Below are 72,089 nucleotides of genomic sequence, written 5' to 3' on the forward strand. Positions count from 1 at the left end.
CCAGTCCACCCAAAATCATCTGTCTTGCCTGTCACTCTAACCATGCCCCTGCCCGCCCCCTCTCACCTCCGCCCCACCACCCAGTGAATCCCTGAATGGGTCCTCATCATGTTGCACAACCTATTCCCAGGTATTGTCCTTGCCTTCAAAGAAAGCTCAGCACCATGCAATCACCCTCTATCTTGCTGATCTGATCTCTGTCCATTGTCTGTCACCCTCCTTACTCCGGCAATGACACCAGCTTCTGTGCCCCTCTCTGGGCCTCATTACATGCTGCCCCTTATTCTCCTGCTTCCCAAGCCACCCCTAAAAACTCATCTCTGCTGTGTGGCCTGTGAGAGGTAGGTGGGGAGAAAAGGGAACAACACCACAAGATTTAATAGAGCCATCTAGATATTTTCATGCCTTCCCAAGGACCTGCATGATCTCATTATTGTCACCTTTGTCACCCCTCTCTCCTTTCTTGTTGATCCTAACCTGTGTCATAGCTACTTTATGTGGCAAGCTCTCTAGAGAATGTGGCTTTGACTGTCTTGTTTTTTGAGGCTTCTAATACATTTGGGATCATTCAATAAATAAATAATAATAGTAAGAGTTGCATCCCAACTTTCAAAGACGTATTACATCATGCAGAGGAGCGCTGGCTTCTAAAAGGTACCCACTCGGAAGATGAAGTAGAAGTAGCTACCACCTGGCACACCATAAAGACTATGTATGGGGTCATCAAATCCTACGACATAGATGAAGAACAGTAGCTGTGCAGACTTTGCAACCAGGCCATGTGACCAGCATCAACTCAGGGCTCCTCATCTATTCTTGCATCTGCACTGATGTTCACCAATATAACACTCAAAAATCACACAGCTCATGCATACAGCCCCGCTGACACATGTTCTGAAATAGAACCTCTTTCAATATAGAAAGTCCACAGCCACCTTTCAAACTTAATAAATGTCACAATTATCTTAGTATTGAAATGCAGACACCTCTAGGATGAAATGCAGCAGCTTAACAATCAGAGCAACATTATTTAACAGTCTTGGGCTTCAAATGAGTTAAGAATTTCTGTGTGAAGAAGATTCTGATTTCAGGGAGCATGTAGGTAGGCAGAATAATTAATTTGATCAGGATATCACACTTAATATTTCTAGCTTGGAGATCTACTGGTAAGAACTCATGATTACTCTTATGGAAAGTGGCACGGGATCTTTAATACTTACAAGTGGCCAGTTTCTCCTCCAGCAGCACAGATCCCTAAAACCATACTTGGGTATTGTTCCAAACAGCAATGATTGCCACTCAAGCTGTATTTACAGTACACCCTAAACATGAAATAAGTTACGCAATTTTGTGCTACGCAAATTGTGTATCCTATTTCAAGTTAATTTCAAAATAGGCTATTTCAGTATTTGGTGCTGACTGCACAGTGCCAAATGTCGAAATACTGTGCTGTTTCGTGGCATCACTTACTCCTCCTACAACAAGGTATAGAGGGAGGCCGAAATAGCACACAGAGTATTTTGAAAAACATTTTGAAATATTAGGCACATTTCATAGATGCAGTGTAGCTATTTCAGGATACCTCTGTATCTCAAAATAGCTCTGTAGACATAGCCTCACTGAACATGACAAGCATCACCTAAGTCAGACTCCTCAGTTGCAAAATTCAGACCTGGCTCTGGCTGTTGAAACTGACTCCCTCCAAAGTTTGCAGAACTTTGGGACCAGGGTTTTCTGTCAGTCCATTATCGTCATTGGGACCAGAAGGAAAACTAGATGCCATGGAGAGCGGATCCAAAAAACTGGTAAAGAATCACTGTTGTTCTTGTGCATAAGGTGAAGGACTTGCTTGCATGACCTTCAGTGATTCTCAGACTACTCACATTATTCCTGGAAATTAAATGCTAGCAAACCCTTCTTTACTAACTCTTATGAGGAGTGATTTGTTACTACTGAGTACTGGTGGCTTAACATTATCTTGCAATGTTATTGTGGCTTGCAGAGGTTTGGGTGGCAGCTTACAACCCAGCCTAAGTAAGGGGCAGGAGTAGGACAAAAACAGCCTGGCACTGAAAGGCACAAGCTGATCCTTCTGGTTCCAGGGAGGAAGTAATCTGCAGCAGTTCTTTTCCTGAGACTGATCGTTTCTCCTCCAAACCAGCTCCAGTGCACTGGCCAGCATGGGGAAGGGGACAGAGCTAAGTCTCCCTCCACTCTTCACCCATCTGCACAGATGGGAAACAAAAGAAGTTACAGACTGTGGCTCCAGCCATGTGCAAACCCTACACCAGTATGAAAGGTGACACCACATTGTCCTTTATTCCCCTAAACAGGCACACAACAGAACTCAGGGTTGAGCTCATAATGCCCAAAAGTTTTCCAGGCATTTTACAAACATACAAGGAGACAATTCCTTGCCCCCTACTGCTTCACTGCATGTCTCAAAGTTTTTCTACTTAATTCCTCCTCCCCATATTATCTGCCACCTCCCAAGACCTCACAGAGACATCATACAGACCAGAAGGGGGTAGAATGCAGCATGAGATCCCCTACTCCCATCGTGTACACCTTTCCCTCATAACAGTGCCATACTTTCCTTGCCTTGCTTTTGACTCTTTTGTCCATTCACATGATAAGCCTTTGCCTTGTAGAAGCTCACATTTATTCCCATCACAGAGAAGTGAAGCCTGCTTAGCAAAACAAAAAGGTTCCCCTTCCTCCCCAGCCTGCACAGATTGAGCCCAACAAGTCTCTGGTTTAAATTAAACATTTGATTATACTCCAGTTTATTTGCCCCACTGCTTTTTCCTTTCAGCACCAGCTGCGGCACCTGCTAGTAACCCTGCCCGTTATGTAGCAGGACCTCACGCTTCTCAACACAGCCCCTACCACTCCCTCAGTGTCAAGCAGTTCTCAGTGATAGATGTGACAGACGAATGGCACAAAGTCACTTAGCCAGCCTCCTTGTTTTCTACTCCACCCCCCAACATACACACACGCACCCCACTCTCCCAAGGGCTAGTTGTACTCTTGTGGCTCCCTTGCCTGGTATATCAAAAGCACAGAGACCCACAGCTCCTGGCCAGAAGGCAGTGTCAGGAATCGAAGCACAGTTCTTTGAGAGTCATAGGCTTTAAAGGGTAGCCCCTGGAGTGCTGAGCCACTGAGCTGACTCGCATCAAAACCCCTCTTAAACCTGGAAATATGATCCAGTTGGGGAATGGCTCTGATTTAATGTCATCCAAGTACCACAGGGCACACTTCTTAAAGAAACTGTTGTAAATTACTTGCAGCTAATTCTGCCACGGAGGGAGGCTATTGATATGCTCCCAAGTACAAGAGCCCTGCTTGTATCTAATAATTGTTATATCTTCTCTGAAATTTACTGCCAACATCTCAATTTTAACAATTTAAATAACAAGCTTAACCAAGCAGAACTAGGCAAAGGCAGGCTGGCTCCCTTGATGAAAGCAGGACAACTCTCATGTCTGCGCACATTTATACTTTGACATGAGCACTGATACACAAAGATGAAATCTGGTTCAAGCTGCAGCTCTCTTAAAAATTGTGACAGCTTCTTAGTCTATGCAAAACTGTTTCCAAAGTGGGCATGTCTGTTGCCTTTAGTTGGGAAGAGTGATAGGAAAAAATTACTGGATCCTAGATTAGGAAAGGTGCTAAATATTCTGTAGTGTATGCAGGGATGTTGTAGCCATGTCGGTCCTAGGATATTAGACAGACAAGGTGAGTGAGGACAAACCTTTTACAGGAGTTAGTTCTGTTGGTGAAAGAGACACAGCTTTGCTATATGGCAATTCTACTTTTTAATTAGAACATCATAAATTGCGTTCACCACCATGGACCTCCCTGCTCTGTCTATCAGCTGGGAGCCCTCTTCTTGTGGTGTCTCTCTCTCCACCACAGCTTCTCCACCATCTCTGCTGTCTGTAGGGGCCTATGTCATTCCTAGATCGCAGCATCATCCCAAAACCCACTGTATCCCCACTACTAGGGGAACAGATAGTCCTTTGCCAAGCCTCTCGCTGCAGTGGCAAACATCAGTCCACAGTCCAACCCTCACTTACCCACAACTATTTCAGATTTGGGGACAAATTATATCTTCAAATCAGTGGCACTGCCATGGGCACCCGCATGGCCCCACAGTATGCCAACATTTTTATGTCTGACCTGGAACAACGCTTCCTTAGCTCTCACCTCCTAGTGCCCCTCCTTTACCTGCGCTACATTGATGACATCTTCATCTGGACCCACGGGAAGGAGGCTCTTGAAGAGTTCCACTGTGATTTCAACAGTTTCCACCCCACCATCAACCTTAGCCTGGACCAGTCCACACAAGAAATTCACTTCCTGGACATTACTGTACAGATAAGCGACGGTCACATAAATACCCCCCTATAAGGAAAACCCACAGACAGCTATGCTGATCTACACGCCGCCAGCTTCCATCCAGGGCACACTACACAATCCATTAGTAACAGAGAGGAAGCCGTGCTAGTCTATACACTATCAAAACAAAAAGCAGTCAAGTAGCACTTTAAAGACTAGCAAAATAGTTTATTAGGTGAGCTTTCGTGGGACAGACCCACTTCTTCAGACCATAGCCAGACCAGAACAGACTCAATATTTAAGGCACAGAGAACCAAAAACAGTAAGCAAGGAGGACAAATCAGAAAAAGATAATCAAGGTGAGCAAATCAGAGAGTGGAGGGGTGGGGGGGAAGGTCAAGAATTAGATTGAGCCAAATATGTAGACGAGCCCCTATAGTGACTCAGAAAGTTCCCATCACGATTTAAACCATGTGTTAATGTGCCATATTTAAATATAAAAGCCAGCTCGGCTGCTTCTCTTTCCAGAACGGTGCGATAATTCTTCTTCAGTAACACACATACCTTTAGGTCATTGACAGAATGCCCCATTCCATTAAAATGTTGACTAACTGGTTTGTGGATCTGAGCCGTGTCTACACGTGCACGCTACTTCGAAGTAGCGGCACTAACTTCGAAATAGCGCCCGTCACGGCTACACGTGTTGGGCGCTATTTCGATGTTAACATCGATGTTAGGCGGCGAGACGTCGAAGCCGCTAACCCCATGAGGGGATGGGAATAGCGCCCTACTTCGACGTTCAACGTCGAAGTAGGGACCGTGTAGCCAATCCGCATCCCGCCACATTGAAATAGCGGGGTCCGCCATGGAAGCCATCAGCTGAGGGGTTGAGAGATGCTCTCTCTCCAGCCCCTGCGGGGCTCTATGGTCACCGTGGGCAGCAGCCCTTAGCCCAGGGCTTCTGGCTGCTGCTGCGGCAGCTGGGGATCCATGCTGCATGCACAGGGTCTGCAACCAGTTGTCGGCTCTGTGGATCTTGTGTTGTTTAGTGCAACTGTGTCTGGGAGGGGCCCTTTAAGGGAGCGGCTTGCTGTTGAGTCCGCCCTGTGACCCTGTCTGCAGCTGTGCCTGGCACCCTTATTTCGATGTGTGCTACTTTGGCGTGTAGACGTACCCTCGCAGCGCCTATTTCGATGTGGTGCCGCCCAACGTCGAAGTTGAACGTCGACGTTGCCAGCCCTGGAGGATGTGTAGACACTATTCATCGAAATAGCCTATTTCGATGTCACTACATCAAAATAAGCTATTTCGATGTAGCATGCACGTGTAGACGTAGCCCTGGAGTGTTTTGATGTCTGTTTTGTGCCCATTGACCCTTTGTCTAGGGGAGTTAGAAGTCTGTCCAATATACAAAGCATCTGGGCATTGTTGGCACATGATGGCATATATGATGTTAGTAGAGGAGCATGAGAAAGTGCCCGTGATTCTGTGAGTAACCTGGTTAGGTCCAGTGATGGTATTTCCAGAGAAGATATGTGGACAAACCTGGCAGCAGGCTTTGTTGCAGGGAAAGGTTCCAGGACTGGTGTTCCTGGGGTATAGACTGTGGCTGTTAGTGAGGATCCTCATAAGGTTGGGAGGTTGTCTGTAGGAGAGAACAGGCATGTCACCCAGGGCCTTCTGGGGTGTAGCATCCTGATTAAGGATAGGTTGTAGGTCTTTAATAATTTGTTGCAGTGGTCTGAGTTGGGGGCTGTAGGTGATGACCAGTGGTGTTCTGTTCTTGGCTTTTTTGGGCCGATCTTGGAGTAGCTGGTCTCTGGGTATTCGTCTGGCCCTGTCGATTTGTTTTTTTACTTCTCCTGGTGGGTAATTCAGGTTTATGAATATTTGGTAAAGTTCTTGTAGTTTTTGGTCTCTGTCAGTTGGATCAGAGCAAATGCGATTGTACCTAAGAGCTTGACTGTAAACAATGGATCCAGTCATGTGTGCAGGATGGAAACTAGAAGGGTGTAAATAAATATAGCGATCAGTAGGTTTTCGGTGCAGTGTGGTACTGATCAGGCCATCCTTGATTAGTACTGTAGTGTCCAGGAAATGTATCTCTTGCATGTTGTAATCAAGGCATAAATTGATGGTGGGGTATAGATTGTTAAAGTCTCTGTGGAATTCTTCTAGAGCCTCTGTACCATGGGTCCAAATCATAAAGATGTCATCATCCAGCCAGGCACTAAGGTACAACTGTATTTGCTCTGATCAGTCAGACAGAGACAAACATCTACAAGACCTTTACCAAGCTTTCCTCAAACTACAATATCCACCTAAGGAAGGGAAGAAAGATTGATAGAGCCAGGCAAGTACCCAGAAGCCACCTGCTACAAGACAGGCCTCGCAAGGAAAACAAGAGAACACCACTGACCATCACATACAGCGCCCACCTAAGGCCTCTCCAGCGCATCATCAGTGATCTGCAACCCATCCTGAACAATGATCTTTCACTCTCACAGACCTTGGGAGGCAGGCCTGTCCTCGCCTATAGACAGCCTGCCAACCTTAAACAAATCCTCACCAGCCACTACAAATCACACAGCAGTGACTCTAGGCCTGGAACCAGCCCCTGCAACAGTCCTCGCTGCCAACTCTGCTCACATATCTATGGCAATGACATCATCATAGGACCTAACACCAACTATACCATCAGGGGCTCCTTTACCTGCACATTGACTAATATAATATATGCCATCATGTGCCGGCAATGCCCGCTGCAATTTACATTGGCCAAACTGGACCGTCTCTCCATAAAAGAATAAATGGACATAAATCAGACTTCAGGAACAGTAATGTACAGAAGCCTGTGGGAGAACACTTCAATCTCCCTGGACACACAGTGGCAGATTTAAGGGTGACAGTTCTGAAACAAAAAAATTTTAAAAATCAAATGGAGAGAGAAATCTCTGAGCTGCAATTTATTTGCGAATTTGACTCCATTAACCATGGATTAAACTGAGACCAGGAGTGGCTCGCAGCTTACAAAGGCAGTTTCTCTGCTCTGGGTGCTAATAGCTCCCTATTAGACTCTGACAAAGGCTCACATCCCCCTGCCCGATCTGACTTGTTTTCTCCTCTTTTGATAAGTAGTGTTGATACTGGGCCATTTCCACCTTGCTGAATAGACATTGTCAGCTCTGGTCCTCCCTCTTACTGGGACCCCACTCTTTAAACACCCCTCTGAAACCACCCCCTCACTCATGCATCTGATGAAGCAGGTCTTTGCCCGTGAAAGCTTATGCTCCAAAATATATGTTAGTCTATAAGATGCCACAGGACTTCTTGCTGTTCTCAAAGCTACAGACTAACACGGCTACCTCTCTGATGTTAGTCTATAAGGTGCCACAGGACTTGTTGTTTTTGAAGATAGACAAACACAGCTACCTCTCTAATACTTTCAACCCGTCACCCTTCTTATAGGGCTCAGCCTGGCCTTCACTCGCAGTTCCTAAGCCTTCCTCTGATCGGCTGGGTTCTGAACAGCCCATGCTAGCAGTGAAAGATTGCTGACATAATCACACGAGGATATCACATGCCAAAGTGAGGACAGGTTAGGCGGATGATTTAAAACCAATTATATTTCATTTATGGGCAGGGCGTGTGCAAGGAGAACAGCTGTCATGTACCAAGTCTCAACAACTCTCCCCTACCTGAGTTGCTATTTAAGCTTCAGGTGGACGGAAACCTGACTTCCTGCTACAGATTATTAGCTACCTTCTACAATTCTGAGGTAATCTAGAGCTGAGCTAGATTCAATGCCACAAAAGCTGTTTAACAGCTGACCTTGTGTCAGCCCGAAGGTGATGTAGAACTATCACAGGTTGAACCTCTCTAATCTGGAAACTCTCTCATCCGGCAACATCCGTAATCCAGCATGATTTTAGTTAACCAGACAACCATTTATCCTGGAAGTGGCCAAGTTTCCTGTGGGCCCATAAAATTTGTTTACGGCCACCAGTCCTGGCTCTCACTGTTCTGTGCTGTTATTTAGCTGTAATTTACCCCTAAACATCTTCTAAGAACCCAGTAAGCAGTGGAAGTGTTCGTAATGTGCTAGACAATATTGACCTTCGAAAGTCCGGCAAATTCTCATGTCTGGCACCAGTCAAGTCCCAAGAGTGCTGGACTAGAGTGGTTCAATTTGTATTTCACTCAGCTATACCTTTAGCTTCCCCACTCCCTTGTGTGGCTCTGTTTGACAGAGGAGACTATATGCCCCATTCTTTTCAGATTTAATTGAAATTGGGTGCATAACACTTGGAAGATTATGAGAGCTTATCAGCTTCTATTTATTTCATTCTTGGCTGGAAGTTCTCCCTGTTGTGCTGTAGCTGGAGTAAGCCATCATTATGATCAAACTGTCCTTGCTTCTACGAATTCACAAGTGATAACAGAGCTCCATCATCTTGCTCTTTTCTTTCCTCACTTCTTGACTCCCTCTTTCAGCTCCCTCTAGTGTTTTCAAATACGTACTGTATTACTGTACTCCTGCTCTTGCCATTTAGAGAGAGCACTTGCCCTTCCTTGTAAGATGGCTGTGTCTTCTTGACTGTATGGATGGAATTCCTTGAGGTCACAGGAGCTGACTATGTTCCAGATATGGCTACAGATGTTAGTGAGCACTTATATGCTGACAAAAAAAGTCCACATCACAAATGCTTGGTGGCCAATATTGTGCAAGTTTTAACAGGCCAGTTCACACCTGATGGCTATGGAGACCAAATAGGGGAGCTGATAAGGTCATTTAAGGTTTGCTTATCTGCCGCAGAAGCAATGGAAACCCTGGAGAACAATGAACTCATTTTTCCCTAACTGGAATAACCCAGACAGGGAAGACAAAATACCATGGCTGTGGCCACGCTTGGCCAAAATTTCGAAAGGCTCATGCTAATAGCCAAATCAGAGGATACTAATGAGGCACTGAAATGAATATTCAGTGCCTTATTAGCATGCTGCCAGACGCGGCACTTCAAAAGTGCCACATTTCGATCGCGTGCAGCTCGTCTGCACAGGGCCCTTTTCGAAAGGATCCCACAAACGTCGAAATCCCCTTATTCCTATCAACTGAACTCCACAGCACAAACCCAACCCAATGGTTAGGAATAAGGGGATTTTGACGTCTGCAGGGTCCTTTAGAAAAGGGCCCTGTGTAGATGAGCCACACGCGATCAAAACACGGCACTTTCAAAGCGCCGCAGCTGGCAGCATGCGAATGCTAATAAGGTGCTGATTCAGCACCTTATTAGTATTCTCCAATTTGGCCATTAACATGGCCCTTTCGAAATTTTGGCCAAGTGTGACCACAGCCCATGAGTGTGAACTTTCAGACATTCTTAGTCATTCTGATGCTGAAAGCAGGCGGGACGGGGAGGGACGATTTGCCCCCTACAGAAGCTGATGAACAATCCTAAGGGAATCATCAGTAGCATTTCTCGGGTATGTCCACTACCTCTATTGCCAGTTCCACGGGCATCTGCTACCCTGGTTGCCCTGAAACTCCCACACGGGAGGGTTCTCAATGTGGAGGGGAAACTTGACACCAATAAATCCATTTAGAACCTCTATGACTTGGGCCAGCTTTCCCTCAGATTTAGGAGGGGAAACAGTCTGTTCCAACTCACTCTCCAGAACAGGTGAGCCAGAATTTCATGGCAAGGGTTCGTGAGCATAAAAGGGAGCAGAAGTATCATGGGCCCAGATCTCCAAATGTATTTAGGTGCCTAATTTCCATTGATCTTAACGGGAGTTAGATATGTAAATACCTTTGAGGATGTGCAGTATGTCAGAGTCTCACTGCATTAACTACACACTGAGGAAAATATAATTAGAGTAAACTGTTTGATTAAATAAACAACCTCTTTATGCAGAAGCTCAATGCCACAGGAAAATCACATAGTGCAGGTACCAGTAGAACCCAGTAAATGAGCACAGCAGTGGAAATGCCCCTGTTGGCTACAGTCCAGAGAATATGCAGATGAGCAACACTATCACTGAGTGGTAAAGGACAGTCACTGCTTGCACAGTTCTGTAAGAAAGATTTTTCTTGTATCTTCTGCTTGGCTCCCACATGGTGAGATCATATGAGATACTGCTGCTGAAAAAATACCATTTCTGAAACGGTGCTAAAACCCCAAGCAATGGCAGACTTTCTGAAAGAACTTAAAAGGAGAAGGAAGAAAATAGTCAAAACTTTGAAAATCCTGTGCTCATTCATTTGCAATCCAGGCTTATGCATATGTGAGTTTATATAAGAGCAGGTTCAAGACAAAAGATTACTACAGGTTGAACCTCCCTTGTCCAGCACCCTTGGGACCTGACCAATATCAAATGAGAGAATTTGCCAGACCATCGGATGTCAATATTTTCTAGCAGCATTACCAACACTTCCACTGCTCACTGGGCTCTGAGAAGACACTTAGGGGTAAATTAAAGCTAAGTAACTACACGAAACACTGAGAACCGGGACTGGTGGCTGTCAATAAAATTGATAGGATTGTGGGACACTTGGCCACACCCATGATAAGCGGTCATCTGGCTAATTAAAATCATGTCAGACCATGGATGCTGCTGGATGAAAGAGTGCTAGACTAGAGAGGTTTAGGAGGTTGGACTTGAAGACCTCCTGAGGTCTCTTCCAACCCTATGAACCTATACCCAGATTTCCAGCATACTTAAGTGCACAGGTGTTCAAATGCCAGCATTTAGGACAAGCCTTTCTTTAGTTTAAACATCTTTGGCCTAGATTGTGGCTTTGTCACAAGCTTTGTATATAGGTTAGCACATAATTATACTGTTCCAGTGCATGGAAGGAGTTACTCTGCTTTGGGCAGCATTTCCTGCTTCTCCATTCCATTTGAAGTTGAGGAGGACAGTGATTTGCTGCAGGCTTATACTACTAGCTCATTACATCACCACTCCTGTGCGGGCTGGTGTGTTGGGGAGGGAAGACCCAAGATTTTCCCATTTCCTGCCCATATGCTCCAGGGAGGAGAGTAACAGGCACAAAGTGACTATTTACTCACACACACCTGGAACCTGTGCTGTACTGAAAAGTATAAGCTCTCTTCCCTTCCCTGCTAGAGACGCTTGCCTCTCGGGGGCCCGATAGGAAAGCGTGAGCGCTGGACCTAGCAGAGTCTGTCTGCAGCAGAGTCTGTTTGCAGCCACCAACCGTAAGGCAAGGTTAGCTGTGCTTCTCTGTTTTTAGGGAGCAGTCTGCTTTGACTTTGTATGCTTTGCATTCCTGTGTGCTGTCATTTTGAATTATAAGACTAAAAATAGTGTTACATTATAACCTTTCAGCAAGAGTCTTTAATATTTTTATCTAACTTTTCTGCATGTATGCTGTGGCTGTAAGGTATAGGTAGCCCAAGCAGTGGTCCAAGGGATTCTTACTCCCTCTTATGTACGCCTATGAACAATTGTCATCAGTATCTAGTCCTTTATAGACACACGATCATTGCACTCCACACAGTCATATACTTTGCAAAGCCTATGAAAAGCTTTCATGTCAAGGTCTCTTTGAACCACAATATTGTATTGCATTACACTTTGTAAACCTGTTTTATTTATAATATGACAGATGCGTATAGAGAACTTGCCTCCGAGCGTAATTTGCAGATTGCTTTTTAAAATACGTAATGGCATATGCCATTCTGTTCGCAATAACGGAGAAGATCGTCTATAATTACTGAAGTAACGTTGACTATTTTGGTGGTCAAGAAACCTCTTGCAAGAAGCCCTGGTGATGGGTTTGTGCAGAAAAGCCACAGCTCCAAATTAAATAAGATCAAACTTTGAAATAAACAAGGATACCCCAAGCTGGCAGTCATTGCTGAGGTAATTATTTAGTATGTTTATTACTGTAGTGCCTAAGGGCCAGCCACAAGAACGGGCTTCCATTGTGCTAGGCATTGCACAGAGAAGTAAACAGCCCCATCTCAAGGAGCTTAGACTCTTAGTGACCCATGGATACCCTTAGGTTTCTTAGCTGTGGGTTGGAAGCTCCACTGACAGAAGCAAAGCACACTTGGCTTCATCTCCTTCCTTTCATCCCACCTCCTTCTCCACTACTGTTTCTGCTCCTGAATGAGATACCTCTAGCCTTTCCCTCACAAATTATGGCATTATTAGAGTGGGAAGAACCTGTCTCTTCAGATGCCAGCTACCTCCTGGCATGGAGACCTTCTGAGCTCCATGACAATCCCTCTGTACATATAACTGTATGGCTTCCCAGCCAGAAGGTTCAAAATACCGGTAGGGCAGGTCAGGTAAGAATATGCTTTCCAAAGGAAGTGGAAACAGGGCCATATGAGACTCACAGGGGGCAACAATCCCAACCTGACATACTAGAAACTTGGCAAAATGGAATGAAATTACAAGCTCGATAGCTACTGCAGAATGGTCATGGAGTGAGCATTTGGTAGACTGCAATTTTTTTGGAGCTGCCTATGCACCTATGCAAATGCCAATATGGCAAATGCAGTTTTTAATTGTCACCCGCTGCACCACCATAATGTCTGGGCAGATGTAGGGGGTCTTTCTGCCCCAAGGGGGCTCAGAACAAGTCTGATTTACAAACGCTCTTCAGGCGGCTGGATACTACCTGAGTGCAAACTGGTGCCCGTTCCCACAGAGTATGGGAGATCAGGGATGCCAGAGGTGCACACATCTAGCACAGCAGGGGAGCAGAAGACGACATGCCCTTGAGCTGAGGGACACAGTCACACTTTAAGCAGTTGCTAGAAATGCACATGATGTAACATGGGCACAAACTTTTGGAGCTACGTACCAGGTTTCATTCCCCTTTAGCTGAAGTTGTATTCCTGTGACTGCACACACTGAAGACAGGGTATCTCCACCAGGTTATCACCTTCGGGTTGGGTTTGTGCTGTGGAGTTCTAATATGGCCATTCTGCAATATTTCTGTCTTCATTATTCACACTTGCATACAATCCTCATATAAGGAGCATTCAGTGTCTCTTAATGTTCTTATGAAGGTTTGCTTGGGGGCATTGTATGCAGATTTTTTAACTGTTCATTTTCAGGAGCATTAACTGCATTTAGGGACCGTTATAGAGCACTACTGTGTTTGAAACTGGCTAAGATGTCGGCTGTGTGGGAGAAGGGGCTGTTGAAGCATGAGACAGTGGCAGATGCTGGCATTGCCTGTATTGTCCCTGAAATTATGTTGTGATTTTCTGCAGGTGAACTAAGCCATAAGCACATTTTCTGTGTTGTAGAGAGTTCTGCTAAGCTGAAAACAAGTAGAGCTTACTGCGAGCATGTAACATTAACTGCACTCCCCTCACCCCTCCTGGATCTCCTTGGGACATCAGATATTTCTGAAACTGGGGAGGGGGATGATGGACAGACAAAACAGTGTTTGCAGCATCACAGCACCAGAGTATGCTACATGTGCAGTGAGTCACATACCCCAGTCCCAAATCTGAAAATGTCTTCAGTTCATCGTACTTAGGAAGGAGGGTCCATGCAGAGGTCAAGGAAAGGACAACATGTGTTGAAACTACTAGATGGAATGTGCTGTTAAAACATTTTTAAAAAGAAAGATCAATCAAAAATCTAGAAATGTCAAGGAATGGGACTGGGAGCACCTACCAAATGTTACTGTCTCTGAAGTCATCTCCTTGCCTGTCTCTGACCAGGAAGGCAAAAGTGGGAGGAAATCACTCTTGGGGAAAATGAGGACATCAGCTCAGCATTTGGAGGACTGCATATTGGGTGGGAATCTGGGACTCCACAGGCTCATTTTTGCCCTCCTGGATGTTTGGGGGATCCCTTATGGAGGGATTTTGGGTATCTGTGGAGGGTGAAGACCCAGGAGTTCTACAGGCTGCATGTTCTCCTGCTGGTCACTCAGGCTACGTCTACACGTGCACCCAACTTCGAAATAGCTTATTTCGATGTTGCGACATCGAAATAGACTATTTCGATGAATAACGTCACGTCCTCCAGGGCTGGCAACGTCGATGTTCAACTTCGACGTTGCTCAGCCCAACATCGAAATAGGCACAGCGAGGGAACGTCTACACGCCAAAGTAGCACACATCGAAATAAGGGAGCCAGACACAGCTGCAGACAGGGTCACGGGGCGGACTCAACAGCAAGTCGCTCCCTTAAAGGGCCCCTCCCAGACACACTTTCATTAAACAGTGCAAGATACACAGAGCCAACAACTAGTTGCAGACCCTGTATATGCAGCACGGACCCCCAGCTGCAGCAGCAGCAGCCAGAAGCCCTGGGCTAAGGGCTGCTGCCCACGGTGACCACAGAGCCCCGCAAGGGCTGGAGAGAGAGTATCTCTCAACCCCCCAGCTGATGGCCGCCATGGAGGACCCCGCTATTTCGATGTTGCGGGACGCGGATCGTCTACACGTCCCTACTTCGATGTTGAACGTCGAAGTAGGGCGCTATTCCCATCCCCTCATGGGGTTAGCGACTTCGACGTCTCGCCGCCTAACGTCGATTTCAACTTCGAAATAGCGCCCAACACGTGTAGACGTGACGGGCGCTATTTCGAAGTTACTGCCGCTACTTCGAAGTAGCGTGCACGTGTAGACGCAGCTCCAGAGGCACAGCCATCCCATCCATAGGACAGTTAAGGGTGCCTACCCCAGGCACTGTGCTTTCAAGGGCCCCACAGTGGCTGCACCAACTGTAGGATGAGACGGTACCTCATGTTAGCGGTGGGACACAGGGCATCCCCAGGGATTACTGGGGGGAACCTGGCCCTCTCAGTGGGGAGCTGGAGCTACCTGGCAGCCTGCTCCACCCTGCTCCCTGTACCCCATCCCACTGCACTCCTCTTCACCACAGCCACAGGAAGCAGAATGCCCTGCAGTGAAGTTGAACACAGCAGGCTGGGCTACAGGCTTCAGGGTGGAGCAGACTGACAGGTTGCTGCCGCTCCCACAGCTGCAGCTAGGGCACTGTGAGGGGCTGCCCTGGGCCCTGCACTCCTTTTGGGATGGCCCTGCTCAGGGAACTTCTTGCAAGAAGATCCTCTGGCTCAGCAGCACCCTGAGCAGCAGCCAGAGAAGTAGGTGGTGGTGGTGGGTTGTGGACAGAAGGTCACGGAATCTTAAAAATGTAGGGCTGGAAGGCACCTAAAAAGTCACTGAGTTCAGCACCCCTATGCTGAGCCAGGACCCAATAACCCTAGCCCACTGCTGACAGATGTTTGTCCAAACCTCCAGCCATGGGGATTTCACAACCTCCCTTGGTAGCCTATTATAGAGCTTAACTATCCTTCTCGTTAGAAAGTTTCCCCTAATATTTAACCTAAATCTCCCTTGCTGCAGATTGAGCCCATTATTTCTTGTCCTACTTTAAGTGGACATGGACAACAATTAATTACCATCCTCTTAAGAACAACCCAGAATATATTTGAAGACTGTTATCAGGTTCTCCCACCAGTCCCCTTATCTCAAGACTAAACAGGTCCAGTTTTTTAAAAGATTTTCTAAACCTTTAATCTTTTTTATGGCCCTCTTCTGAACTCTCTACAGTTTGTCCACACCCATCCTAAAACGGGGCACCCAGAAGAGGACACAGTACTCCACCTGAAACATTGTCCATGCTGAACAGAGTGGGACTGTTACCTCCGACGTCTTGCATACAATATTCCTGTTCACATGCCCTAGAATATTAGCTTTTTTGCAGCTTTTTAGTAATCTCGGCAGTAGGCAGACCTCAAACTTGTTCAACCACCAGTTCAATGAGCTCCTCCATGAGGGAATGCTCCCTTTCGCTCATGCCTCCTGCTCTGTGAACTATCTGTGTACCTTCCTGATAAGAGCCCACTTCACCAGGGACCTGCAGCAATTCAACCCACTCCATCACTGCCCTTAGGAATTCAAACTCTCCTGTTTTTTCCTGTCCATCCCTACAAGCAGTTCTTCCAGGGTCCTTCTCCATCTGCTGTCTTTGAAGTCTCTAAATCATATTGTGAGGAACTCAGTAACTCAGCTAGGGGTGAGAGGGTCTGTTACACAAGTGGGTGGGCAGGTGAGTTTCTGTGGTCTGCCATATGCAGAAGGTTAGATTAGAGGATCATGATGGTCCCTTCTGGGATTAAAATCTATGAGTCTTTGGGGTGCTGCTGCTGCTGCTGCTTTCATAGTGGAATGACTTCCCTCTCAGGAGCCGAAGTCCTGTCAATCCAAAGACAAGAGTAGCAGAAGAAGCGAGAAATCCCTTTGCATAACAAAAATTTGCTGTGGAAGGTCACATTATAGATTTTATTCAGCATTCCAGGAGTCGTTCTCAAACAACTTTTGCAGCCCATAAGGAGGGAGCAGAGGCTAATAGAGGTAAGGAAAATGCACTGATGTTTTAAAATTACAAAATGGTCACTATATTTCAAGGGGATGGAGGTGGAGAGGTTGTTGCTCCTCCCAGGGGCTAGATTACCAGTTTTTATTATCTTCTTCAAAGGCTAGCAACCATCTGGAGAACATCATAGTTTTCAAACTGCCAAATGGAAAAGCAGAATGGCTTTCCACTTGTGTGGAGGAAATCCCGCCATCTATGCCAGAGAGAAGTTTTTGCTAATGGTCACCCTCTACATGTGAACCAAGATGCTGTTAAATCATGCTAGCATGAAATCAGCTGCACCCATTGTCCACAGCAGGTAATTTTCACAGGCTAGATGAAATCTGACAGGTAAATGAGAAAAGACAGCGGGGTAGGAGACTAAAGGAGTTTGGTGTGTTCAGGACACTGAGAAGAAGGGACTGATGAATAGGAGGAAGTCAGGGCTGCGATAGGGGAGATGTATGGAGAACAACACAGGGATGCCTTTTCTGGCTCCAAAGGGAGTTAAAAATGAACAAACATCTCACCCCACACACACTCCTCCTCAAAACAACCAGCTGGTGGTCTGAACACTTGTGCGTGCGTTTATGGTTCAGTTTTAAACAGAAATATTTGAGATTTCCCCCAAAACCTTGAAAAATCAAGAAACTGTCTTAAGAAAATGTGCAGTGTTTTGCTGTTTGCATTTTAAACCAATTTCATGATTTTTAGGAGGGTCTGGCTCATGAATTTTCAAGTTATAGGGTTGCAATATAGCTAAAGGTATTTTGTCTCAAAGCTCCTTACGCACGGAGCTGGTGGGAGGTGGAAAAGATGGCTGACAGTAGAAGGGGAGGAGGCCCTGAACCAGCCTGATGGCAGAATCCTTAGGGAAGGAATGGAGGGTGGAGGGGCAGAATTATGGTCATACTGAAGGGTGTGGTCACCTTCTCACACTCCCTTCTGTTTCATGTCTATTTTCTTCCCCAAAGACTTTTCCTGCCCAATCTCTTGCTTACCAGTGCATCATGTAGGTCTGACAGATTACTAATTACCATTAACAGTTCCCCTAGTGGTGTGATTAAGAATTACACCTTCCATTCTAACAAAGCACTCAACCTTGTTTTAAACTTGTTTCTAGGATATGAATAATATCACTCTTCTCTAAACATCTCTTTTGCTGCGGTGATCTTACAGTGGTTACCCCCCACTTCTGAAATTCCTCTCATTTCTGCTATTGCCACTTGTAAAAATTACTGTAACATGTTTGTCTCCCTGGGGTGTTTTCGAAGCAATCACCATTGGTCCCGAGCTTAACACCTTCTCAAGCTCTTTATTTTCTTATTTTTAAATTGAATTTCAGTTGCAAATGTGTTGTTTTGTTTTCACATTTGTTTCCATTAATGGCACTACCATGAATGCTTTGGCCTGGTGAAACAGAGTATAAATTACACTTATTGATTAGTTTATTACCATGTATATCAGCTACTGGCATTTATTAATAATGATTTATTATTATTTCCAGACCTCACGTGTCAAAGACACCAATCCTAAATCCTTCAGAATGCCAAGCTGTACTGAGTTAAATCAGTATCCAAAATAGGTTGGCACAGATGAAACAAAGCCCACCAACTTTGTCAGCTCTTGCAATAACCCCTAACCGTCTTACCAAACTCAAGAAATCTGCCACAAGCACCTTGCAATGACCTGATGCTCAGATAGCTACAAAAAACGGGAAACTGGACAGATGACCAGTTCCATTCTCTGTGTACATCCTTTCTGTTCCTAAAACAGGTGTTCCCATGTCTGCAAGTCACAAGCGTAGCAGACCCTAAACCAAGTGAATGTGGGCTTAGCTTACCCATCCCCTAGGTTTTCCAGGCTACATCTGGGACTTAACAGAAAGCAAATTCATGTCTTGAGAGAATCAGAGACTTTAAGGCCAGAAGGGACCATCATGATCACCTACTCTGACCTCTCGAATATTGCAAACTGTACAACCTCGCTGACCCACTGCTGCAGTATATACATAATCTTTGGCCAAGTTACTGAAGTCCTCAAACCTTGATTTAAAGATTTCCAGTTACAGAGAAGCCATTATTTACTCAAGGTCAAACCAGCCTGTGATTCATGCTTGCTAGTGTATACCAAGTTCCATCACCGTATCTCAAAGCACTTCCAAGGGAGACACTGGTAGCTAGTGTGCATCTCTTGAAACATGTCCTTAACCAACATGCAAGCCTCTCTGGCCACATGCTTATATTCAAGATGATAGAAAGCAAATGAACTGCTTGGGCAGAAAGCAGAAAAATAATAATTTCTAAATCCAAAGTCTCATTTGATGATCAAGTCATTGCACCCTTGCCTAAGCCAGACAAGTTGTATAAGAACTGTCCAAAGACTGATGAGAAAAAAGAATCATATATATCTATAGATAGAGATAGATATGATATGTACCTACACAACAATGCACGGCACAACTTCTTACGTCTCTTACCTCCCACAGTAACTGAAGCAAGAGGAGACTTGATAGAAGCCAGGAGCCCTATTCCCAGGCCACTTATCAGTCTCCTATATAATACTGGCTGTTAGCATGCTATCTTGATAATATTAGAGAGTCTCTGGTACATTTAAAATAAAAATGTACAAGTCATATACGAGTTATGACCTGAATCCTATTGACATTTATGTGAATGAATAACTTTATGTTACAGATTATAGTAACAGAATGTTAGCAAAGGGATAGATAATAAGACAGAAAATACCATAATATCACTATATAAATTCATGAATATGTGAATATTGCATGAAGTTCTGGTCACCCCATCTCAGAAAAAGATCTATTAGAATTGGAAAACAACAGGCAACAAAAATTATTAGGGGTATGAAACAGCTGCCATATGAGGAGAGATTAAAAAGATTTGAACTTTTCATTTTGTAAAAGAGATAACTAAGAAGGGCTATGATAGAGGTCTATAAAATTGTAACTGGTGTGGAGAACATAAATAAGGAAGTGTTATTTACTCCTTAACATAACACAACAATCAGGAGTCCCCCAATGAACTTAATAGGCATCAGGTTTAGAAAAACAAAAGGTAGTATTTCTTCACACAAGGCAGTCCGCCTGTGGAACATGTCAGGAGACATTGCCAAAGCCAAGACTATAACAGGGCTCCAAAAAAGAACTAGATAAGTTCATTGAGGATAGGTCCATCAGTGGCTATAAGCCTAGATGGTTAGGGATGCCGCTCCATGTGGTGGGTGTCCCGAGTCTCTGAGTGCCAGAAGCTAGGAGTCCACAACAGAGGAAGAGTTACTTGATAAGTCTCCTGTTCTGTTCATTCCCTCAGAAGCAGCTGGAATTGGCATCTGTCACATCCTTGGCTAGATGGACATTTGGTCTGAAGCAGTATGGCTGTTCTTGCCTTCTTACAACAAATGTTTGTGGGACCAGGGCCCTCCTTTTTAAAACAGGGATTGTAAGAGTAAAAATAAAAAATAAGACTGTTGTAGTAAACTTAAATGATGGCCATTGGATATGGTGGGGCTGACAGCCACTGCAGGCTCTGGGGCAAGGTGTGGGAGGGGCCAGCTCCTGGAAGGGGCAGGGCTTCAGGCAGTAGGGGAGGAGCTTCTGGCAACGAGCCCTTGGCTCTTCCCAGATGGTTCCAGCAACAGTGCAGAGGGGCCTGGTGCTCTGGCTGCCACTGTAGCAACAGCAGGGGCCAGGAGCTCCAGGCATCTTTGAATCTCTCGGTTCTAGTCCAATTATACCTTTTGCCCCTCTCCCCACTCCTTGGAGGGCCTGATTGTCTAAATAGACAACATCTGTCACATATCTTTATTTACTTGCTTCTGATGTTAACCTTTGTATTTGTGATAATTTTCTTACAAGGTGCTTCTTTTTCATTCTGCTCCTGATCTGCTTTTCTGAGGTGACATCAGGTGCGGAACAGTTCAAGTTGCAGCAATGTCACTTTCAAATTCTGACAACTGTAACGAACAGTCAATAAGATGAGCTTGTTTTACTGCTCCACCAGTGCTGGGAACAAAACTTGCTTTCTTCGCTAGCACTGTCGCTACACGCACACATTTTCCCTCCTGCTGTTTTCAAAGCTGTTGAAGCAGTCACTCGAGTCTTAGAGGGCCAAACATTTGAATGATTCAAAATACTAATAACCCAGTGGGCCATACTGTGGCTGGCCCACATGACCACACAAACGTGCCTGGGAAGTAAGACCCCACCCCCACTTCCATCACAGTCAGCCTGAGCCTAGGAGCTGGCCTCTAAGGGCTAAATTGACACTGCCTGGTCTCTGTTCCTCTCCGCTATCCCAGTTAGATGGGAAGAAAGGGGCGGAGAACACAGAGAAACTTGGCCTCATCTCTGTGGGCCAGGCAGTGCCACTGAGTTGATGTGGGAAGGAAAGGATAGTATCCTGCAGTGGGGAAGAGCCAAGAGCAGACTGCTAGCCTCCTGGATCAAAGAGGGGACCATTGAGGGAAACACATCTTGCTGAGATGTATCTTCTGCCCTAGCTACCCCAGTGGTGAGGCAGCTATGCAGTGCACCTTACACAGTGCAGACTGAAAAAGCAGCACCACAGAGTCAAATGCTTATAGCCACTTAAGGGCTGAAGTGAAGAAAGGCACTGTTACCACAGGACTACATGGGACTGTGAAGGAAGGAGGGCCTGGCCTCCCAGGTCTTAAAGAAAACCTCTGGGCCCAGCTAGCCCCGCCCCCACTTTACCTTCAACCAAAGCCAGGTCCAGAGGGAGGAGGAAAGGAAGGAGCATGGCTCAGTTTGAGGCTGACTAGCAAGAAGGCAGGAACCCAGTTCAGTAGTCTCATGGCATGAACCAGAGCCCCCTGGCAGCCATTGGAGCAAGTAAGCCCCCACCATACCCCTCTGGGAAAAAAGGAGGGGGGCAAACCACTGAGAAACCACAGCTATGGGGGGATCTGGACTGTTGGGACCACGTGCCAAACTTGAGGACTCGATAGAGAATGGTTCAGAGTTCCTGGGCTATGAATACAGCGGGCAGGGGGCCAGTGCCCCCCTGTTTCTGCCCACCCCCCTACTCTGTGATCTAGCCCCTAGGCTACCCAGCCACCAGGGATCTGGCCACATGGACATTCTTCTGTGGGTCTCCCTCAATCCCTTCAGCTGAAATCATTCAACTTTATTTAAACTGGACCACAGGAAAAGTGAGAATGACTCTGTGACCCAGTTCCTCTTCCCATTGTCCCCACTGCACTGTCTTGTGTGGACATACGCAACTTCTGAGCATCTCTACCGGATCAGGCCCCACAGGTATTTCCTAGACTGTTTTCATAGAATCATAGAAGAGTAGGACTGGAAGGGACCTCAAGACGCCATTGAGTCCAGCCCCCTGCCCTCATGGCAGGACCAAGCACTTTCTAGACCATCCCTGAAAGCCATCTATCTAACCTCTTCTTAAATATCTCCAGTAATGGAGATTCTACCACCTCCCTTGGCAATTCATTCCAGTGTTTGATCACCCTGGCAGTTAGGAACTTTTATGTCCAACCTGAACCTCCCCTGCTGCAATTTAAGTCCATTGCCTCTTGTTCTATCCTCAGAGGCAAGGAGGAACAAGTTCCCTCCCTCTACCTTATGACACCCTTTTAGATACCTGAAGACTGCTATCATGTCCCCCCTCAATCTTCTCTTTTCCAAACTAAACAAGCCCAATTCTTTCAGCCTTTCTTCATAGGTCATGTTCTCTAGACCTTTGATCATTCTCGTTGCTCTCCTCTGGACCCTCTCCAATTTCTCCACATCCTTCCTGAACTGCGGTGCCCAGAACTGGACACAATACTCCAGCTGAGGCCTAACCAACGCAGAGTAGAGCGGGAGAATGACTTCTCGTGTCTTGTTCACAACACACCTGTTAATGCATCCTAGAATCATGTTTCTTGTTTTGCAACAGCATCACACTGTTGAGTCATATTTAGCTTGTGGTCCACTATAACCCCTAGATCCCTTTCTGCTGTACTCATTCCTAGGCAGTCCTTTCCCATTCTGTATGTGTGACACAGATTGTTCCTTCCTAAGTGGAGCACTTTGCGTTTGTCCTTATTAAACTTCATCCTGTTTGCCTCAGCCCATTTCTCCAGTTTATCCAGATCCTTTTGAATTATGACCCAATCCTCCAAAGAAGTTGCAACCCCTCCCAGCTTGGTATCATCTGCAAACTTAATAAGTGTACTTTCTATGTCAATATCTAAATCGTTAATGAAGATATTGAACAGAACCGGTCCTAAAACAGACCCCTGTGGAACCCCACTAGTTATACTTTTCCACTCTGTTCCTGGATCCTGCTGGGCTTATATGTGAAATAATGCCAGCTGTGGAAGAAACTTGGATGTTGAAGAAACTTTCACTGCAAAAGCTTTGGCACTGAGCAAATCTAGGCGCCTACAGGGTCAGATGGCTCACAAGCAGGGTAGATTGCTGTAGTACGTAAAAAAAGTACTATGCCAGCTAAATCTTAGGTTCAGGCTTAGAAGTACATTTGTGGAGCAATTGAAATGAGAATTTAGCACAGAGAGTGAAAGCCAGGCCCCAGTTAAATCTATGGCAAAATACACTTTGGCTTTATGGGGCCAGGATTTCAACCAAAGTCTAAAAACTAAAAACCCTTTCTAACATATGCTCTGAAGGAGTCAAGTGCTTGGACCAGACATGAATCCCAGCCAAGGGGTGAGACCTGTGAGGTTTTATTAGCAATTTACTGGTTTTTAAAGAAGTATTTTGCAAATTTGTGATGTCACAAAGAGGCATTGGGATATTTGCTCAGTCACTGCAGCATAGCACCAGAGTGTTCCTGGACAGCAGTAGAGAGGTAGCTTCAGTTTCCAGAGAGGACAGTCCCTTAATCTTCACAATCACAAACATTTCCCAAAAATAAAGCAATTAATCCAAATAAAAAATATTATAATTGGAGCATAATTAATAAACTAGAACACTTCCATGAGTCCCTTTTCAAGCAGGATCAGGTTCTGCATGGCTACTTAAAACAAAAGCAGACTTTGATTTTGCAAAAATTTTAGTTGATTTTGATATTGCAAATTCAAAACCAGGGGCAGTTTGCACCAAAGATCCAGTTTATCCAAACTACCAATGTCTGAGCAACAATAAAAGGTCTGGTTTTGGCATGTCACTACTTGACTGTCAAAATAAAATAATTGGCTCAAAAATATTGGCTATATGAAACACTGGATCAAATTTATCTGTGGTATAATGGTCCTGCAGTACACTTATGCTAAGGGATAATGCGACCAATTGAGTCTTTAAATAACATATTGAGTGCCACTCTACATTGTTCTCTACAAAAAAAATTAAATTATGGTAATTTTAAATGTAAATAGATGGGTATTATGTTGAGGCATTTTTAAAAAGTGGAATGACAGAGCCTTATCTACCGACTTGCATATACATCATCTGAAGAGAATGCTTTGCATGTTTCCATAGATTCAGAAAACAAAGATCCTCTTTGTCTTTTTCTCTTTGTCTGTACCAGATACTGAAGATAGTTGCTACTGTCTATTAAAATTAAATTTAAAAGGGCTTCCTTCTTGCATCTGTATCAGAATTGCTTCATGAACAGATTTTACACAGCAACCTTAAAAGAAGTTGTGCTTCTTTCTTGCTTTGTTCTTTCATTATGTGAGACTCCCCGTTACTCAGTATTTTATTCTCATTAGAGCACTGCTTGTCACATGTTTTCACCAGAAACATTCATCACCAAGGTCAAAGGGTGAATATTGTGATCTATTACGCTTAGAGGGATCTAATGAAAAGCCACATAATTATCCAATTTTAAGAGAAGCATGTAAAAAAAAGAAGGGGCGCATTTGCTATAATTTAAATTGTTTTGTTTCCCTGAAGCGAAATTCAGTACCTGATTGACAGGACATAATGATAATTCTTATTGATATGGTGATGTTAATTGTATAGAGATATTTAATAAGACCCATATTCCTGAGGTAAATGCATGCTCTTAACCTGCACCTGAACCTGATTTTTGATGCAGTGTGAGGATGAGGCAAAGATACAGATAACTGAGCACAAGTGGATTTTCAGTCTTGTGTGGCAGAATAGAAATTGAAATCTTCAGAATCTATTAGGAGAACAATTCTGCAGTTGCTCACACTTTTATAAATTATGGTGTATGTGATGCTGAGACACAAAGTCAGGGAGTTGCAATTGGGGGAAATTACCATGACTTTACTACATCTCCTGGAGTACGTTTTTTCCAAAGAGGATAGGGAGCAGTTTACATTTTAATAGAGACATACATAAATTAGATTAAAAGCCTACTGACTAGCTGTGTGATTCTTGTCCTCTAAAATGTGGGGCAAACCACAAAAAAGAAAGGCACAACAAAAATAAATAAGGCAGAAAGGTGCAAATAATATAGTAATTTAGTGTGGGTTATGTTCATAGTTCTAGCCTTGTGATAAAAATCAGCCAGCCCAACAAAAAGTGGATGTGCACCATAGCAGCACCAGACGGGCTGAGCACAGGACTGTGTTTCAGAATTGGATTACATTCCTGGCTCCATTGGCGATTAGCTTTTTGACCTGGAGTAAATCATGAATCTCTCTGTGCCTCAATTTCCTCATCCATTGTGGAGCGATGGTAATATTTTCCTACATCACAACAGCAGAAAGCACGGTAGAAGTATGGATATAGGGAAGATGGGGATCCAAAATTCATATTGTGGAGCTTGATCCTGCAAAATGCTGAGCACTGGAGCCCCAGCCTAGTCAAGCACTTAAGCATGTGCTTTAAATTAAGCTCTTGTTGGATTGAGGACAGAGTTCTCCGCTGTTTGCGGAATCAAGGCCATTGTGAGGATCACATCAGAGAGGTGTATGTGTCATTTTATTTAAAAACTAGAAATGAATGGTGCCATTTTCTACAAAGGGACTTATTCCACTTACAGAAACACCACTGCTAGGTACTGAACACAGGGACGGGCCTTCAGATCCAGAGAGATGTTGTCCACCACTAGGTGGGGAGGGTTCTAAATTACTACAGGAGTCTGTTTGGCAGGTCTTGCCCACATGCTCAGGGTCTAACTGATCCCCATGTTTGGGGTCAGAAAAGATATTTCCCCCCTCAGGTCAGATTGGCAGCCCCAGGGGCTTTTTCACCTTCCTTTCCAACACAAAGGCATACGTCCCTTGCTAATTTGAAAAACAAGGTCAGGCTGATTGTGATGGTCACTTCTAATCTATGAGTCTGTGTTGTCCCTGGTTCCATTTCCTTCAGAGAGAATGGAAACCTTTCCACACTTGGCAGGATTGTGTCCATCATTAGCAGGACAAGTGTATCTGAAGACAGCGGCACATACCTGTGGTTAAACAAGAGAAACATGCGAGGGGGAATTCTCAATTTCTGGCAATTCCAAAATCAAGACAGGATGTTTTTCTAAAAGGTCGACTCTAGTTCAAACAGAAACTCCCTACACATCCCTGTTCTGACTGGTCAGACTACACAAGTCCTATAAAGCCAGTTACTTCCCCCCAACAAGAAGTGGGTGGGAAAGTGTGGTGCTTACACTCCAGCCACACATACTGGCCAGAGCAAATGAAAGTGCTGTAATTTGTGGCAAGTACATGATAGAAGCAAATGACTTCTTCTAGGAGAAAACAGGGGAGGCATTGTGGGTTAGATTTATATCGCTCAGTACCAATGCCTCTCGGGGGACTTCTGGGATGGTGTATCATCCCTTGTACAAGGCTTTTTGAAATGCAAAGTCCAGCCCATAAAAAGGGGTAATGTTTACCCTACAAAACAAGTTACTTGCTTTTCTCCCCTAGTTTCTGCTTTGAGGGACATATTCTTACACCCTTACTTACCCTGAGTAGTACCTTAGCCCACAGATTGTCCCACTGAAGTCAATGGGCCTACTTAAGGAATAAGTAAAATGAGTAAAGCCCCAGAATCAGGTCCAAAAAGGGGAAGGAACTCTGAAAAACATACCTATCCAAACTGAATCAAAGGGGATGGAAGGGAGACACAGAAGGAAGATGGTAAAATTAACAGCCACAGCGATCCTCAATTTTTAAATACTACTAATACATTTAATAAACTCTTATAAAAATGTCAATAAATGGTATATTAACTTTTTAAAACATCAGTGGCAGCACCTATACATAAAACTAAAAGCCACTCTTGGAGCACTGTATAGTTTGCTTATGCAATGATCAGTCAAGGATCAATAACACTGCAGGGCAACCACTGAGAATGGCTGAAATGAGATCATTTCAATTTTTTTTATGAACACAAGCAACTGATTTCTCAAAAATAATTATGTGGTGCAGCATCTAACAGCATCCCAAGAGATTACTCTGATTTATCCTTAACTTTTTAGCATATTCAGGAGGTGTAAAGTAACAAATTATGGAAGAACATTTGCACTTTGCATATGATAAGAGGAAAAAATGTCTGTAATGAAAATGAGGTGTAAATACATATTCAAACTTAAAGGGAGATACTATAAACAGCGATGGACAGCAAAACGTAAGTTTGCAATGCAATATTTATTAATGTTTTTAAATGAATTTTCCACAAAATGAAGGGAACAAATAAAATAAAATAATATAAGCAAAGAGTCTTTCTTCCCACTGAGAGGTGGAAAAAACAAGAGTACCTCTATAACCAGCTAAATTCTAAGCCACTCCCACCCCAGCAAAAATACACGGAAACAAAAAAAGCCAATACTATTTTGGTTACATACTCAGAATCCTCTAGTCACAGCTCAAGAAAGCAATAAACTCTTTTTTGGGATGACACTTCTGAGACTTCACCATGAATAATACCCACATGTGCTCAAACTGAAAAAAGAGAGTGCTAGCCTGCTCCACATTTTGACCCTCGTTTTTCCCTCCTCCCCAACCTCTTTTCCCAGATACCAGGTTTATGCTTCTTTCCCACTGTATAAGCATAATCATTAAGCCATCTCCACCATTCAGATGTTAGGTGAATGGTGCTGGACACCTCTGTACCAGAAAAATGCCAACAAACTGGCATGTGTTCTGAAAGAAGTAACGAAACAAGGGGCAAGAGGGACTGATTTATAAGAAAAGGTTAAGATAATCAAATAAATAGGGCTTGACCTTACCTTCAATGTCACTAGGGTGAATTGGGAGTCACTTCACTGAAGCCAATGGACCTTCAGTAGTCTGGACATATTGTAAAAGAGAGAAGACTCAGCTTCATACTACAAGACCGAGGCCATGTCTACACTAGCCCCAAACTTCAAAATAGCCACGCAAATGGCCATTTCAAAGTTTACTAATGAAGCGCCGAAATGCATATTCAGCGCTTCATTAGCATGCGGGCGGCTGCGGCCCTTTGAAATTGACGCGCCTCGCCGCCGCGCGGCTCGTCCCAATGGGGCTCCTTTTCAAAAGGACCCCGCCTATTTCAAAGTCCCCTTATTCCCATGAGCTCTTCGTTAATTATTATGAGCTCATGGGAATAAGGGGACTTTGAAGGAGGCGGGGTCCTTTCGAAAAGGAGCCCCGTCGGAACGAGCTGCACGGCAGCGAGGCGCATCAATTTCGAAGGGCCGCGGCCGCCCGCATGCTAATGAAGCGCTGAATATGCATTTCAGCGCTTCATTAGTAAACTTCGAAATGGCCATTTGCGTGGCTATTTCGAAGTTTGGGGCTAGTGTAGACATAGCCCCAAACAAATAAAAGTGATATGACAACCAGAAATGGACTAAAGTCTCAGAGAAGGAAACAGGCCAGTCACTGCCGGAAGAAAATAGGTTACACAGGAACATGAACTTGCAGACTAGCTTGCTGAGGATGATATGAAAGTGCTCCTCTGATTGGATAGCTCCCTGAAGATCAGCCAATCACCACCTGAAAGAGAGCCCAGACCTTGAAAAGTAGCACATTTGAGCAGGCTGTAGGGTCTCTACTCACTAAGAAAACCTACCACTTATTTAGAAATAGCTGATGCCTGGCATGAAAAGAGAGGGAGAAGCGTGTGAAAGGGGAGGGGGGATAGAAGGCTTAGCTTTGCACATGAAACATAGGATATTCGGCAGTGCAGGTTTCAGCGGACAAAAAAGCTAACACAATGATAAGAATAATTTAAAAAGAGGTAGGTAATAAGAGAGAAAATATCATGTTGCTTCTGTATAAATATGCAGTCGGCCACATCTTGAATACTCTATGCAGATGTGGTCGCCCCATCTCAAAAAAGATATACTGCAATTGGAAAAAGTTCAGACAAAGGCAACAAAAACTATTCAAGATATGGAAAAGCTCCACATGAGAAAATATTAATAAGACTGGGACTTTTCCAGTGTGGAAAAGAGATGTCTAAAGGAGTATATGATAGAGGTCTATAAAATCATGACTGGCATGGAGAAAGAAAATAAAGAAGTGTTATTTACTTCTCATAACACAAGAACTAGAGGGCCATCAAATTAAATTAATAGGCAGCAGATTTAAAACAAACAAAAGGAAGTATTTTTTATGCAATACACAGTCAGCCTGTGGAACTCCATGCCAGAGGATGCTGTGAAAACCAAAACTATAACAACATTCAAAAAAAAGAACCATATAAGTTAGTGGAGGATAGGCCTCTAGCCGTTGTTTGTCAGAAGCTGGGAATGGGCAACAGGGGATGGATCACTGGATGATGACCGGCTCTGGTAATTTCCTCTGGGGCACCTGGCTTTGGCCACTGTCAGGATACTGAGTGACTCGATGGACCTCAGGTCTGAGCCAGTATCTCTGTTCTTATGTTCTAACACTACTACATGCACTGCTTACTCTACATGATCTAAAACTATTCCTGACGGAACCTCCAGACCTGAGATACATGCTGTTACACAGCCAAGGATCTCCTGGATCTGGATGCAGAATAATAGATCCTAACAGAATGACTGACTTCACAGCTCACAGAAGCAATCAACAATTTTAAAAGTGACTGCTTCCCTAAGCAAGAGGCCAGACCACTGGAATATATAAGATGTCCAGGCTAAAGAAAGCAGGAAGGGCTGCCTTGCTTGAAGACTCTGACCAAAACCAGCACTTCCTGGAGGGAAGGTTGTGTCAGGGTACAGAACCAATGTTCCATCCATGGCTTATCCCTCTTTGCTCCCTTGCTCTCAGCTGTATTGGGACAGAGGAGTATGTCTGGGGAGCAGAGGCTATTTCTTCTTGCAGAGCCACACATCAATTAGGTCTCAGTCACCCAAGCAACTGGAGAGGATCTTTATTCCAGACTCTATCAAAAAACACAATCTAGTCCAATGGGACTATTTGCACAGTAAGTTACTTTTCAAAATAAGATGACATTCTTCAGTGCCTTTGACCACAAACTCTTTACATCAAACAAACCTGCACAATCCCTGCCTTTGGGATTTCTGTCTACCAGATGTTCCACCCAATAGCCAAGATTATCCCCTCAACCCCAAGTTCTAGAGGCAAAGTTAAAAAAAAAGGAATTGGAAAAAATTTCTCCTATTATGCTTCGTATAAAAAGAAACAGCCTTCCCCCAGGCACTTTACTGGTCCACAGCGTTCCTGCTAGCAGCCAGGATCATTAGGGAGTTAAGATTTCCAACTAGACAGACAGCATTTTCCTGTCTCAGGCAGATTTGGGGTCTGGCTCCCTCCACAGCCTTTCCCTGTTATGAGGGAAGGAGACAGCTCTGCCACTCTCACCTGTGACTCACTGAGGATGTCTACAAATCCTAAGACTGTATTCCAGGTTTCCTTCTGGCTGAGGAGAGCCTTGCCTCTCTTACATTTCAATGCTCTGGTTTTTGGCTCTGAACAGCAGCTTCGGTTCTCTCGGTCAGTGATTATTCCATTTGTTTGATGGATCTGCTTTTGCAGACAAAGACCTAGGGAAGAATACCATGAGAGACCTGCCTCCAGTCCTCAGTCTAAAGGCACCAGCATATTAACATGGGGATGTCAGAATCTAGCTTTACATAAATTCTGTCTCTGGACATGAGCCACCAGGAGAACTGATTTGTGAAGCTAAAGAAAGGGATTCACAGGGCCACAGCCTGAGATCTGTGTCTGCAGCCTATTAGCAAGCACATGTCCACAGCAAACCAGGCAATGTCTGTCTTTGCCAACCCAACCCAAGGAGGAAACAGAATAAGACAAAACCAAGCAGAGAAAGATAAAGATGCACACAATTTTGGAAATTTTGAATGTTTTCCTGAACTAATGGTATCAGAAGTGCATGAAATCCTCCATGATAAACATCAAATAGGTAGATTTGTTCTATTATTCTCAACTATACTTCAGAAATAATAATCTCAGAACAAACTATGAACTTCATATGAATTTCAGTAGAACAAATTACTTTATATTCTCTTGTTTGCTAACTGTTCCCCTGTTGTGTTGTTTTGTTTTGTGTAGTTCTGAATTGAAGACTTGGACCCAAATTGTGCCTTCTGTTACTCCAGGGGGGAAAGAACGTGACCCTGTTTTTCTAGAAGAAGAGTTTAGCTAAGTAATCTGAAGTTTCCATCAGTTATTTCCCCAATCTAAAACACATTATACATGAACTCTGACCAGGTCTACACTGTGGGGCAATGCTGAACTGCAGGGGGTTGAAAGGAGAAACTCTCCTTTGGACTCCCTTATGATTCTTATTCTGGAGGAGTCCCAGAGTCAACAAGAGGGTAAGTAGTGGTCAGTTTAGCGTTGATCCCCAGCAGATTGATCTGTGCAGCGCCAATCTTCCTGTAAGTGTAAACAAGGCCTCACACTGAAAAGGGCAGGAGAGAGAGAGATGGAGGCATTCCGCATCTCTTTATATAGTCAGGACAGTAATTTCAGCTACAAGGAGTGAGAGGGCAAAGTGAACAAGGCTCCAATTAAAGGGATCTAGAAGAAGTCCACTGGAGGCATCATAGCAACGCATCAGAAGCAAAAAGACTACAAAGCAAGGGTGTAGGTAAACGGGATGAGTTTGCAGTCATTTACACAAATCAACTTTTCCCCAGTTTTGATTTTTATGAGTTTTTAGTCCCTAGGATCTGCTTTGCTGCATGTCGCATGTGAACAAAATCTACAGCCTGAGAGTACAACTTCTCTGAATGTCATCAATTTTTCCTGATTTCAAGTGAAATATTACAGGACACCACCACTTGCTCTGTAGTTTACAAAGAAGGAACAAAATAGATGTAACTTGTATGAATGCAATATTAGCCATAAGTTTCATTAGCCAAATTTCATATGTTTAACATTGACATATGAAATTTACTCATATATGAACTAGCATGAAAGATTCATATGACAAATTATACGTGGGTGTAGCATACATAAAAATGACTGCATGCCCTATGTGCATATGATATATATCTTGTTTCTAAATAGGTCACCTCAAAACTTATCTAGGAGCTAGTCCATGCTCCAAAAAGATTGCAAATCCCAGCAAACAGTTTATAACAAAAGTAGAAACCAGATAAATGTCTTCTGGGTTGGGGTTCTACAACAAAAGTTTTGCCTGGCTCTGCTACCAGCGGCTGCACATAACAGGCTAACTTGTAATGGTCTAAAACTAGTATAAATATTAGCTCAAACTGACACACCTGCTAAAATAGTTACCTAATAGTGAGGCATATTATGGACATGACAAGGCCAGACTTTGACTGTGCCTGTGAGTATATGCTAGTGTGGAAGGAAGGAAGCCTGCACACTCTGGCTGGATCCAACACCCGCTGAAGCCAATAACAAGTCTCTGTTTGGCTTCAGTGGATACGGGTTCAAGTCATGTTAGTGCAATCAGGGACATTTAGCAAAGCAAGCAGTACTGCATACCTCAAATTGGGCATTGTTAGGCAGGTAGAGAAGTGGGTCCTGACCGTCCGCGGACCTTTTACAGACAAAGGAGGGTATTGCTCCTTTTCTAAAATGCGTATTAAATGCTGCTCCTGCCTTCAGTCCTCCAGTGCCCCTGGAGCCACTATGCAGGCTTAAAGGATTGTGACAATGCCACTAAAACACTACACTCCCACTTTACCCCACGCGTTCCCTCTCCCTCCCCAACACTGGTTCTGATACCCATAATTTAGCTTGTGATAAAATACACATTTGACCTTGCATTTGTTTCTTCAAAAGAAAACCCTACATAATAAAAGTAAGTTAAATACACAGAGCTATGTTTAAATAATTCCAAGGAATAAAAAGCCAGGAAATTCACTTAAACTCTACTTCCTTTTCCTCTGCTATTTGCAGTGAAGATGAAGTATCAACCGTAACTTTGAATTTGCTGGCTTTCATCGGTTTGAAAAACCCAAATGCTTGGTGTTTCTTAAAATGGGTTGGTTTGTGGGAAGCTTTTTGCATTTAGTTATTTTACAAAGGAAATAAATATACATTTGGACAAGATACATTTTAAAGACTGAGAGTACCCAGTCCTCAATTGGTGTAATCCAGCATTGTTCCATTGGCCTCAGTGGAGCTGTGCTGATCTTTGCCCGCCAAGGAGCAAGCCCGAAATGCATTGAAAAATACATCCCAGCTAAATCAGCTTTTAATAAAAAGGGAGACATCATAGCTCCTGTCGAGAATCATTTTAAAATCTCTATCACCTGGCATAAAATTAGCACCACATGCCATCTTTATGGAACAGTTCTGAACGTTGCGATTGCCTTATATTTCCCCAGCCATCATTGAAATGTAAAAGAGCAATTGACATAACAACATATCAGATGTGGATTATTGGTTTAGAACCTAATCCAGATCCCAGGAAACCTGTCAAGTAGGTATCGAGAACACCTGACAAGGAAGCATGACATCTGCAGCAGGGGTGATGTGCCAATTAAGAGTGCTTGTTTATAGCAACTTCACATGGCAATGTGAACGGTGAATGTAAATGATCAAAAGGGGCTGGGAGGCTCTCCCATCATTCACAAAAGGTGCTTAGGCCTTCATTCCTTTGAATGCTGTTTTAGCAGTGGTCTAATACAATACATCTTAAGGAACATTTATACTGTGTTCACTGTGCATTCAACTGTGGCCACTTCAAAGGTTTAGCCAAGTATTTTATGGCCATGGTAAAGGGTTCTTATTGATTTAAATTACAAGCCTGGCTCCCGTCAGCTTCACTTGAGGGCAAAAATGCAATAAAATATCCCACAGCACAGAGACAAGCATATTGCATTGACAGTCTTAAGAGATCCTTTTCATTATAAACACCCCCAGTGATTTTTTTTAAGGACATGTTAAGCATAGAGATTTTTCCAGTCTCTTTAGGTTTGGAGGGAATTGTCCCTGAAATCTTGCTTCAGGTCCATCTGAGAGAAGACACACATCAAATCCTGTGGGTTTTCATTTTCCCCTATTTGTCAAAGACATACAGAATATTTCCAGAATGACATTGATATATTGGCAAATGTTACCATGGAGTTACAGGGTTTAGTCATAAAATCATTTGCATATGCAGCAAGTAAAATCCAAATCTAAATGAAAGGAGTGACTGACTAGTCTCTCATTTTCTGGAATCCATTCTATTCCACTTGGGGATTAGTTGTCATCTGGAAAAACTTCACTCAGGATTGGGGGGACAATGTTTTATATTGGTGTTCTTACAACTGGAAAGTTATGAGAGATAGAAAAAGAGAAGCCATCAGTATGAAACATTGTTTATTGTATTCTCTGCACAGCTGTATTATAATGTAGTCACGAAGGTGGTTTCTTTACCAAAGGAGTATAGAAAAAATAAATTAACCTAGGCAATATTTTTGTGTACTTCATATGCAGTTGCTTTATAATAAGTTACCTGAAAGGCACCCTAGGTGAAGATAACCTCTGGACACACACAGAAAATAGCAAATGACTATTATGTGTCTGACATTTGAAATAACATGTTTCTGGAGGGTTGGCATTACAAGAGTCATTTCACTTCAAAATGTTATTCCTAATGTAATTTTTTTAAATTCATAAGAGGCACTTGCTTGAAATCAGCGTAGCACTAAAGTCACTCACAAGACAGAGGTCAAATTCATTTCATTTCTTTTATGTTTTCCTCTCTCTGCTGGATGAAATAAATGATTAAGCCTAGAACACTTGGCAGTTCAGTGAATGTGCTCGGTAGTACCATTACAAGATCGATTTTCTCCATACAGGAGTCTTTCTAGGGTGCACATTGCTTAGCTGACATCTGTCGCGGTTGTCATGGCAGCACCCTCTCCAGCATAGTGCGAGGTCAGGCCTGACAGGGAAGGCCTCGCCAGTTTTACCCTAGTCACTTCAAGGTTAACAGCCAATGGACCAAAGAAATAGGCAATTATAGTAGAGTCAATTCCGGTTAAGGAAATATCTGAGAAGTAAATATATCTGATAAGTGAATGAAAATGAAACAGCCAGTGTTATTTAGTCAGGTCTGCATTATCATCAGTATCCATTGCTTTGGGCTTAATTGTTTTGAAATGCAGTTTTGCTATTAAAACTGTAGTAAATAAAAAAAGATACATTAAACTTACTCTGCCATCAAACCCTGAGACCTGCATCGTGTAGCTGGAAATCTGTCTGGGTGGTTAAGCTTCCTTTGACAGCAAGTGGAAAGGAAACTTTATCTAAGCACATTAATGGGGCTACACAATCACAAACAACCCAGCATGCTGTTACCCAATCCATGAATACAAATGCGAGTAGACGTGATATGGTCATATTTTAAAACATGGCTCAGAATGTCCTTACATCCATTGTAAATTGTAGCAAAGCTATTTTTTCCAACAAAAAGGACTACATTTGTTTTGGGGCTCAAAGATAACTGTCTTATATTGAGGCTATTATTTTAATTGACATTCTTAAAATGGGACTGGAAAAATGACAGGTGGAACTAAAACATAAAGATTTCCAATTACAACTAGCATATATCAGGAATTCAGCTCCTGACAATGCCTTCTTGCAACATGTTGAAGTTCATTATGGTAGATATATTCCTATTACCCACTCTTGATTAAATTCACTTTCAGGGCATGAGACAACTGGAGCTCAGTACAGAACTCTCCCCATGGCAGTTTATTTCATAATTGTCCATTATGAGAAAATGTTAAGATTACTGCAAACATTTGCAACTGGCCACTGATGCAGCCATGAGGCAGTACTAGAGCAAACTCTGTTTTGATTGATTCCCGGTGTGGGATCCATGTGCACCATAGAATAGGGAGGCCTTTAGAATTGACTGCAAGTTGTAGTGATGATAATACTTTTGCTTTCATTTGGTCTGTTAGAGAAGACAACAATGGCTAAAGTAAAATCCTAAGTGAATAAAAAGGCTGGTTGCATTAAAATTTAACTCAATTAGTGGTCATGGTTCGCGATACTTATCCTTCATGGACAGTTATCATCAGGTGTTTACTGACCTAATAATTAGTCAGTGTGGATGCAATAATAAAAATGGGCAGAGTGAGTTGGAACCCCTGTTAGCCATGCACTGGTCTCTGGCCCTGATGGCTTCCTCATGGTAGCAACAAAGGGTGGGTGCTGAAGCTTTGGGGCAAGAGAAGCCTCACCAGAGGCCCTGGAAACTGGCCAAAGGTTGGAAAGACAAGATCCTGTGACTCTCCCCAGTTCGTCATCCCCCTTTCAGTTAGGGGATTCTTTCCCCACACTCCTGCAAGGGAAAGGCAGCTGAGCAGCACTAGGCAGACAATTCAAATGGCTTCTCTGTCTGCAGCAGAAGGTTACAGATGAGACCTTAGGTAATGAGTCTGGGTAAGTTCCCCACCTGCTCAGGTTTCCTCTGAGCCTCGAAGTCAGGAGTAACGTTTGGGGACAGGCGTTTCTCCTCAGTCGCCTCCAACGAGGCAGATGTTCTTCACAGGCTCCATATCCCATGCACGCATATCTAACCATGCCTGATCCTTTCCCATTATTGCTGGAAGTGACCCTGTAGACCATGGTTTTCCAAACTGGAGGGTGTGCCCCCCCGGCAGGGCATGAAGAAATTCCAGGGGGGACGCAAGGTAAACCAGCCCCCACCCCTCTGTCACTCCCTACACCTGAAGAAAAAGCTGGCCCTTGCTTCCAGCTCTCAGCCCCTGCCATTTCATGTGGGCAACCTGGCTCAGCCACTATAAAAAGCAGGCAGCCGGCGAAGGCTCATGTGGAGCTAGCTGCCTCCTGCAAAGGTGAGTGAGTGTGGGTTGATGGGGAGGAGGAAGATGGAGTTAGATGACCAGCTGGCAGAGCCTGGCTTTGTGGGAGGGGAGGAGATCGGGCAGATGGCTGGGGTGGCTGGCCCGCAGTAAAAAAAGAGGTGGGGGGGCATGAGGGTTTCTCAGGAATCAAAAGGGGGACATGATGCTGAAAAGTTTGGGACACACTGCTGTAGACTCATGATGTGCCTCTTGATGTCTGAAGGTTCCTCTCTTCAACTGCTACTAAATTAATTTTGAACTGCTTCATGTTTTTCCTGAGAACTACCATCAGGCTGTTAAAAAAGAAATGTTTATTCTTAAGAAAGGCATAGACTCCAGCTATTCACCTGTTGCATATAGGGAAAATCCTTGATTGTGAGTTCTCTGCAGCAGGGACTGTCTTTATAAAATATGCCTGTAGATACAGCACATACTCAAAAGGACCTGATCCCTCACCAGGGTCCTGAGAAATAACAAATAATAAATATGCTTGCCAGTTCGAAGAGCACTGCGATACCATTTTCTCCCATTCTGGACATGTTTGTTGGTCCACAATTATTCACATCGTCATTTAATTTCTCAAGGCTGATAGGGTCTTTATGTGAACAAAACTGCAAATTATTTTAATATTCATATACTCTATGGAAGGCATGAGTTTGCTGTAGCATTTTAAGCTTTTAAATATCCTGTATTTCAGGTGGTAAAACGGCTTAAATTTAGACACTCAAACTTAAATGAAACAGATTGAAATCCAGTCAGATTCCAGACTGCATAATCAAGGCAAGTAAAAGAAGATAATGGTATAAATTTCAAGTACCTAAAAGGGTATTACAAGGAGAAAAATTATTCTTCTTAACTTCTAACAATAGGACAAGAAGCAATGGGTTTAAATTGCAGCATGGGAGTTTAGGTTGGACATTAGGAAAAATTTCCTGTGAGGATGGTTAAGCATTGGAATAAACTGCATAGAGAGGTTGCAGAATTTTCATCATTGGAGATATTTAAGAGCAGGTTAGACAAACATCTGTCAGGGATGAGCTAGATAGATAGTTCTTGATCCTGCCATGAGCACAGGGGACTGGACATGGTGACCTCAAGATGGCTGCCGGCACTGCTGGTAATATGTAAGTAGGATGCCCCTCAATCATGACAGTATATTACATGGCAATGCAGAAATATAAAAAGTAGAGTAATTGTAGAGATGAAAACTGTTTTTCAAAGTTATCCACAAAAATAACGTGAATGGAAGACTACACGTTCAAACATTTGAAAAATAGAGTTCCCAGATATACTAATAACAAGTACCATGGCAGAAAAATCAGAAAGAAGTCATTGAAATTTTGCCTAAATTCCATTTTGAGCACAACATCCCAGCAAGCTGTGTAGACATACCCTAACTGACCTAGATCCTGCTTTGTGTAATTCTCAGACAGAGAATTCTGCTGGACAGATGCAGAGCCATGGCAATGGTAACAAGCAGTAAACCACATGTCCATATTTTTTCTCATTGCTCCTGATTAACATAAATGTTAGACGTGCTTCACAAAACTTGGAGTTCAAATTTTCTCAGGCAGCCAGAGGGATGATAAAAGATGTGCTCAACTTCTCCAAAATGCTTGCTCTCACAGAAAATTCCACAGGAACGGCTGTATTTTTGAGGTTGTAAACTCAAAAGATCACATTTCAAGTGCTTTTGCTTTTGTAGCAAATATTTGGCACAATTCTACAGCTTACCATAGAACATAAACCCAACTTGTACTAACATCTTGTTAGGTCACCAATGGAAATGAACTTCTTTCTTCCTCGGCCTGGTAGCAGGATACTGGCCTAGAGGGACTTTTGCTCTGACCCAGTAAGGCTGTTTTTATGTAATTTCATGATAATCACAAAGCCCACCAAGCTGGCACCTTTACTGGCACTCTCAGCAGCAACACAAGGGGCTTGTCTACACTACCATCTTCTTTCGAAGGAAGGATGGTAATTAGGGTGTTGGGAGTTTACTAATGAAGTGCTGCCATACGTGCACAGCACTTCATTAAGCAAATTCCCCACCCACCCCCACGGCAACTTCGAAGTTTTAAACGCCTCAAAATTTTGAGGAGTTAAGGGACTTCGAAGTCGCCCCAGCACTTCGAAGTACCGGCGGGTGAGCCGTGGCTAGAAGCAAGCCAGTACTTGGAAGTTTAAAACTTCGAAGTTGCTGCAGCGGGGAATTTGCTTAATGAAGTGCTGCGCATGCATGGCAGCACTTCATTGATAAACTCCCAACACCCTAATTACCATCTTTCCTTCGAAGGAAGGTAGTAGCGTAGACAAGCCCAAGGAAGAGGAGTGGACATGGAGACTAACGTACTTTAGCTTGCAGGGCAGCTAATGCGATGAATCTAGCAAGAACCAAATTCAATTTATAAAAGCAGAGAAATAAAACTAGGAAAACCAGCGAGTGCTACAAAATTGGAAACAACAAACATTAGGAAAAGGAGAGCGTGAAAGTTTACATGATGCCTTCATTATATCTAGATCTATCAAGTATTAATTAGCCCTCACTTTCATAACCATTACATTCAGTCACTTAAAAAAAACCCAATTCCAAATACCAAAATGAACTGAATGAGCATAGTAACTCACTACATTTAATCAGTTAATTCTTCATAATGCAAGGGGGCACAAAGTAAACTACCCTCAGGTACCTACATATGCTGAGGCATCCAACATCTGAACACACCATAAAAAGGCATTGTGGCCAGTGTTCACTCTAATCATTTCCATCCATGTGTGGAATAAATTTTATGTGCATCGAGGCATGAGTGAATGTGCACCACCAATAAAAACAAAAGTCAACCTGTGCTACTCTGCTAATCAGCTGGTTAGCATATGAATTGCTTCTGAGTGGCTGTACAACTGCATGGCTTACAGGGAACACTGACTGTGGCTGAAATTCTGGCTTTACTGAAGTGAATGGGAGCTTTGCTATTGGCTGTCTCTATGCTGGACAGTTCTGTCGATGGAAGGGGCATTCTGTTGGCAGAACTCATGAAGCGTCTACACTCATGAAGTCTTCTGTCAACAGAGTCTCAACAGAATTGTGCTTTTGCCTCGACAGCATTGTCCCTCAAAAATTTGAGGCATAACAAGAGTTCTGTTGACAGAAATGCTGTGTAGACACTTCTGTCGACAGAGAGGGCTTCCAGTTCACTGCAAAGTCCTGCTTCCAGAGCTTCCAGTCAAACATTCTATCGAGAGAGAGCAGGGCAGTCTGGCTGCTCTCTGTCGGCAGAGTAGATTGCTCTGTCGATCAACTTTTGTATGTAGATGCGCTCTGTCGACAGAGCTTCTGTCTGTGCAGCTCTTTTGACAGACGTTACTGTTGACGGAGTGCTGTAGTGTAGATGTAGCCATTAACTTCGAGGGTGCGTCTACACTATAGCTCTGTTTCGAAAGGACAGCTTTCGAAATAGAACATCGAAAGATGGCCTCTCAAAATAGAGCATCTGCGCGCGCTAACTGAAGAGCCCCCAGCACAATTTCGAAAGGGAGCATCCACACATACCAGGGTGCTCTTTCAAAAGAATAGGGGCAGGAAGCACCATGGGCAGGGTCGCATGGCAGACGAGCCCTTCCGGAGCCACCGCCCGCCGTCCCCTTAAAGGGCTCCCCCCGCCAGGCCTTGGTCTGCACACACAGAGGGTTAGCAACCTGTCCCCAGGCAAGTCAAGAGACAGAAAGTGGAGGAGTCATTCTGGGCCACCGTGAACCCCGAGCAGCATCCCCCCAACATCGAGGCTGTGGCCAGCGCACTGGCCGTGGTCCTGGCCGCTGTGCTGCAGCGGCTCTGGGTCACCACTCTACTGGACATCCTCAGCATGCAACATCTCCAGCCAGTCGCCCGGGTCATCCGCCGTTTGTGGAGCTTCCCCACAAGCAGTGACTGGTGGGATGGGCTGGTGCTGGAGAACTGGGGTGACGACCGATGGCTACAGAACTTCAGGATAACCAAGGGGACATTCCTGGAGCTGTGTTACTGGCTCACCCCAGCCCTCCAGCACCGGGAAACCCTCATAAGGCCAGCGCTCCCCCTACAGAAGAGGGTGGCCATCGCCCTGTGGAAACAGCCCACACTGGACAGCCACCGATCCATCAGCCACCAGTTCGGAATGGGCAGGGCCACCATCGGGGCTGTCCTCAATAAGGTAAGCCATGGCTGGGTCGCACCCATACCGCACGCGGGGAGCAGCGGACAGGGGGTGCCCCAGCAAGGGACACTATGGGGGGCCGATGGAGCATTCCCCACCAGGGACAGGGGTGGGGAATCGTGGGGTGCAGGTGTGCAGGTTGCATCTCAGGCCACACTCATAAGTGCATCCTCCATCGCCCTGCAGGTCCTCTGTGCCATCAACAAGGTGCTCTTGAAGCAGCTGATTCATGTCCGGGACCTGGACAGCACCACGCGAGGCTACCAGGAGCTGGGCTTCCCCAACTGCTTCGGGGCCCTGGATGGCACCCACGTCGCCATCAGGGCCCCGGGGCAAAGTCGTGGGGCCTATGTGAATCGGAAGGGCTACCACTCCGTGGTCCTGCAGGCACTCATTGATGCCAATGACCAGTTCCAGGACATCTGTGTGGGCTGGTCCGGCTGTGCCCATGACACCAGAGTTCTCAGGAACTTGGGATTGGGATGCCACATGGCCAAGGGGACTTTTATCCTCCGGTGGGAGCTGCCCATCGGGGACACGACAATGCAGCCATGTATTGTGGTGAATGTGGCCTACCCCCTGCAGGCCTGGCTCATGAGGCCATACACAGGGCATATCCAGCTAAGCCAGAACCGTTTTAACGAGCGGCTGAACCGGGCCTGCAATACTGTGGGGTGGGTATTCGGCCTCCTCAAAGGGCGCTTTAGGTGCCTCCACACCAGGCTGGAAGTGGGCCTGGCCAACATCCCAGCAGTGGTCAGGGCTTGCTGCACCCTGCATAACCTCATTGAGGCCAAGAACAAGCCATTCGTGCAGGGATGAGCCACTGAGCCAGGACACGGGAATGAGCAGCCCCCTGCTGCCCCATGCCGCCTGGCCCAGCAGGATGGGGTGCGGATCTGGGAGGCTCTATGCCAGGCCTTTGAGCGGGGGCCACAGTGACCCCCCCAACTCTGCACACACAACACCACCATCCTGGGCACGCACATACACCCCACCATCACCACACGTGCACAGGGGACACAGGGTGGAAAACAAAAATAAACTCTTTACGTAAAACAACTGCATCCAACTATTTTTAGAAAACTATTTACAAGGTGGGTGGAATGGGTAAGGGGGGGCAGGGGACATCTATTTACAGGAGCAGAGCAACCCCAGGTGGGCTTCCTGGGAGCCCTGGGGGACCTCCATGGAGGAGGGCAGAGTTAGCTCTCCAGGGACCTCGCCAGGCGTGAGCCCCATCACCCACGCCCTGTCCGTCACCCACGTATCTGAGGACCCTGTTGGGGCTGGGCCAGGGCCGGCAGCACAGGCAGGTAGGGGAGCACCTGGGGCGAAGCCTCTGCAGGTTCTTCAGGGTCAGCACGGGGAGAGCGTGGGGTGGGAGCCGCAGCCTCCTCCTGCCCAGCCCTGGCCAGCAGCCTGTGGGCCAGCTGGACGAGGTTGGCTGGGGCAGGTGGGTTGGGACCAGGGCAGCGAGGTCGGGCATTTGTGGGGGGTTCGCTGCGGGGGATGGGGTCGGAGGGTGGACTGGGGAGGGAGGAGGTTGGAAGTGGGGAGGCTGACCAGGGGAATGGGGAGGTTGGAGAGGGGGGTGGGTGGGTAATGGGCGGACGGGGGACGGTGGGGTGGGGGCAGGAAGGAGGGCTGCGGGAGTGGGTGGTGATGGGGTGGCAGTTGGGGCCGGGCGACCGGCCACGGCCTGGGTCAGGGTGTCCAGGTTGGCCGCCACCAGGTCCCAGGCCTGGCGCTCCAGGGGCAGCCATCCCACAGCATGCCAGAAAGGTCCCCAGTGCTGCAGTGTGGGCAGCATCCCCCTTTCCTCCTCCCCATGTCGGTGGTGCCGGCAGACAACCCGGAAGCGGGCCCGCGCAGGGACGGCACGGAGTCCGGGCTGCTCCCCACTGCCCTCCATGGTCAGGCTGGTCTGGCTGCTGGCTACAGGAGCTGTGGAGACAAAAGGGGAGAGCAGGTGGCGGGAGGCAGTAGTCCCAGGCACAGAATCTTGTGCTCCCCCCGGGTGCCCTGCAGTGCCCATGCCCCGGGGTTCCCTGCATGGATGCCAAGGTTGCAGGCTGCCCCAAGCCACCCCCCTGCTCCCTCCACAGCCAGCCAGTCTGTGGCGCTGTCCTGTTCACGTGCTACTGAGTGATGCGCATCGTCCCCCAACCCGGGCCCTGGGAACGTGGCCACCTGGGATCCACAGGCCCCGGGGTGGTGGGCATGAGGAAGGGCTGTGGCCACCCAGGGTGGGACCAAATGCCCCCTCCCCAGTCCCTGGGGTGGCTGGTGTGCAGGCCACCTACCTGTGGGTACCCCCAGGAAGTTGGGTGAGGTGCAGATGGATGGGGCCCGGCTGGACAGCCCAGATGGGATGTCGATGACAAGGGCCCCCTCGCATGAGCCCTCGTCATCACTGGTGGCATCCAGCCTCCATGAGCGCCTGGTGCCAGCTGCAGGTCTGGGACGGTCCTCCCTGACTGTCCCCATCTCGGGCTCCTGCTCCATCCCCAGGACTGTGGTGTCCAGCAGCATGGCCAGGGATCCCGCCTCCTTGGGCCCAACGAGGCAGTCCAGTTCTTGATAGTAGGGGCAGCTGGTGGACACTGCCCCTGACCACCCAGCCATGTCCTGGGCCCGGCAGTGTCCCTGGCGCAGTTCCTTCACCTTGGACCTCACCTGGTCCAGGGTCTGGATGGGGTGACCCTGGCCAGTGAGGCCCTTGGCGAGGCATTGGAATGCTGCCGTGTTCCTGTGCTGGACCGCCGTCTGGTGCAGGACCTCTTTGTCTGACATGAGGGTGAGGAGGTCCTGCAGCTCGGCTTCCATCCAGGAGGGGGCCCGTCGCTTGGGGGGCTTGCTCCCCTCCTGAAAGGGCTCCCCGGTGTCCTGGGGGGCCCCTGGGTTGTTGGGGGTCAGGGGCGCTGCTCATGGGACTGAGGAGGGCTCTGGACTGGCTGGAGCATCACCACGAGGAGCAGGCTGTGCAGCAGCGTGGGCTCCCTGTTGCCTGCACACGCTCAGCTTCCTGCATGAGGATTTCTGGGAGCCTGTGTCCTTAGACACAGCCAGACACTGGAGCCATAGAGCTCTACTTGTGCTGTGCCAGCGCCACCTGCCAGCTGATCATGGCCACAGAGGACTCCCTCTTTCGAATGAGCGGGCCGCGGAGCGTCTACACTTGCTCTTTTTCAAAATTATCTTTTGAAGGAGGGTGCTTTTCCCATCCCGGGAACGGAGGACTGACTTCGAAAGGACAGGGGCAATCTTTCGAAGTTAATTTTGAAAGAGTGCCGTATATGTGTAGGTGCTCTGTGGGTTCTTTCGAAAGAACTCGGTCTTCTGACCTGGATGTCAAATGTACTTGCTAGTGTAGATGCTCCCCAACTGAATCAAGATTTACACTGCTTTATCTGCTCTGTTTAGTTTCCTGTCCTCTGCTTCTTGACATTTTTCCTACTGTTTCTCCTCCTTCCTTCTTCTCAGCTTTTTAACCTTCATTGTTCCTCTTCTAACCCTCTTTCTCATTCATTCTTTCTCTTCTCTGTAGCTTATAACCTACATTCCTTTCTGGTTTGTCTGCATTACACAATTCCATCAGGTTCAAATACAGCTGTCAAGTTATCTGACATGATTCTGGCTGTGACGCTCACCCACAGCTTGTCAGCTAGCCAGAATTAAACCTTGTTGGGGTAAAAATTTCCCCTGTTCTTCTGGGAAGCTCCTGTGCAAGAACTAGATTTGTAAACATCATCAGTGCTTTAGTGTGATAACACTCTGTACACCATTGCCACTGGGTCTGAGCTCAAACCAATTAGCACGTGTTGTGCCAAACCCTGCAGTTTTGGGTGCACAGGGAATACAGAATTGGGCACATAGTTGGGAGGGAAAAATGTAGAGCAAACTTCTATGTTAATCAAGATAAATCAAGCCATAATGTAGAACAGAAGCACCATGCTCCATTCAATTCAACTAGGGAGCTCAACTTGTTCAGCACTGGAGGTTATTTTCCATTTGTAATTAGAGCAACAAAGAAACAGCCTTTTCCTGTTCTGCTCCATCAGCACAGCTCCAGCAAACATCCTCATTTTCAATAACTCTTCCCCTTTATCTCACTCTGCCTGATGCCTAATAAGCTGATTGCTATTTACTTTGGACCAACAGCTAATCTGTTAATGATTGATTTTAAATTTTTACAGCCATTTGTCTCTGGCAGAACTTGAGACTGTGAGCAGCAGTCTTTCCCTACCTGACGAATGGCCTTTTCTTTAGGAAAAAAAAAAAAAAAGATTTAAGTCAAAAGTCTTCACTGTTATGTTTTGCTGACAAACAGCTGATACACAGTGATCAAGACTTAGAAATATATGATAACTCTTCATATAACATAAAATTCATATTAAAAAAGCCTTTGAAACCATTAGCAAAGAATATAAGTGGATATTTTGTTTAAAGTGGTACAGGGATAAAGATCTTCTACATGTGAAGTAAAACATAATTGTACTATAAATTTACAGAGCTTAAAATTCTTAATTAACAAAATTGATGCTCATCACTAGGACTGGGAAGAGGGAGTATAAACTAATACAGTTACTGTCCTCGAAAATTATCTGAATTATATACCATATGATATATGTATTGGCATGATATATGCCTAAACAGGAATTTCATTTCCCATTAAAGGGCTGCCAAATAGATAGTAGTTATTTTAATTGGTAAAACACAGCAGTGCCGTGCAATTTAATTGTTGATTCTAAAAAGCAAGGAGAGACAAACAGCTGGGCCTGTGTATTCAAAAGAGAATAGGCAAAATTCTACATGACAGAACTATGTATATTTATAAATACGGATTCTTCAACAAGTATTTAGGAATAGGCCCTTTAAAGAAAGAAGTCCTTCAATGCTTTGCATCTGTAGATCTCAAGGCACTTTACAAGAGGTGGGTAAGCATCACCAATGGGGAAACTGAGGCAAAAAGGTCTGAGTTCTGACTCCAAATCCCCTAAAATATGGAAGTGTTCAGGCCCAGAGTGTTGGTTCAGGTCTAAACCTAAATAATGATCTAGATCTTTAGATGAAATGCGGCAGCTGTGTGCTGAACCATCAATATAGTCTAGCTATAAACTCTGTCTTAATCAGCCCACAGACAGTGATACATAGTGCAAGACTGATCCTACAGTATCAAAGAAGCAATGTAAATAGAGTGATCAGCTCTCCCAATTTTATAGGAACAGTCCTGAGACAGGGGGGCTCTGTTTTATATACGTGCATATTACCCCTTTATCCCCTAGGCTGATTTGTCACTCACAAGCTGGTCATCCTAAATGTAAATGCATTCTATGGCATACTCCCTCCTTGAGGAGGGCAGAGGAAAAATGTGTAGTCAGCACATTTCTATGCCATGTTAACCCTGCACTTCATTTTGGCACCCTGTGGAAATTCAGAAAGGGCATAAGTGAGAGCATCCTATAAGCTGCTCTAGCACAGCACCATACACAGATCAGTGAACAGGGGAGCTTTAAGCCACTTTTGTACACCATCCCATGCTCACACTTTGTACATCTGGGCCACATGTGAAGATCTGGACCAAACTACTTCCTAAATTGCATCTATAACCATCATCATCATCATCACCACCAATAACCGTGGGCTCAGTGCACGTTGGTGTCTGATGCCTCCCTCAGGATTTCCTTCCATCTTTCCCTATCCAGTGCAGAGTGGCTTAGTTTCTGTGGACTAGCTCCACACCAATCTACAACATCATCTATCCATTCTCTGTGGGGTCTGCCTCTCCTATGTGAATCATCCATTGTGCTGAATACCAGGGTGCAGTTGCCCGCAGTGTTTGGACGTTCCATGTTCCAATGGGTAGCATATGTGTTAGGTGTAATTTTCTTTCGGTAGCCAACTTCGACCCAACCCCGATCGCTCAATTGGTATCGTGGACCTTGTTTATCCGGGCGCCGTCCAAGCCAGCATCTTTTAACATTTGGTTGTACTGGCATCAGATTTTGTTCGTATTGTTGTTTGATGGTCAGCGCATCGACACACATCTAACCAACCCTCGTCCTTCATCCAGGCTTGGGACTCACATGGAGCCCTCAGTGGATTCAGCTTCAAATAAAATTACACTAAACGTGGCATCTTCAACATGAACTTAATTCTTTCTAAGAGTTATTTAATATATGGAGCATCATTTCAATTAGGTAAACAAGAAATATATGAGTGATTACAACTGAGTGGGGCATTTTGGTATTACCAGTTACCAAACATTGTTAGAGATCCCTTGCTTTACATTGAAGGGCTGGCTATTTGCAGAGCACCAAAAAGGAAATACTCAACTGTTAAGGATAAAAGATCTAATCTTATTAATATTTTAGATGTGCAAGACATGGAGGTTTCACCTGTTTTCAGCTGTATTGTGGAAAGAATCAAGCCAGACTGGCAGTGGAAATCATAGGCTCCACAACGGTCTATTGACCTTCTTGTGAAGCAGATATCATGTGACAGAGATTGCCTATCTCAGCAGACACAATGGAAACAGGAGAAAATGTTAAATATAACCAGGTAGACAGTGATGAATTGACACACTGAAAAATCGAACGCTCCAGTAATCAGCCTAAGGATCTGATACCAACAACATTTTTCAGTTTTGTCCAAATTCATTGAAAGGTGTAGTTTAGCAAGTTCACTTCTCATTGGCAAGACCTTTAATCTTTATGCCGGTTTTCTGATTGGATTCTGTGCCATCATCATTGGATTCTGTGTCATTGTTGCTCTTTGCATAGCAAACAGACAAAACATTTGCATATAAGCAAAATGTCCAAAGGATCAACACAAGCAGAAATTGTTTGACTTGGTAACACTCATTAAATCTAAGTAGCCAGGCGAGCTCAGGGTCAGGATGTGTCCCCACATTTGCATGCCTGCACAAGTCCTCAACAACAGTGAAACTGTGGTTCAACCACTCTGTGCTGGAGATGGAATGTGGAGAAGGAAAACTTGGATTACCCATGCCCCTGTGGCACACTGCAGCAGTGCCAAAGAAAGGTTGTATATAAGTCAGGCTTGGTCTGTGAGAGAGGCAGGGGTATGACCACTAAGTAGGTAGTTTTGCTGGTTATAACCCACCCTAATATGTTCAATGGGACTCTGTGCTCCACCACATAGTTGGGAGGAAAATTACATCTCCCCAGCTCCTGTGTAGGTCTCTCACACTAGGCCTGTTTACTAAAAAATTGAAAGAATGAAATATTACCAGGGTATTTACCACCCTGAAGCTTTTGTAACCATAATTCTAAATTACAGAAATCTTATTAATGTCTTTATAGCTTCATTAAATCTTTCGGATATTTATATTATCCAGAGAAATAATCTCTATCCATTAAGAGTACATAAATCTTTAAACACATCTTTAAAAAATGCTATAGATATGCTTATTTCACTGCAAAATACATAGGAAATTTAAAGAAATCCATTAACAGGATTATTATAACTTTCGTCCAAAATATATTTTGTAGTAGTATTTTACTACAAAGCTCTGCCTGCCTCTGAAGAAATGCAGGGGAGGATGTACTAAAGCAATTAGCTGAATGGCCAAATGGACAAAAATTATTCAACCAGTATTTGAAAAATCCTTCACCTGCAAAAAGTCTAGCATACCTTTCCTCTGTATAAAAAAACCAGGTTCTTTTTACCTCTAAATTAAAGAACCGGGGAATTTTACTGCACATATTCATCTCAGTTATGTGTGTTGAAATAAAAGGGACTCATCACCAGAGTTATAACATGTGTTAAAGCTCCGATCTATCAAATTACTGCATACAAGCAAACATGGTGCACCCAGACACCTATTGCCCAGGTTGTTGTGCAGGTATTGGGGGCTGCCTAGATGCACCTGGGGTGGGGTGCAATCACAGAAGACCTCTTGGCCTGTCCCATTGGCGTGGTGATCATGTACTAATGACAGTCACCTTCCTGCTCTCTGTCTTGCTGAGCTGGATCCTCTGGACTCCCCCAGGCAAGGCAGTGTTGGGACTGCTGCCCCCTGCAGAACAGTGCAGACACTGAAACAGTCCAGGTCAGGGAGAGCTCAGTTCTAAAGTCTCAGTACCCAGGAAACCAACCCTAAATGGGACTAAAATCCCATATAACTCCCTCTTATGCTATGTAAAATTTCTGCATAGAGAAAGGTCATAAGGATAGCTCTCTATCAAAGAAAGAGAGCTGAGCGATACCTGCACTCCCAGTAACAATTATTTTCACTGGCCCTGATAATAAAAGCATTTTTATTAAGTACAAAAAAAGTAGGATTTAAGTGATTGCAAGTAAAAACAGATAGATCAAAGTAAGTTACTAAAATCAAATAAATAGAAATGCATAGCTAATTGTAATCCACTAAGAAACTTATTACATGCAAATTCTTACCGTAAACAGCTATTCTTATTTCAGGTAATAACTTCAGATCAGAGTGGACCTTTTACACTGACTTGGGTCTACTGCCATCTTCAAAGTTCTTTTATATCCTCTTAGGGTATGTCAGGAAGTTTCAAAAGCTTGCTGAAGACAAAAGAGATGATTGCTTCCCATTGCTTAAATGAACTTTCTCCTGCTGTGGGAATTCTTTGTTTGGCATTCCCCCTCCCACTTTCCCATGGAAAATACCAAGTCCAAAATGGATTCTAGTACCAGGTGGCATGGTCATGTGTTTTCCAAGGACAAACCACTATTTAGCTTACAGAACAAACAAGCCTGTTTATGGGTCATTGTGTTGATCACCTAGCCATTAAGTTTCTCGGGTATGAGTAATGGCTTTCCTTATAGCACATTTAGCACTATAAACAGATCCACACTTCACATTTCTAAGTTCACCTACAAGAATGATATCTGCATGAAAGTCCTGGTGGTCACTCGATAATGAGTAGGACATCTTCATGTCACCCTCCTCTTTGTGAGTCCGTTAATGGCTAATCAGCCTAATTTGGAGCCACAGATCTTATCATAGAAGAGGAATGTGTTAGTAGCTGTTGGAGGGGTGCAGGGTAGTTTTTGATGCTCTTTCTTTCTTCTCTGCCTCTCCTCATCTGCATTGCAGCAGAACCTCTCAATTTGGACCACCCTCTCACGGATTACCGTTCTCCACTGGGCCTGGTCTTGGGCAAGGTTCTTCCAAGTGCCGACACTGATGCTGCACTTTTGTATGTGTGCCTTCAGCATGTCCTTGTATCACTTCTGCTGGGATTCAGCAGATGTAACATTAACAATGATAGATTACTTGAGATATTTCGTCTAAAGCATCTTTGAATTATGCATATTCATAAGCTAATTTTCATAAAGCGCGGGTGGCCATCACAGCATCATATTGTAAGATTGGAGCCTCACACATTAATAGCCTGAGTCTGACTCAAGGCCTATTCAAGTCAACAAAACAAAACAAAACAAAACAATACAAAACAAAACAAAATCTCTCAATTTCAATGGCCCTGGGATCACGCTTTGTGCAAGTATTAGTTGTGCAAGCATTGAATAGTTTCTCCAAAAGTTTAGAGAACATATTTCTTTATAAAGTAAAGCAAACATCACTTACAGTCCCAGGAAAGTATTGTGAATAGAAAACTGCTTATATGCACATTGTTTGGGTTGCTCAGATCACATGAACATGCACTCACACTCATGCACGTGTACTGTTTTGGTTGCTAGGACTGAACACAATGTCTTCATAAATGGTCAGCCTCAATTTCTTCATTTGTGGAGCAGTTTGGCCTTTTTGGCTAAGCAGCTTCTTCTTTGGCCCTTCTCAGGGCTCAGCTTTTTCAACTGGTGTAAGTCAAGTGGAACATCCTTACAAGCCAATGCTCAGGTCCTACCCCAACCCATCCTTTACCCATATGCCTTTTTTTCATTGATTTCATTCCATCCATCAGTTTTATATATGCCTATTTCCAGGCATTCTTGCATAGCTGCTTCCCTGGGCTGCTTTCTCAGTTCTAAAACTGTCTTTATCCCTGATCATTCTCACGTAAGCAAGAAGCATGAGTTAAATAGCCACATCCCACAGTTGCATGGTTCTAGGACTACACTTCCCATCCAGACTACATTCCACAGACTGCTTTTCTCAGGCCATGTTTGAGCGACAGCTTTTCTCAAAGGGCCAGCGCACTCCCCCATTATACTTTGTGCATTCCTTACTGTTTCCTTGAATCTTTAAAACGCACTTTCTCTGGGCTCCTCCACACCTCTTTTTCATTCTCCTCTCACGATTCCACTCCAGAAATCAAACTCTACACTCTCCTTCTATGCCCCCTCTCATTGTGCCCCTCATTTCATCTTCACTTCCTTATGAGGTTTCTATTCTAGTCAGCTGCCAAATATGGCCCTCTTGAAAAAGCTGACTTTTTCTAGTACAGGTATTGGGATTCATGGTCCTCCTTCATTCTCACCCTGTTACTTCCACGCTGTGTCAGAAGAGCCTGTGCTGTTAGCGAGGTTGTTTGTAGGGAGATTCCTCTGTTCTGTTCTCCCCACCTTGTGTTGGTTGGCTGCTGTTGAGGCAGGTCCTCCATTATATTGCCTCCCATTTTGGTTGGAGACCTCATTGGCGGTCCAGCAACTTCTGGAGTCAACTAGCGTTCAAGAAGAGCTGGATGCCATCCAAAAATCAGAGCAACTGTAACAGCTAGAAGTAGAACTACAGTAAACTCTTCCATATCCAGCAGGTCCAGGATCAAGAGGTTGTTGGATATTCAAATATTCTGGAAAATAGAGAGGTCTACCTAGCAATGGATAACACTAAAGAAAAACAAGATTAGACATTAAGAAACAAACAAAAATGTACTTTATTTACCAACAACACTAGTATTGTACACTGTAAACTTATACTGCATTTGCTGTATTTATTTGTATTTACTTTCACTATACTGTTCTTAAGGAAAACGTAACTAAAATTTACTTATAGTTAAAATGCCAGTTATTTGAGCGCTCCCGGTGATCATATGCTGGATAGGAGTTTACTGTACTTTTAGATGTTTAAAAATTTTAGAGGTGTTCCTGAAGTTTTAAAATTGCAAACTTTTGTCAAAATCCCAAATCTGTCTCTCAGAAAGTTCAGGGGGTTTTGTTTCCTGCCCACAATTAAATTAATTCTTGAGAATGAACACTGAGTAATAAACTGTGATGTATTGCATTAAGAAATAGCAGGCCAGTCTGAACCCTTTGAATCTGATGGGAGTAGGATCATGCCTGCTACAAATACAGTGACAAGTTCCAATGAAGTTGCAGATATCATAGCTTTGCCATTTCCAGGCTGCAAACCGAAAAACTGATTAGCATTTAGGCACATGAACACTATTAATGGAATCTGGACCTTATTACATTTTCTTTGGGTCTCAGTAAGTGTGCATTTTCCCTCAGAAGACAGAGTTAGGTATAGTTTAGGTTTCCATGAATGTAAAATTAAAAATCAAATTGAAAATAGCCCTAAAACACATTTAAAATGCACACAACACTGTTTTCCTGGACTGTTGGAAGCCAAGGAATTTAAGCATTAAAAGAAAAGACCATTGTGACAGGGACATTTATGATAGACTTCACTGGACCTGAGAAGCCAATATATTGTGGCTAAGAAGCTTTTCACCAAAGGGCCTTGCAATCAATATATAATGTATTTTTTTTAAATCATAATCAGAGTTAAAGAGGTTCTCTCTTTTTCAATTAAAGGTATCCAAATTATTATGTGCTCTGTAGAGGTTGGTAGGCCTCTGACTATATTTCTGTATTTAAAATGTTATATATCCTTTTCCACTGACCCTCTGAAACCTGCACTATAGGGGTTTTGTTCAAAATAACTGAGTGCATTCTGAACTCAGTAGAAAAATTCCAGCACTTCTGAGTGACCCAACAAAATCTAAAACATCTCATGGTTCACTAAATGCATATTAGCATGACAGAGGCATACACATGCTCATGCCCCTTATCCTTAATGTGCCCAACTGCTGCACTCTTAGTGGTCGCCAGCACACTCAAACTTTCCAACCCCACTCCCACTCTCACAAACACAAAGCAGTCAGGTACAAGGACCTGAGTGTGGGTGTGAAGTCTGCAGACCAAAACAAAATGGGTAACTCACAGTTTCAACCCACCTGCTTTGATAGAATTCATTTAGGGCCCAATTTTAGAGATGCTGAGCGCTAGGAGATCCCACTGACTTCAGATGGAGTTGTGACCAGAACTTCCAATGTGTGAATGGCTTAATCCAAAAGTGCATTCAAAAATGGATGGAAATCTATTCAATGTTTGTTTGAAGACATATTTGTCATAACAGTTATGTTACACTTGTTCCATAAAGCACCAAAATACCTTGATTCCTTTTCAACAAATCATCACCCTAATCACTCATTATCTGTTTTTATTCCTTGACATGCTGACGCCTATGATTCTACTCTGTGCCAACTTAATCCCATGTAATTCCGTGCTGTATCTCTTCCCTCATTCTAGTCTATTACTACATAAAATTGCTTAGATTTCTCCTGTTGGAGCCTAGAGAAACAGAGGAACAATGATATGTCCATGGTAGGCAGAGTGCCAGGACTGCAGAAGCTGCTTTCATGGTGTGAAAACCCAGGTTCTCTCAGCAATCACCAGAGAAAATAACCGTGACTGCTGTGGCTGCTCCAGCTATCTATTTCCCACCATTGCTTCCTGCCCATTCCTACTCATCCCCCGTAACACATGCACTTTTTCTTCCAACGCTTTCTTCAGTGAACAATGTGAGCAATTTGCTACCTTCTTTCTTTTGAAAATGGAAAATGTATACAACTGGAAGTCTTCTTTCAGTCCAGAAATCTCATTTTCCTTCTGACCTTCCAGTTCAGCGGCATCAAACAACAAATTCCACAACACAGAGGGTGATATTAAAATTATGTCTTTTCCACCAAAATCTTCAGATGTCCTGGTGCCTGAAGAAGACCTTAGGGCTCTGGACATCATCCCCATCAATTTAATGCATAATCTGGCTCTAAACTCCTTTATTTCTACCTTCAGAACATTGTTAGAAATCATCCTCGCTTTGATTCTACCTCTGCTGAAATCCTAATTTCTTTATCTCTTCCGATCCTGACTACTAATTTTTTCTCAAGTTTTTTAATCCCTGTTCACTAAGCTTCAGGGCTACGTCTACATTAGAGTGTTTTGTAGACAAAACTAGGGTTTTGTAGACAAAACTCATAGAGCATCTACACACAAAATGCATTTTGTCAATAGAAACTGCTGACAAAAAAACTGTATAGATGCTCCAGGGGGTCCTTTTGTCTACACAGCAAATCAAAAGATGGATCCACATTTATGTGTAGATGCAATCTCTCAACAGAAGTTTTGTCAGAACATCTCTTCCGACAGTAACTTCTGTAGACCAATGCTTCTAGTGTAGACCTAGAGCAGGAGTGTAGAATCCTGACAACCGCAGACTACTTTCTTGCTGGAAGGACACTACTGACCATTGACTTCTCTTCTGTCTCCAAATACTTTTCAGTCTTGATTTGCTGGTTTTCAAAACTCGCTATGCGCATGTCAGCATTGACTCATATACTTCCCAACCTGTTCCAGCTTGGTCTTTAGGCGAAGAAATGGACCGTGGGCCAGTAATTTCTGCATTCTAGATTCAGGTGTGTCACTGGCCCTGGCAAGCCATTTAATCTCTCTATATGGTAGTTTCTCCACTAGTAAAATGGGGATAAGAATGTTTATTTAGCAACTTCTTAGGGTGTCCTGAGGATTAATAAATTATTTCTAAAGAAGCAGCCTGAAGATGAACAGAACTGTATTAATGTAAAGTATTACTGTTATTTATCTCTTGTCATTCCCTTTCCCATTATTCTCTGCACTAGGGATGGAGGGGAGGTTGGTCTCGGCCTAATGCTACCCATGTGTCTGAGATTCATCTTCAGTTTGAGTCACTTCCTCACCCAGATCCTAAGGTACCCAAGGAGGTCAATATGCCTACAGTTGAACAATTTTGTTTCTTCCTTAATACCTCCAGTCTCGATGGACATGCCCAAGACACTGTCATTATCCCTGGATAATTGACAAGAGAGACTGGAGCTGTTCTGGTCTATCACGTCAATGGGTGCTTAGGGAGTCCTTAACCCATAGATCATTGGCATGCTGTGCTGTAAAATCTCTGTAAGAGCTGCTATAGTGTATGGAGTCAATGCACACTTAGGGACGCCTCCATTTGTGGATCATTTACAGTGCATCATGACAACATTTACTTAAGGAGCCTTTAAGTTGCAGGTCCTTGCATGCAGAATAACTCTGTATCCGAAAAATACTGATGGAATAGTTGTTTTAGTGTATATGCGGTATGCGCATTTCTAAATGAATTTCAAGTTCTTAAAAAAGAAAAAAATCCTAAAGGCACATGAACTCCCAGTTACACTTTTATGTGCCATGCATTTTAAATCCACAGCCGGTTCACATTTCTGTGGATCTGTAAAACTAGCAGCTAACTGAATTTTAGCCTTCCGTACCTTTTACAATGCTTGAACCAGGGTTTTTAAAACACAGTAAACCCTCAGTTTAATAGACTAATAAAGGGGAAAGGGTGTCTGTCAATGCCAAAAGTCCATTAAAGGTGAATTGGCAGGACTGGAGACGTCTTGCAAGGTGCATTAGGGAGTGCTCCATTCAAGACCTGGGAGGAATGCAGCGGGATCTTTGCACTGTTTACACAAGGCACAGCTAACCTATGGAACTCCTTGCTGGAGAATGTTGCGAAGGCCAAGACTATAGTAAAGTTTTAAAAAGAACTAGTTAAATTCATGGGGGATAGGTCCATCAGTGGCTATTAGCCAGGATGGGAATGGACAGTGTCCCTAGTCTCTGTTTGCAAGAGGCTGGAAATGGGTGACAGGGAATTGAGCACTTGATAATTACCTGTTCTGTTCATTCCCTCTGGGGCACCTGGCATTGGACACTGTCAGAAGACAGCATACTGGGCCTGAGGGGCCTATCGCCTGACCCAGTATGGCTGCTCTTACGTTCAGAGCCACTGGGTTTATCTGCCATGAGCTGCTCATCACTCACCCATGGCTGGGCAGTCCCATGGAAACTAAGTTTCCCTGGAGTAGGCATGCCTCTGTCCAAGGCTCTGGCAGGCAGGACACCGTCTAGCTGTCTCATCGGGGCACCCACCCCAATGAGAGGCTCCTCCAGTGGCCCCAGCCACTCAGGCAGCTCCTCCAACCCTAGCGGCTCCAGAGGGTCTGGTGAATCACTGGCATTTATTTGCGAGTGGGGGGCTGGCGGACAGCATCCGTTATTTCTGAAGTCCATTAAATAAGGGTCAGGTAAATCGAGGGTTTACTGTAGTGCTTACAACATAATTTACTCTCAGTAGTCTTCTGTGATAAAAGATCATGGATCATTTTCATGAAAGCACAGAAAATATTCTTTTCTGTAAAAAAATGAATAAACTTGCGATCCAAAAATGAGACTATCAAGGCAGACAAACACTTCTCAGTACGATCAATTTTATTAGCTCCTCATTTTTCACTATGTATAAATTACAGGCCCATATTAAAGAATGTAGATTTTTAACACTCTGATTGAACTTGCAAATCAGTTAGCTAACTGCAGTCATATGCACCTGCAACTCCGTAACCACAACACAGTCTAAAAATAAATAATTAAAAATGGCAGAGAGCTATAGTTCCCTTTAAAAGTGTGTTCTTCAGTGCTCTCAACATCAAGCAGCTGATCCTCCTCTGGTGTAAATCAGTGTCATTCCCTTGACTTCATAGGAGCTTAGCCATTAGCTGGCGTTAGATTTGGGGTAGCTGGTTTTCAATGCCAGCAGGGCTGCCAGCCCTTCATTCTCATGTGAATATATGGGAATCCAAGGTAACCTTATTTGGGGAAGTTTTTCAAATATGATCATGGGCTCATCATCATCATCATCATCAACAACAACCATGGACTCAATGCCCTTTGGTGTCTGATGCCTCTCTCACTATTTCCCTCCATCTTTCCCTGTCCGGTGCAGAGTGGCATGAAGCCGCTGGAGGTTCCATGCCAGTCCCAAGCCTGGATAAAGGAGGAGAGTCGGTCAGATGAGTGATGATGCGCTGACCACAAAACAACACCACAAATGAATCTGATGCCAGTATGACTAATGCTGGCTGGAGGAGGCTAAGCCTCTCCAAACATTGTGCTGCTGTAGGGGGGATAGTTTTAATTTATCACTTGGCCTTTGGGGCTGTACCCAAGGGCCCAGGCTAAATTGGGACCCCCAGAAAAATGGCCCCAAGCCCTGGCTCAAGGGCTGGGGAAGTGCAGTGGGTGAGGGGCTCTGGAGTCAGAGCTCTAGCCAAGGCTACAGTGACCAACCGTCCCATATTAGGCAGCACAGTCCCATACTTGTCCTGTATTTAGGCCCTCGGGGGCTGGGGCCAGGAGCATCCACAGCTGCCATTTCCCCATGGCTCTGGGCTATGAGCACCTGCAGCTACTGCTTTCCCCCGGGGGACTGATGGGCGGGCGGGTGCCAGCTCCCCAGGGCTTGGTGCAGCCAGGAGCTGCCCCTCCCTCTCTCCGTCCCCTATTTGGGGCAGGGGGATATGGCTGCCCTAGCCAGGGCAAAGAACTCTGCTGTAGTCCTAACTGGGGCAGAGCTCTCAGCTCCCCAGCCCCTCCTGCGCCAGCTAGCGAGAGTGGGCTGGGCCTTGGGTGGAAGGGGCGAGCCAGAGGGCTACCCCCTCCAAGCGGAAGCTTCCCCGGCAGTTCACGAATACGATCTTTTGTCAGGTCCCGCCACCCCCGGCCCAGACACCCTCTCCCCCAGCCCTGAAAGAACAGCTCAGCGTCCCACCCCACGTGGGTTGCGTAGCGCTTGGGGGAGGCGGGGGACGCCCGGCACACGTGCAATCGGAACGCAAAAGTGCCGCATGGCGACTGGGCTCAGCCACACGGGGTCCCTGGGACCCCTGCGGTGCCCGCCCTCAGTAACCCCCTCCCCCACGTTCCTCCCAGTCGCTCCTGTGCTGCAGCGCCCCGCGGCCGGAGGCAGCGTCCCGGCGGCTCCCGGGCCAGGTTGGCGGGAAGCAGCGAAGCGGGGCGGGGGGACGCTGGCGGGCCTGTCTGACTAGCCGGGCGCCGCTGACAACTTCATTACCTCCGCCTGGAAAAATGACAGCGGGGGTTGGCGGGATGCAAATGGCTTTTGCATCGCGCCCTCCCCGGCCTGGCGCGCGCGGGCTGCACGGAGCAGCCCCCGCCCAGCCCCGAGCCTTTGTCCGGCGTAATGAGCCCATGCTCCTCCCCTGCTTGCTGCACGGAGGCCGGGGAGCCGGCTCTTCAGGCGAGCGCCAGACCTGTCTCTGGCCTGACCTCATCTGTCAATCAAAGCCGAAAGAATGGGGCGGGAAGGAGGGGGAGATGCCTATCTCTCCGTAAGAAATTCCTAATGAATGTTAAGCAAATTCCCTCCAGCCTGACAAGGTGGATCTAATTAATATCATAGAAATGTCAGCAGCATATCATTCCGCTGCTAGGATTTATCACCTTGAACTGCTGCATAGGAGATGGGCAGCCCATCAATATGTTACTTATTGCACGCAGACGTCTCAGGCTCTGACTCCTCAGTGAATCCCAGACCCGGCTTTCAGGCTCCCACTTCTGCCTGTTTGATGCCGCTGCTGAAGGGTTTGACAAGAGGACATTTGCTGTGTCGGGTAGAACAAAAATCCAGCCCAATGTCACCTGAGAAGGCCCAGAATGACCTCAGGGGCTTAGCTTGGGCATTCTGGTCCTATAGGCCTTGCTGAAACCTTAAAACAATTAAGGAGAATTTAAATAGCATTGCCAATTAATTCTGCAAGGGGTTAGGGTAAAAGGCGTTACCCTTTGGGAATGATGAAACTTCCAAGGAAGAATTGAGAGTGGGATGAGAGTACAGGAAAATGCTGGCAATATAACAGGAAAGATTTCCTAACAGTGCAACCTTAGACTGTACTAGTCCCCCAAGGGAGGTGATAGAAGTCCTTGCACTTGAGTAATTTAGGATTAGATTGGGTAAAGCACTAGGGGATATTCTGGTAGGAGAAATCCTGCTCTGGTAGTGGAATAGAGACAGGATAACCTAACTGATCTTTTTCAGGCAGAAATGGCAGTCTGATATGAGACAGGATAACCTAACTGGTCTTTTTTAGGCAGAAATATCCATCTGATATGAGTGATCTGCTCCAGCATTAGGTTTTAGTATGACCACTTTGTGTCACGATATGTCTGTGTCTGATTTTAAGGATGGACAACTCAGTGAACTTCTATGTTTGGTTAGCAAATGTGAATATTGTAGTTTCTGAGGGATAGCTGTGTTAGTCTCTAGCTTCACAAAAAACAAGCTGTCCTGTAGCACCTCAAAGACTAACAGTTTTACTTATGAGGTAATGAGCTTTTGTGGGTCAGACCCACCTCATTAGATAGCTAGCTGTACATTTATTTACAAAGCGAAGGTAAAATATGCATTCCCAATACCCCTTTTAGAGAAATCTCCTATTCCAAGTTCAGAGCAGAGAAGAGCCAAATGGACAGCACTTCACCAATATTGTTCAACTGTGAGCTGCAGCTAAGAGGACTAATGGTCACTTTCTTTTTAACAACTTCTCTAACCTATGCTAATGAGTAGACCTACAGATTTTCTTCATTTAGCATTTCTCATTATTAATAACTTTTGCACTGACAACTACAAAGTGAACGCTTTGGATTTATGCACCTAACCTAATTACATATGCTGCATGTACGCATTTCATTATTTACTTGACAGATTCATTCCTTGACATCATAAATAATTAAAGAAGGATCAAATATTAACAATCAGACACATGTTAATTCTCCTCAAATCTCTGGAAACAAACACATTTTTTTTTCTGTGCAACAAAGACTGAATAACATGTTTTCATCACCAGGGTTGTTAGTAAGTGAAGCTCATAATCTTCATTTTTATTTTATTGACAAGGAAAAATTAAAAATGCACAGCTCTTCTGCGATTCCTGGAAAACTTGTAACTATTTTAATAATCTCAAAATGTTAGTAATTCCTTCTAGACAGCTAATAAATGAAACATTTTGGTTTGGTATTTGTCAGGTAATTTCAAAGTGAGGGGATTTTGCACATAAGGCAAGGGAGGCAACAGACATGGTGGCCCCTGGACAAGGGGAGGAGGAGCAGATCTGCACATTTGGAAGGAGCAGGGCCTCAGGTGGAAGCGGTGGGGCAGGGCAGTGAGCACGCTATGCCAACTCCCCTTCCACACAGCCCTCAGCACTGCCGGGAACACACCACACTCCCACCCGCTGCCCTGCTGCAGTAGCAGTGACAGCCTGAGCCCGAGGCCCTCTAGAACTGCTGGGCCCTGGGGCAAACACCATCTCTGCACCACCCCACCCCCATCGGCAGGCCTGCAATAAGGTGACCCTACTCCCATGAAAGTCAATGGCAAACTCCCTCACCGGCACATACATTTGCAGAATAACGGGTCTCAAGTCAGCTTTTGCTTCCGGAAAAGGCTCTTCCGGAAGCGAGAACTCACGGGGATATGCAAATGAGATGTGAGATATTTAAATCTATGCCTGTTTTGAATGTTCTCCTTCACTCATTAGCGTGCCTCTTTCGGAAGGGCAGTGCTGCATAGACATGGCCAGGAAGTGCTGAATAGTATTCCCTGTAAGGCCTCCCAGGAGAAATTCAGGTGTTACCCAGCTGATTAGCCAGGAGCATGTTTTCTACTGGTGGTACACATCTGCCCATGCCTTTGTGCACACAACAAAATGTATTCCATCCATGCATGGAAAAAATTAGAGGAAACACTGGCACTCAATACCTTATAGGATTTGCTTTGTTACCTTTTGCTGCTTACTCTTTAATATAATTAGATCTTCAGGTGAACTATTTGTGACCAGAACTTCACCGTAGCCAACCTGTCTGAACTCCTGGCTGCTGTGTGAACATAATTGATGTTTAAATATTTTTATACACGTTATTCAGTCTCTCCATTTGATCAGGAATAGTCTCATATTTGATCAAATTTACTTTTGGATATCACCTCCCACAATTTCAGCATTTTAAAGGTGTTAAAAATTCATAAATTGCCACATTATTCATCATGCAAGATTAATGCCAGCCTGACAGGTTTTGTAAAGATACATTTTTTTCTAAGTTCATATAACCATATCTGTGTAAGATATACTTCAGATGTTGAATATTGATTATCCTCTTTCCCTTCTTATTTCTGATGCTAAAGAGAGAATATTAGGGTGTGATTGTCAGGGTTAGTATCTCGATGACCTATACTTGTACAATTAATAATTTATGAGTTGATTTGAAATAGATCTCTGTGAAATGAGCTGGCAAAAAGCAGAGCTGTCTGAGATGACAAAGACTTAGAACAGGCCAACTCATGTACATCCGCTTCTCAGGTTTGAAAGCAAAATGAAACCAAACCTCAGTATGCCTCATGTAGTAGTTAGGAATCTGTTATCTGAATGCACAAAAAATATCACTATTCATGATTAAAAGTTAACTCTGGAAAACAGTGGATGGCATCGGCTTTTGATCAAACTTGCTAACGCATTGTGTATATATGGTGCTTTTTTTGCCTGTACTTGTTGGTACTGAGAACCAGCACCTCAGCAGCCCCCACCATGAGATTGGCTGGGAGGCAGAGAGCCATCTGAGTACCAGCTCCTCTTTTTTTACAGAAAAGATATTATAGATAGATAGATAGAGAAGCACTGTAATGTGAGAAAGAAGGGACTTTGTTGGGTATGCTGGTTAATTAACCTTGTAACTGCTGATTATAACTGAGGTGTGAAGCTGTATCTATTCAGAAACACAAACCCACCCTACAAACCCATGAGCAGTTCTTATGTGAGTAGTCTTCTTAACTTCAAAAGAGAACTCTGAGGGAAGTAAGATCAGGCTCCAAAAATGAGATCCTTCCCTCTTCAACTTATATCCTGTGAATACCTCCTCCACCTCAAAGTGGCACAAATCACACTGACCTAAGCACCAGTGTGGGCATCACTGTGCCAGTGGGAGAGCTACCACTTGTTGGATTATAACAACTACACCTACACTGAGAGATTACAGGGGCACAGCTGCACCTGAAAGCTCTCCCGTATAGCAACAGCCACAGCTGCTGTTGACATTAAGGATCTCAGGGTGCTTTGCATCTCAAGGAAGCCACTCCTTGCAGCATTCGGACCATTAGTTTTAAAATCTCACTGCATTTGTTTTCCAGACTAGGTTTATCACTGAGAGTAGGATCCATCCTGCAAACAGGTACTCACAGCAGTCCCACTGAATTAAACACAGCCACGTCCTTGTATGGTTATTCACGTTCAATACTTTACACCACAAATAGACCTCCCTGAAGTCGATAGGATTACTTGTGAAGTCATATTCTATTGAGGAAATACAAGAACTGTATCAGAATAGGACCCATAAACACAAACCACATTAATGCCTGTCGCAGGGGCCTCAGTGGGATTGGTTTTCTGAGTAAGCAGGTCCAGGTTAGTGGTTACCAACTCTCAGAATGAACCACTTCTTTGGTAAGTATTAAGACCAAAAGGAAAACAATATTTAGAATATCAAAATGTTTTGATAGAATACAGACTAACACGGCTATCTCTCTGTCAATGTTTAGAATGAGACACATAGTTTAGTCACCATATTGTAACCAGACATGAACCCCCCATTTGGCCTTTTCTTCTCCTCCCCCCACGGGGAGAGACAGAGACAGAAATAAGCAGGGGAGACAGGTAGCCTTTCATGTCCTGGGAACGCAGGTGTGCTGTCTCGCCCAGCCTCTCTACTATACACAAAAACCAGACAGTGGATGGGCTAGCTAACGGCCTCCCTTCTGGCTAATCTCAGTAATTGACATGCCTTGATCACTTCCCCAGGAAGGACGGGGAACCCCCGCCCATCACCTCCAAAGGTGCCCAATTGTCCACAATTCACAGGTGCGAGTTGAGCCTTGCACCTTCCCTGGGAAACCTGGGGTTCAAAACATTCCTCCCAATTGGCCACTTGAAACCAGGAAGAAGCGTACGTGACAAAAGGAGTATAAAGGGGCTTGGCAGACCACCCCCCCTTTGAGTTTCAATCACCTACACCTGCTGGCCAGGTCTGGAATTAACTCTCGAGACTGGGGACGCCTGGTTCGTATCTACTTCTTCCCAAGGGATTGAGAGAATGATTTTGGGTCACACCGGATCTAGGAGACAGGGGTAAGAATTACACCTGTATTACACTTCTTTCCTATAAGAATTGAGCGAAAGACTCTGGTTCCACCAGGTCTAAGAGGCAGGGGTGAAAATCACACCTGCAATGTGCCTTTCTTGTGTACACATGAATTGTATTAGTGTAAGCTAGCTAGTTTGTCTAAAACTTTTCTTAAGTTAAATTGTGTTGTTTCCCCTTTAAAAACCACGAGTACTAACTTGTACTTTAATCATTTGTCTTAGTTAAATTGTTTCTATCTTTGTATAAATAAAAAGTAACTGTTAAAACCTCTCTAAGTGTAATTTTCCTCCTGCTGCTGTACCCGAACTAAACACAAACCAAAGAACCCAGCCTGCCCTGGCTGCTTAGCGTAGCTGCTGGTGTGGCATCACCCCCTTTGCCCCACCAGACCCTTAGCTGGCACCTGGGCATCGGCTCACACCATATATACAAGCAAAAATAAGAGAAATGCTTGGCTCAGCTCCCATTGCTTTTCAAAGGATATTCTCAGTAATTTTGCAGCCCAAAATGGACTAGCTGGTGTTTATCAATGAAAGAGAATCATATTATTGTACAAAACCCATGGCCTTTGGAGACCCTGCATGGACAATGTTCCTTTTTTCAGTTATTTGTAACTCATCGAAGTAATGTTATCTAGTTTGCCCGTCCGACTCACTTATAGGATTCTAAAATGCTTAATCTAGATGGAGACATGTCACAGAGATTTTTCTTCTGTGAAATAATACAAAAAAAGGTGGACCAAGTAAACACGTGATTTACCTTCCCGTGAAGGAGAATTTTATTCAAAGCCACATAGAGCCAATGTGGAAACCTAGAAAGTGGTGAGTGCCTGTAACAAGTCTGAAATGAAGATGTTCAACCAAGAAAATGACATTAAGCAGCACTAGCTAAGGCAGAAAAGAACAGCTTGTCAGAATCATGTGAGTGTTGTAGTGACATATAGACAATAAAATGGGATGACACAGGCTCTTCTCAGTGGGAGTGTTTTCTCCTGCTGTCCCTGGGGAGCTTCAGTGCACTTACTTCATAGGAAACCTTTCCACTAAAAAATGGCAGCAAGCCCCTTGGAGGTCTTATTAAAATTCTTCCTCTGTGCTGTAAAGTATGTTGTATTTGGCAGGTGACAGTATACCAACAGTTAATGCTGGATAGTGTAAAAGAAAGTAGCAGAGGTCGTCCTACCAGCCACTGACATATTCTAGGAAAACTGCACAGTTGGCATCTTGGAACAGGAAATTAATCAGAAGGGAGAATCAGTTCATAATCCCATGTGCAGCAGGTGTCTAAAGTCATTATTTATTATTTACCATACATAGCATCAACTGTGTGTTTCACAGACAAATACAGGGGCAAGATCTGTGCCCAAAAGAACTTACAGTTTATATATCTGATCCTGAAAGATGCTGAGGGCCTACTGAGCGGAACTGAGCACCTTCATTGCTGACTGAAGATAATTTTGGTACATCCCAAGAGGCCCTGCAGGCCGTCTCACATGAACACTCAAACTGAGCCTTAGAGTCATCCAAGTTTTGTAAGTAAAGGGAAGATTTGTCTCTTGTCATGCCACCTTACGTAAGTCAAATCTTTGAACTCTGTACTTTAAGTTTCTACTTCCATATATTATTAGTACCTTCCTACATGACAGGAGAGCTCTGAGACATCAGACTGGGAGAGTCTGTGACATATCAAGGACTCAGGTGCCAGAAATACACAGAGAACACTCAAATCTTAGACTTCACTCCCAAAAGGGATCCCAAAATTAGCATGTGATTGAAGACAAGCTGATAGAAGCTGAACCAGACCAAACGCAGACATGAGTATAGTGGAACAGGAAAATAGTTCAGTGGACTGAGTGAAGTGATAACAAGTGAGAGTGTCTCTCCTCAAGACATTAAGACAGTGACTAGTCTCTGGGTCATTCTAAACTAGAAGCATCTTCCTCCTGCTATCCAGAAGGCTCAGGCTCATCTGAACAGATGTGTGATAGTGTTTTTCATATTCTTTCTGGAAATATACGTAGGAACATGAACATGCCTAACTTGAATCTGCTTTCACAAAATATTTAATGTAGCATATCGGTAGAACGTTTATAATCCACTGAATGTGTATATTTTATTCATATGCATTTACTATTTCTGTACCTGAAACTGGGGATATTGACTGTAGATTCATTATCAATATATTCATAACAGGAAAAGCCTATCTCCAGCCACTGAAGAATTATTATTTATTTAAAATATTTTTACCCCACCTCTCTATGTCAAATATTCGAGGCAGCTTACAACATTTTTTAAAAATATAAACATATATAAAAAGATTTTAAAATATAAAATGTGAAAGGACATAAACTTACTAAACGTCTCAATAGAAGTATCACACACACAAACTCAAACACCAATAAAAGCCCTAGTGGCTTGAACCTGGGGCCAAAACAATGTTAATCATGGTGCTATGCGAATATCCTGGGGAAAAGAATTCCACAGCCTGCGAGCAAGGTTGAGAAGACTCTGTTGCATGTTGATATTAATCTTATCTCCCTAAGTGGGAGAACAGCGAGCAGAGCCTCTCCAGCTGACCTCAAGCCCAGGGCATGTTCATATGGTAAAAGACAGTCCTTTAAATACTGTGGTCCCAACCCATTTAGGGTTTTTTAAGTCTTGAAAAATACCTTAAATTGTGACTGGAAACATACTGGAAGCCAGTGCAGCTGCCGGCGCACTGGCATAATGTGCTGTGCATAACAAGTGTTTGTTAAAACTTGGGCAGCTGCATTCAGGACAAGCTGAAGCTTCCAAAGACTTTAAAGGCAGTCCCATACAGAGCACATTACAATAATCCAGTTGAGATGTGACAAGAGCATGGATCACTGTGCCCAAGTCATGATTTTTCAGGAGCGTTAGGAATGACAATGAAGAAACCAGACACGGAGCTAACAGCGGCCTATTATCGAGAGACAATTGAGTCGGGAAGTACTGCCTTCTTGCAGAAGGACTACAAAGACATGCGTCCATGTCATCTGATGCTGGAATCCATCTTGAATTTTGTACTTTTTCACAGAAGGAGTCAAAGGCTTCCCACCCTAAGGAAATGCCATATAAGGTAAGAGAAGTTTAAAATGATGGTCTTCAGTTGACTTTACAAACTCCCTCCCTACCCCACGGGACACATGAAAACAACCTGGAAACAAAAGAATTGTAGCAAGAGGGGCAGAGGAGAACTATTGGACTCAGGTCAGAAAGGACATGTGGCTTAAAAAGGACGTTGCCTTAAATAAGAACTAGGGTGACAGAATGATTTGTAACAAATTGTCTTAGGCCGTGTCTACACTTAGTAAAAACTTCGAAATGGCCATGCTAATGGCCAAATCGAAGAATACTAATGAGGCGCTGAAATGCATATTCAGCGCCTCATTAGCATGCTGGCAGCCACAGCACTTCAAAAGTGCTGCAGTTCGCTCCCATGCGGCTCATCTACACTGAGGTCCTTTCTGAAAGGACCCACCAACATCGAAATCCCCTTATTCCTATAGTATTAGCATGGCCATTTCAAAGTTTTTACCAAGTGTAGATATAGCCTTAGTATATTAGGCTTAGCTGGAGTGGTTTGCTTTATTTTACTTTGTAACTTACTTTGATCTGTCTACTATCACTTGCAATCACTTAAACCCTATTTCTTATCCTTAATAAAATGACTTTATTGTTAAACACAGCGTAAATAATTGTTAGCTGGTACGGGGGTGGGGGGGGGCAACAACTGTGCATATCTCTCTTTCATTGATAAAGGAGTGAACAACTTAGGAGTGTTTACACAGCGCAAGACAGATTTATCTGCGGTTCTAGTCCCATTGGGACTGCGTACCTGGGGGCTGTGACTGAGCCTTCCCAGAGCATCGCTGCTCTCAGTTTCTGTGTTTCTTTGCTGTGGGCTGTGACCCCAGCTCTGTATCACTGGAGGAGACTGGAGAGTCTGGCTCAACAGAACAGGATTGGGGGGGTGCTCTGGAGGGTGTTTTGGTGAGCTCAGTGCTGATTCAGCTCATCAAGTGACAGTCTCAAGGGGTCCTTTGTGACTGAAGCCATCACAGCATGGACCAAGCCACAATGGTCCAACATTTGTGACCACCTGATTGTTAGTGCAGTGTAGTGCAGCTGGGAATTAATGCAATGTCTCTAAAGAAAATTCAGCTGGTGCAAAATATAGCAACTACCCTGTTAAGTAACGCAGATCAGTGCAAACTGATCCTCTCAATGCTTTCTGCATACTGAAGCAACTCCAATGAATTTTGGACTGAATTCCAAGTTCTGTTCTTGATCTCTATGGTTTCAATTCTGAAAATGCTGAACACTCTGACCCTGGTCCAGCAAAGCACTGTAGCATGTGAATCTTAAAAGATAAGACCCAGTCCTCTCCAACAAGAACCAACACCATCCCCAAAGATGGGAAACAAGGAGGGGAAGCCTAATATAAAAATCATACTAAGGGAACGGATGTTACACCAGGGAAAGAAGAGAAAGAGTCTCTTACTATATAGGATCATGGAAAAGAGGTACAGAACAAGAGCTCAATTATTTACAGATCGTGGCCTTTATTAAATTTATTGTAATGCATTCAGAGGCCACTGTGATTAGATAGGGAGACAGACAGACATATGGCAAGGCATCTGAGGTCCTCAGATGCAGCCCCTGACGCCACTGGGTACAGCAGAGGGCGGGCGGGAGTAAAGGAGTCAATTGTGGTTCCTTGAGTCTCAGGCTGTCTCTGTGGCAGTCCTGCTGTAGTTTAGAGATAATGGAAAAAGCAGTATTGTGTTACGTGAAGGATACAAAATTAAGGCTAATCCTTTAAAATACTACTCAAGTGCACGTCAGCCATAGGCATAAGGACTCTTCCTGTCTGCCAAGGCTGCAGCAATGAGCCTTAAATAACGAACAAGAAAATGTGTTTCTCTGTAATTGTTTGATAGCCACTGTGTTAACAATGGAAGACAACAAATCTTACTCTGTAACCACGTGACTTCTGGTATCATGCACACAGACATGTGAACTAAGAAACATGAGTTTATTTTGTTTTTAAATACAAGTTGTTTGGATAATTGTTCTTCCTCAGAAACATCTACAAAAGGCATTAAGGGAAAGAGATTTTTTCAGAAAATGAAAAATAAATCTCAATACATTTTTCAATATATTTGGTTAAATCGATTGCATGTACCACCAAGTTTTATACCTAAAATGAATCATTTCAACAGAGCTCCCACTTATGGGCCATGTCTACACTAGCCAAAAACTTCGTTCGAAGTTTACTAATGAAGTGCTGAAATACATATTCAGCACCTCATTAGCATGTGGGTAGCCGCAGCACTTCGAAATTGACGCGGCTCGTCGCCGCGCAGCTCGTCCAGATGGGGCTCCTTTTCGAAAGGACCCCGCCTACTTCGAAGTCCCCTTATTCCCATGAGCAGATAGGAATAAGGGGACTTCGAAGTAGCCAGGGTCCTTTCGAAAAGGAGCCCCATCTGGACGAGCTGCACGGCGGCGAACCGCATCAATTTCAAAGCGCTGCGGCCGCCCGCATGCTAATGAGGCGCTGAATATGTACTTCAGCGCTTCATTAGTAAACTTCGAAATGGCCATTTGCATGGCCATTTCGAAGTTTTTGGCTAGTGTAGACATAGCCTATGGAGAGCTCTGCTTGAAACTAACAGCTCGACATGGCCCAGATTTATTATAAATTATATTTAAGAGCTGATTCTGCAACACTTACTCAATCAGCAGTCCTTGCTCATGCTAGTAGTTCCAATAATTTTAATAGGGACTACTAATGACTGCAGATCAGCCCAAAATCAGTATATTTCCTACAATTTCGAATCCACACCCACCCTATTTTCTCAGGCACCAATTCCAGTGATAACACCCATTGATAACAAGACAACAGTATTGCTACTAGCTTCCCTAAAAAGAAATTCTGGTGAGGCTGCCCATTTAGCCAATTTGTATGAGCATACACTAATCACCTCCCTCTTCTCTCCCCTTCTCTGACTCTGTAATTGAGTATGATGCTTCTCCTGGCCCCAAAATAAATACATAAATCTATCATGGGTGCCGTGGACTGAAAAATACTTTGGCCAATGTTATCAAATGTGAGTAGGGATTTGGATGCCCAGGTGTTTGAGTGCCCAATCTGAAAAGCACCACAAGGGGCCTGATTTTGAGGGGGTGGCTGCTCATTGCCCTCTAAAAATTAGGCATTTTTGAGGTGTCAAGACTTGGGTATCCAAAACCTGAGGCCCCCACAAACATATTTTAAAAGTACTCTGCATCCATAACTGAGACCAGATTTTCAAAAGAGCTTGTCACCTAGCATCTCCCAATGGGCAGACCTTTAGAATGCAGGAATAGGAAACAGATAATTATTTTTCCTTTCCAGGATCTCCAACAGAGTTTCTGTGCAACCATGGCTAAGTCACTTAACTGCTCTATGGCTCAGTTTTTCCATCTGTAAAATCATAGTACTGTAATAATAGTGAGGTTTTTTGAGGTTTAATTAATTAATGTTTGCAAAGCGCTTTGAGATCTTTGGGTGGAAAACATCATAAAAAATACATTTTTATTAATTCCCCTGTATCCATCCTTAAGCATCACATCAGTGATGTTTTGCAGATTCTCAACGGAAATGGTATTTTAGATCTGCTGTCAAAACTCAGTCACCAAGATCAACTGATAGTATATAGCATTCAAGCTTTCTTTAACAGCTTTCTAATTTATGGACCAAGAATGAATTTCCTGATCTGGACGGATGAGGAGTCAGAGTCTGCTTCTTTCCCCATTTCCTTAGCTATTATGAAGCAGCAATAACAAAGGACACTGAATTTCCATCTTTTAATATCACCAAGAAGTAGCAATAATTGAGAAACTTAACATGAACAGCATGTATAATGCATTTTACTGCCCTATACTATCAAACCAGCCGACCAACTTCTGTACATAAGGTACAGTGCAGATGAAACTGTTTCTTAATGTTTGGTAAAATCAACGTAGCAAAATTCCCATTGTGGAGTCAGGATTTCACTCTAAGAATGCTGGGGAAAGTATTCCCTGGTGTGCTATATTACAACCCATCTAGACGTATATTAAATTCCCAAGGGAAAAGAAGTGGCCACCAAATATTGCTAAAAGCCAGAAAAAAAAAAACAAAAAACAGTCCAGCGTCTACAGAAAGCACTGAGGGCTTGTCTACATGGGGAATTTACAGGGTAGTTAGTGTGAAACAGCTGGGCTACATCTATACTATACAGATCTTTCGAAAGAAGCCCTTCTGAAAGATCTCTTCCACAAGAAGAGTGTGTCCACACACACACACACACACACACACACACACACACACAGAGAAAAGTGGATCAAAAGAGTGATCTGCTTTTTCGAAAGAGAGCGTCCACACAGCCCCCGCTCTTTTGAAAGAACGGGTCAAGGATCGAAAAATCAGGCCCCATGAGGACTGCGCTTTCTCAAGAAGGGCCCTGTGGAGCGTCTACACGTTTTCTTTTGAAAGAAGCTTTCCAAAGGGGCGCTCTTCCTGAAACAGGAAAGGAAGAGCAACTTTGAAAGCAGCACTGCATTCTTTCGATTTACTTTCCAAAGGCGGCTTTTTGTGTGTAGATGCTCTGTGGGATCTTTCGAAAGAGCCCCCTTCTTCCAAAAAATCTTTCAAAAGCCCTTGCTACTGTAGATGCAGCCCTAGTGTATGCATTAAAACTGCAATAGCTTTTCCATACTAGCCCGCTGTGGGGGGGACACTGATTCCACGCTTGGGCCATCAATAGGTGGCATGGGACCTGTGGCAATACCCCAGCCCCCAGGACCTCACTGCTTCCCCCAGGCTCCTTCCTGTCCCTACTGCACCCCTTTCCACCCCTGCTATACGCCCTTCCTCCCTGCCCCACATGGTGCAAGCTGGGAGTTTATCAGGGGCTGGGTGGCAGCAGGGGTTGTCCCTTCTCCCACACTCACCACAGCAGTGGGAGCTGGAGCAGCCTGTTCCCCACCCCCCCACCATCGCCCTCCCAGCCCACTGCACCTCGCTTCAATGTGGTGGCCGGAAGTGGAACACCCTGGGGCACTTGGCTTCTTGCTGCCATGGCTGCTCCATCTTCTGCCACTGCGGTAGCTGCATGGGGTGGGGCAGGATGACCCCGGATGCTGCCTTGCACCAGGCCTATACATAAGATCGTTGAGGAGGCCACCATGGGGCCCACCAAAGTGTGGAGCCTGGGACAGCCACCCTGAACCATTCTATGGATGGGACGGCTCTGCCACTGGCCCAGTGAGTAATGTGTAGTTCAGACCACTGAGGGATTGTGTCACTGTCTGCCCTGTAACTCTGGGTGCACAAAATGTCCTGCTTCTTTGGCTCACAACCAGCAACGAACATGCAGGCCATGCCAGAGAATCTATGTGCTGTATGTCTCTCAATCAGCAACTCTGACTCGAGCAGCCTATCGATAGCAAAACAGACCTTTCCTGTCTACCACCAGCCATACTTACTACTTGCAGGGTGACCCCCAACATACTCCCAGTCCCAATTTTTCCCCAAACTGCGTGCTCTGCAAGTGCCCAGCCATTCCCTGGACAATTCAGAGATATAGTAAAATCCCTTTGCTTCTTAATGAGACAAAAGAGCATTACAGCGTATTAATTTGCTCACGGTGACTACAGGTTGA

The sequence above is a fragment of the Carettochelys insculpta genome, chromosome 2 (assembly GCF_033958435.1).
Source record: "Carettochelys insculpta isolate YL-2023 chromosome 2, ASM3395843v1, whole genome shotgun sequence".
Lineage (NCBI taxonomy): Eukaryota > Metazoa > Chordata > Testudines > Carettochelyidae > Carettochelys > Carettochelys insculpta.